This window comes from Haemaphysalis longicornis, unplaced genomic scaffold (assembly GCF_048455015.1).
Source record: "Haemaphysalis longicornis isolate Haplotype H1 unplaced genomic scaffold, Haemaphysalis longicornis Haplotype H1 scaffold_2, whole genome shotgun sequence".
Lineage (NCBI taxonomy): Eukaryota > Metazoa > Arthropoda > Arachnida > Ixodida > Ixodidae > Haemaphysalis > Haemaphysalis longicornis.
The window spans coordinates 53,899,695-53,971,110 of NW_027526295.1; the positions used below are offsets into that span (position 1 = coordinate 53,899,695).

Below are 71,416 nucleotides of genomic sequence, written 5' to 3' on the forward strand. Positions count from 1 at the left end.
ACGGCTCGAGCCTCCCGTACAGCGGCATGGCGTAATGGCGGCTGGCTTGAGGGGGCGGTGTCTCGGCGTTCTCGGTGGCGGCGTTCACGGTGGCTTCGGCCGCTCCGCGGGCTTCTTCCCTCGTCGCCAGTGTCAGGATTTAGACCCGTGTTCTTGAACCTGGGAGGGTAGGGGTACCCTCCAGCCGAGAGACGACATGCAGCGTGCTAGTGGTGACGGTGACTGACCCCCGAGCAGCCGTGCTCGGAGGTGTTTATTGCCCGGCCACACACAAGGTTGCCCACCGAGCCTGGTGGGGCCACTGAACTTAGCGGCCAACGAATATCAGGGATGGGGGGCGCCACACACTTGTCACACCCTTTTTTTTCTGTCGCAATATATTTCTACCGCAAGCTCTGCCCCAAAAAACAGTACACCGCTCAGCATTTAGTTGCAAGGATAAGCCATTTTACAACGACCCTGAAGGAAAGCACAGACTAGGACAATCGGAAGCCACTTGTTAGGTTGTTTTTGTTTTCATTGCTTCGTTTTCGATTCGGCTTTTTATGTTCTTTTTACTTTTTCTGTTCTGTATATTCTTCTCCCTCCCACTTTTTTTTCGTAATGGGAGGGACGAGGCACTTCGAATAGCCTCGTTCAATATGTATCCTTCTTACGTCACTGTTTCATACAAACGTACCAGTTGGTAATATTAATTCTGCGAATTTATCAGACCTCACTAGCACGAAATAACGTATACAGTGCTGCAGAATTTCCACAAACCATCGGCATTGTTTCTTACCATCTCTAGCCAAGCCAAAAAACTTAACCTTTCGAGTATAATTAAGGCTTACATGCTCGACTTTATGTTTACTTGAGGAAGCACAATCTTCAGAAAAAGAATGTAAGGCAACAAATAGTTATCCTTCCTCCCAGTGTCCTAGAGGCAACACAAAAGACATAAGTCAGTCTTTTGACTTCATTTTGCCTTCAATACATACATAAGCAACAGCATTACGGCACACAGAAGAATTAAGACAGCAAATTCAAGTTCTATCTTACAGCCTTTGTCCTAGAGACAACACAGGGGAAACAGGCCAAAGTCTTTTGACTTCATTTTGCCTTGAGTACACACATGGGCAATAGCATTGCGGAACTCAGAAAGAGAAGAAAGCAAGTCATTTTTAAAGTTTTATACCTCTCATCCGAAATAAAATCTTCGTATAGAAATTTAAACTTTGTCTTTACCATAGTACATATAAAGGTAAAACATCATGGCTGTTTATCCGGCAGTCTATAAAAAGTACACAGCCTGTTTATGTCCTAGAGGTAACACAAAGGAAAAGTCAAAAGAAAGGCCACACAGTCAACATGCAGGAGACACAAAGTAAACAGCAAGGAAAAGTTCATTTTCATAAGGGGACTCTCGCCGCCCCCCATTTCTTTCCAATTACAAGCCAGACGGATCGTTGGTTGTACTTAGTGCAATCGCTTTGTGGCGCGTTTAAATGACTGCATACTGTATGAAATAGCCCTTAAAGTAGTAGCAGAGGTTAAACAAAATAATATCTGCTAAAACAAGCCGATTTATCTTCTTTCGTTTGAGCGAGCTGTCGGGGTCGTCGCGGTGTGGGACAGTAGAGAGTTTTAAATGCAGAGCATTTCAGCAACTCACGATGTTACCCGCGTTGACGTCCGTAGTCCGCATCGCTCCCCCTACACTATATAAAAAAATAGTACTCACCAGCGCCAGGTTTCGATCCCATGACTCTGCGGGCGGAACGCAAGGTACACGGTGCTTTAACCACTGCGCCACAAAGCCGACAAAGAATGCAAGGTTACGGACGCGCCTTATATCCTTGACTCAGTCAACCGATGGCCACAGGTGCCCCCTCTCCCCCGCGTCCTCCTCCCCTTCTCTCCGCTCGCAACACCCTCTCTCGCCGCGTTGGGTTCGCGCTGAGCAACAGCCGGTTCGCACGCAAGAACAGGTGGGGGCGCTCGCATCGCGCTCTCTCGCCGCGGTCGGTTCGCGCTTAAACCACATATGTCGTTCGCGCGCGCTCTGGTCGCTAACATCTGTGGCGTGATCGTGACGTCAACATCACGCGTTCGTGTGGTGGCGCGATTTCGGCGCTATAACTCTCTCGCGAGCGGCATTGGATTGGATTCGATTGGATTGGCTTGGATTGACTTGGCTTGGATTGGTTTGGATTTGGATTAAAGTGGATTGTGTTGGATTGTGTTGCGTCATAGCCGCGCCACGTTGCGTCATAGCCACTCCACGTTGCGTCATAGCCGCGGCAGGGGGTTCACGGCACGTTTCACGTTTCACCATCGACTTCATCGACAATGTCTACGCTGGAAGACAACAATTACAACAACAACAACCAATACGTAATCCATACGACTTGCAGGCGCGCCCCCCGCGGAAATGCTCTGCATTTGATTGTGCCCCTCGCGAGGGGGATGTTTTTTTAGAACGCTAAACCTACAATAACAAAAAAACATGTGGTTGAAAATCTAGGTATGATTAGTTCCAGTGAATGATGGTTATTAGCAGTCCGTCCGTTCCGTCGCGTACGCAGCTAGCGTGTTGACCCGGACCCGTCTGGGCACTTGGGCATTCGGCACGGTAGGGGGATTAGTTCCGCCAGCCTGCCTTCGCCGTGTCTGCGCCTCCTCGCCCTTCCTCCGCGCCCTTCCGCGTGCGCAGGCGCCAACCGGGCCCGGGAAACCTGGTAACAACGTAACAAACGGAACGGACGGGCTGCTAAAACTCTCTAGTATCACCCCGTCGCGTGGTCTATTCCTGACGACAATTATCACTCTTCTTGCGTACCGTCGACAAAGAAAAGTTCACGAGTATCATAAACACGGAACACTGCTCATCCTATAGCCCCAGGTAACTGCAAAAGGTTGCTTCAGCGGGAGCATGCAAGCGAACGCAAGAATTGCGCAGCCGCCTCAGCTGACACCGCTGGCCTGGCACCGCCTTGAAAACGAGTGGAATTTTGTTTTGTATTTTCTAAAACTAAATAATTCTTGCGTAACGTTTTACGCCGCACGATTTACGAACGGCAGGGTACATGAATACTAGCACGCAGGTGAGGCAATACTGTCCCAAAAACAAAATAAGCGCTATTAAAGGACGCAGAACAAGCACCAAATCGCACGCCCGCTCACTGCAGAGATGTGTACTTCTATATTTGCATAACATAACACAGCCGTATCGTATATTTATATACGATCATCACTGACTCTGTTGGTTATCTTCTAGTGCAGGGGTAGTCGCTAACAATCTGAACGCCGACACGCCAGTTTTGTCCTCAAATGGAGTTAAATAGCGAGACAAAAAGAGAGAATGGATCGCTTCCAGTTGAATTGTCCCCCATCTTCACACTTAAGCAGATTATTGTCAAATGTTATTGGCTATATGCTTATTTTTTCTCTTTGCATTCAAACCCCCTACCCTCCCACCCGATTTGCCGTCCAGACCTTCGCCGTGTCGGCTGCATGCTACTGGGCCTATACACTTCAAAACGTTGTCGACCCCTATTCTAGTCTATAAGTGCGAACGGGGAATATATGATGCAAGGGCGTAGTTAAGTAAAGGGAGAGCAAACAAAGAAAGCGAGCGGCCCCTCAGTTTGCCCGACCACTTTGTTTTACGGCCACTAATTTTGGAATCGCACAACAGATTTCACTATTCTGACACTCGCTGCATTTTGTCACTGAGACACGCAACAAAACAGCAAGCTAACGCTGCCATGTATTCGTGACGGCGACGCAAACAAGAACTGTTTAATGAAAGTGCATGCATAGTGCGCAGGTACGCAAAAGAGTGGCGCACCGCATCTAGCCTGCAGTCCGCCTGACTGGCTGGCTTTTTAAAGCGCGATAATCGCTGATTGCGTCACTCCTCTTTTTTGAACGGCTGTTGTTCAAAAGCCGTTGTAACCTATAGTATTAGCTTTAACTAGAAGTTTCACTTCATACCACCATCGATCAGTGAACCAGCGATGGCAGAGCACCGTCACCATCCCGGCAATTTTATGGGCGCTGTAGACGTATTTAGTGCTGCAAAGCTTTTAAATGCGGAGAATTTCTTCGGCTCGCGATGTCACTCGTCGATGTTGTCGGTCGGAGCCGTCCACACGCTCACTGTGCATGCGCGTCGCGTCGAGGCGCAGGTGCGCGTCTCTCCGCCGTACCCTCCTCGCTCTCAACAACAGGTATGGCGGTGCGGGAGGAGCGCGTGTACCCCGTGCGCTCCGTCGCTCTCAACAACAGCTGCGGCGGTGCGGGGGGAGCGCGTCTGTGCGCGCATGCGTCGTAGCTACCCGTGCGCTGCGTCGCGCTCAACAGTAACGGCGGCAGGGAGTGTACACCTGATAACGGCGTGGTGGGTGCGTGGAAAGTTCGCGCGCTTGTGTACGGAAGTGTACGCATGCGCGTCTCTCCCCCGTTCTCCTCTCCCTCGAACGCGGGCGGTGTGTATATAAGCGGCGGAGCGCGCGTTCGGAATTCAGTGAAGGGCGTCTTTGCTTGTCTTTCGCTTGACTTGACGCTTTGCTTGACGGCACCAAGCAATAAAGACAGACTTTAACTTTACACTCCTTGTCTTCGCTTCTCCTTCATTCAATAAATAAGAATAATAAAGACGAAATAACAATTAAGCATTCCCAAACCATACCCAATTACGCAACATTCTCGCGATACCTCCACCACTCTGCGACGCATTTACTCGAGTTCCCCCCGTGGGAAGATGCGTGCGGGTTTTTTTCCCATAATGCCAAGTTGATCGCCGGAAGAGATAGGACGCGTCAGGGATGGGCTGGAGACCGTGTAGCAAAACAATCGGCAGTATCGAGCTCATTTTGCTTCTGTCAACACGGGATCCTATGGGACCTACGTAGCATTGTACTACCCGGAAGCCGCTTTCGTAGCGCCCCCTGGGCAGCGCAGGAGGCCTATACGGTGCCTTGATACACGCGTCCGCCTTACAGGATGGAGACACGTATACGCTGGCGCCGCCATTTTGGGTCACTCGCTCGCCGCTGCAGCAAGTCATTGTATCAACACCGGGCTAAACTTATCGCTGCAACGCGGTTTACTTGTGAAGTGTTTATCATCTTATTTGTTTCGCGTTGCTGGGGTTCTTGGGAAACGAAAAGAACAACGCGTTGAGCACGTTGAACCGATTGCGCGGCTCGGGACCGTTCAAAGGGTGTCTCCACCCTGTATGGCAGCGCTGGCATCGAGGCACCCTAGTATACCAAACTCTCATGCGCTCTCGAAGAAGTGCGCATGCGCGCAGTCTACTGACTTTGCGGCCAGGCGGTGCAGCATGCGCCGGAGGCTGTGCTCAGGGCCGTAACCAGGGGAACGGTTAGGGGGTTTTGACCCCCCCCCCCCCCGAAAAATTTTCTGGCTTGGATGTTTTCGTTGATCTGAAAATATATACTCTGATGGCGCCTGTCGACCGGCTGCCTCCAATGATTGTAACGTATGCATGTCCCTTCATAAGCTCGCCCTACACCCCCGCTTTGGACGCTAGGCGGGGATGAACAATTTTCCTTACCCATGAGGGCATTTCGACGAACGAACTGGGGAAATCCCTCGACAGATCGGCATGGACTGGTGTGTCGCGCGGCGCCTTCAACCGGCCGCGCCAGCTCGCAGCGGACTTGCCGAAAGGCCACCGGCGTGGGGCTGGAACCCGACAGAGGAGGATGCTCACTTTCTCCCCTTTGAGCTTTCCTGAGGGGCAAGATGAAGAAAAACTTGGGCGCACGGACATGGTCTGGGCGCCGGAGCTCTCGGCCCGTCGTCTTCGGGCTCCGTGCGCCCTAGCGCTTGGTTGTGAATAAACGATTGTTCGTATAGGCAACTGAGTCGGTCGCTTGAAGATCGTTGGGATGAGAGTCTCAGCGCGGCTGGCCGTCGTGGCGAGTTCCGTTGACCAAAAAATACGAGGTAGGTTGGCTGAACTCGCCGCGCTCGGAAAGGGCATGTATAACCGGTCGCGCCGAGTTGACGGGCCGTAAGGAATTGTGGGATCGAATACCTCCGCCCATTGTGACCTTTCCGGCCCGTCGCGGTCTCCCCATTCCCTGTCCCCATCGCGCCGACGTTGCTCTTGCTCTGCCGGCCGGTACGCGCGCGCTAGGCAAGATGTCTTCATCGCGGGCTCCACGCACCATGTGGACAGATGACGAAATAATGACGTTGCTAGCTTTGGTCCACCAAAAAAAACTAAGTGATTTACTCGATACCAACCGCCAAAAGAAAACAGACATATTCATGGACCTAGAAAGATGTCACAAGGAATTGGGCCTACAGTGGACGTGGGAGCAAATAAGGACATGTTGGAATAATTTGAAAAAACGCTTCACGGCTGTTAGTACCTTCACGTGGAATCGATTCAAAAAGTTTTAAGGCGCTTTAATTGTGACTGACTTTTTTGGCATTTGCAAAAACGTCTGCTGATGTGCAAAAGTGGCGCGGAGCCTTCAAAGTGGAAATGGTTCGACAAAATGAACCTTCTGCTTGGCGACCACCCGATGGTGCAAGCCAGAGATTACGGTGTCGACACCGCCGCAGAAGACGAGGACAGCGTTCTGTTATGCGGTATATGCAGATCACTTTTAAGTTTAAATCTTGCTTTGCGTGTCGTACGAGAGCTTGTTGGTTGTCGTGCTCACGACCGGCTATTTTGCTCTGCACATAGCAGGAAATCAGCTTGTGCGCCAAAAATCGCAAATATTGTACACGAACGCCTTCATAAAGTTTCTGGTCACCTCGCCATCAGAATACATTTGCATAAATTCACAGAATTGTCTACTAACGCGCGGAATTCTAACGCCACTTGTATTTATTCTTAATTCCTCACAGCCAGGTTCGACTATGAGTAGCCAAATACTTTGGGTTATTTTATTGTTTTTTAAGTTCTTATTTGGATCTTTTCTCCGGTGGTGTAAATTGATACTATTGCAACAATAAGTGCCTTTACCAATACATGTAATATTCCACGGAGGAAAGGCGTAATCCAGGGTTGGTTTCGCTATTTTTAATTCGTGTTTCAAGAATCCCTCAATGGACTCAGGTGTTTCGGACGTTTGTTCGGGTTCAGTGTTCGGGGTTTAGAGGAGATGTGGGTCGTTCCACGCGAAACATCCCCGACAGCACGCTCGACCATCTCCGATTACCCTATAAAAATAATGGTCGATCACTTTTACTGCACTATGCATGTTGGGAACCAATTTCTAGAAAAGAAAATTTTAATTTCTTGAATATGGTGGAAGTTAGGTTGCGAAAAAATTTCCCAAAAAATGAAATATTATGCGGAGCACGGTAAATCGATCCCATTCGGTAGGAAAAGAACCGTATTTTCTTGTTAAAACGCATTCACCGCTAGTATATGCTAATGTGCTTTGCGGGGAAGCAATGCAGTGTTCTTGGACCATATTTAGAAATTTTTGCAGCCTTTACAACTTCTGCAGAGATACGCAGTTGCATAGCTTGTGTCCATTGTTGACGGTAAGTGCGGGAAAAATACGAGTCACGAAGTCAGTAGTTTCGAAGCGCTAGACAAATAGAATTTGAAAAAAAATTCGCAATATTGCTCATGTTCAGGCACTTATCGCTCAGTGTGGCGCTCCATATAGAAATATACACTTTGGATCATTTGAAAGGGCGTGTAATGGATATTTATTCCGGTAAGTTTAATCCGAGTACTTTTTGTTTTACGCGAGAAAATATTATTCACATTGAGCTGCCCCCAAGGCTGCGAACGCACGAGCGTAAGTTCACTTCACTGCACCGAGGTTCTTCTGCAGCCTCCTAAATGCACCAAAGCCGGCTTGTCGATTCATGCTTCATTTTCCTGCACTCACCGCCAATAATACAAACAAATTATGCAGCTGCATTATCTCATAAAAAGTTGTAAGAGCTGTGAAAAATGTCTAAATATCACCCAAGAACAACACATTGCTTCCCCTCAAGGCACATCTTGAGACAACGCTAGTAGCTGTGAACGCGTTGTGCCAAGGAAACGCGGTGTTCTTCCTACCAACTGGAATTTTTCTCACAACCTAGTTATTGGTCACTGCCACAATATTTATATTGCTCTGAGAGTTAGAAAAAATTTCCTTCCGCCAAAAACTGGTCATGGAAACGATTAGTGTAGTAAAGCGATCGACCATGAATTTTTATATTCTTATCAGAGTTGGTCGAGCGCACTTCCTGGAACGTTTGGCGTGGAATGAGCCATGTATAATACGCGGATTTTTTTATTTCGTCACTTCGTTTTTGTGAATTTTTAAAATTTTGGTTATTCTGGTTTTTATATATTTACGTTTGACCAACTAAGGGCATCTGCGCTGTTACGGCGATAAAATGTGTTAATTACGCCAATTGTGGATTTTTTGTGGAAGCACGGTCTTCTCATTCTCGATATTTTTATTTGTATTGTCAACATTCTTTTGCCGGAGCTTTTAATTTATTCTGCATTTTTGCTAGGTTTAGATGTTGATTTCGCCAGATTTTTGTGAACATTGCATTTGTCAATTTTTGATTTCTAAAAATTCTGTTTGACCAATTATCTCCATTACGGTTATAACAATTAAATGCGTTACGACACCCATCCCGTATTTTTGTTTGAATGCAGGGCATTCCACAGTCTAAGTTTCTGGGGTACTCGGCGAGGAATGCTACGCAGGATAAATGTAGATCATGACTTGACCATGAACGTGAATGTAGTGTCAATATTCCCATCCCTGATAACAATGAAGACCTACGGCAAATGCACTACTCCAATATTTATAATTGCAGATGGCAGCGGAGAGGAGGAAGGTGCGGCCGACGATCTAGAAACATGTAAGTTTTTTTCTGTGCTGGAATGCCACAGCACTCATGTTTCCTAGTTCAGTGTTCAATATGAGAGTGAAAAAAATGATGCGCAGAACATGCGTGCAAGCTTTATTTACTGCATATACATGAGCTCATAGTACATCATGTCCACCGTTGGAACAAAATTGCCAGCAAAACAAGTGTGGTCTGGTGTGCCAAGGCATATGCCCCTCACATTTTCCCGAAGACACAAGTCACTTTTTAGAGTACATACTCCACACTTGCTCAGTTTTTGTATGTAGAAGAATTCTTTGAGATAGTAACCGGTTTTCTCGATCCTTAGACACCCTCTGTACACAATGAAGCCTTAGACCATAATACATGTGGGAAAACACAAAGCATTAACCAACACCTGCAGCACTTGCAAATTAAAAAGGTGCAGCCTTATCCACATACTCACCTTACAGCCAACTTGTGGACAGACCACTTATTTCTAAACACGTAATAAAAAGGAGCATACATAAAACACCAAGTGCAATTACATCCCCCTACAAAATGGATGAGACAAAAACTGCACAAGACCGAAATAAAAAAAATTAAAGAGGTTGTGATAAGCATAAAAAACGCTCCGTCATGGGAATTTTATTTTAAGCTGCAACATCTACGCCATCGCAAGGAGGACCAGGCCCATCAGGAACACAAGGTGGAACCCTGACCCCGGATGAAAGTCTACCCCCGAAGCGCCGCAGGACAACCACTTTTGAGAAGGCGCTCGACAAAATGTATGAAAAGAACATTGAGCAGAAAGAGATGCAGAATAAGATGCGTTTTGAAATGGAGAGGGAGCTTCTCCGAAAAGAGCATGAAAATACGAAGGAGCTCTTGGCAGGAGTCACTAACTCCTTCTTGCAGGGAACTCAAGCCCTTCTGGGGCAGTTTTTTGCCCAGCAGGCCACCCTTTTAAGCAGTCTTCAAGGCATGCAGACCTCTCCAGCCCAAATTCCACCATTCATTCCCTACCTGCCAGAGCACAGTCGCATTCCAAGGCAATAAATGGGCCAACTTTTCTTTGTGTGTGCAATGTATGTGTGTAGTTGTGTGTGAATGGGAAAATAAAAAAAACCCTAAGCATCTACCAATTTCTCGCCTACTGCCACTGAGTTCAGCCCAGTATTTGTCCTCCAGGCTTACGCGTGTTTGCGTTCTTCTGATTTTTCAGAAATGCCATCGTGCATGTATCGGCCCACTGCCTCATTGGATAACAAACAAGGCACAGTAGTGAGTGACTAGTGCTCTGCTTTTTAGTAAAATCTAGGACCTGAGTGGAAGACCGCCACATCACACCAATCCCTGTTCCTTGCAATTCCACTTGGTTTCTACTGCTTAACACAAGTATCATGCGTCCAGGACCACAACGGCAGTGGGACATGACTACAGTTAAACCGCGACTGAAAAGTCGCCGGGACCCATGAATTAAATTGAGTCTCAAACGTAGAAGGCAAAAATTGCCTCTAAATTATTTCTTCTCGAAATAGCCTAAAGTATAAATTTATTGCATCATTCAGATGAAACTAAATTTGAACTTTTTTATTTCCATTCAAAATTGAAATCACAACTTTGACACACTGGAAGACAACATGGGAAAAGAAAAAAGCATCAACGTATTAGTGTTAACATGAGCAGCCATAGAAACAAAGCGTCAGCTTAAGGGACCAGGGCATATGAGAGTACAGAACCACAGAGAAAGAAAATAACATTACAAGTTTGAGCAATAAATACAATTATACACACTCAGACACAGTGGTTTAAAATTAACTGAGGAAAGGATGGCTACAATGAAAGTACATGTACATTGTATCGTCATAGTGTCTATAGTTCGCGAAGAAGTTTGACTTTCGTTTAATAATGCAGTCGCCTCAATCAATGATAACAGACATTTGACCTAAAAAGTGCAATAAAGCTGTGATATTCAGTAAACATGCCTGAGCATAGGTACTTTATAAAGGTAATTACATATCAGGACAATGGTACGTTTTGGCGCCTGATTTGTTTACATCTGTCGCGCGTTTTTTGTTGTTCAGTAGCTGAGGTGTTCCAGTTAGCATGCAGACAAAGACTTGGTCTTGAAATGCAATGAATATATCTTGTGAAAGTTGAACGAGAAAAAAAGTTTGTTCACAACACTGCATTTATGTTGGATGAATAACATGTTGAACTCAGTTGAAAACGGGGCATTTTTATGGAACTATGGTGAGAACTCTTAGCTACGTCTCGTTGCATAAACGATTCTCAGCGCAGAAATCATACCAGTGCGCTTCTGCGTAGTGGAAAATTAGCAGCAATGTGGTCTTTCAGAAGGTCCCTGATTTCTGACCGCACCCCGCTGCGAGGTCTGCTTGAGGGTTGTGGGAAGAGCACTGATTCACTTTCAATGACAGCCTGGTCCCACGAAGCGCCATAGCCTTCTGAATGTGTTTCGCAGAAGTTGTGAAGCGCGCACGTTGCTACAACAACAGTTGGCATAAACTTATAATATATGTCAGAACGCTTCAGCAGGATGCGCCAGCGTCCTTTCAGCCTACCGAATGCCTGCTCCACAACATTCCGTGCGCTGCTTAAGTAAACATTAAAGGATTCCTCTTCTCTTGAGAGTCTACCTGTGAATCCCTTCATTATCCATGGCAGAAGTGGGTAGGTCGGGCCTCCCACCAGCATGAAAGGGATGGCTGTGCCTCGGAGCATGCTAGACCCTTGCGGCAGTAAGTTGTCGCTGCGCTTGTACAGCGCTGACATCTTCAAGGCCGTGGAATCATGAGCGCTGCCCGGGGCTCGGCATGACACGTTCATAAACCAGCACAGCCAAAATTCTAAAGTGAGACAATACAAAGTGGAGTACTTGTAGCTGCTGCTCCAAGTCAAAAAAACTTTGAACACGCAGTAGCAAAGCACAGATAAAATAAGGAGCAATTTAGTGCAAAACAATGGCCAATTGCAGGAACTGGGCTCCAACTTTTAACCCCCCCAACAGACCAGAAAAGTTACCGAGCACAGTTAACGTAGCCTAGAATTATCCCAGAACAGAACATGTTTTGTGCCTCAAGTAGTGATGTGCTAGCCCCCCGCACCCGTACCCCATTTTAGAATGGACACGCACTCACAGTCCTCCGTCATCCACAACTGCTTGCACGTTGTACGACGCCCAGTACTTTCGGTTCAGTCTCGGTAGCCAGTCTTTGGTGCGGTGATTGGTATGTGAGTACCGTCAATCGCTCCAAAAATTTGAGGTAGGTGGCACTTTTCCTCAAACCGTACAGCAATTTTTTTGCTTCATTTGCTGACGGCAACTTCACATATTCTTTTGCCAGGTGCGTTGTCACCGATTGGCAAAACATATAAAAAAACTTCTTTACTGTTGATTTGTGAACGCCAAACTGGTTTGCCACAATGCGGTATTCTCCACAACTTGCTAATTTGTAGAGAGCCATAGCCACCTTCTTGTCGAGAGGAACACGGGCCCGCACGTAGTTCTTACAAGGAGACATGTATGGCGCCACGGCAGCAACCAGGTGGCAGAAATTGTGCCTCGACATTCTAAATTTCTCCCGCCAGTCATTGTCATTGAAGTTCGTAGCCACAATTCGGTTCCACCAATCTTGGCACCGTTTCCGCATCCACACGGCCCGCTTGGTCGGTGGTGCTGTACACTCCAATCCTGCAAGGAAATATAAACAATAGCAAATTACGTTTATTTTTAAGCATAAATGAGCAACAATAGAAATAGAGGTGTAAAATTAATGCAAAATATTGTGCGGCAGTATATATGTTTATGTAAGCCTATACAAATTTTACTAAAAATGTATATTGCATTCGAATTGAAATTATAAGCCCTCAGATTAAAAAGCCCTCGTGTCAAGATCTCACTGTCCAGTCCACAAGCCACAGAAATCAGACCAGCCAAACAGGGTGAGCGTACGAGGCAAGAGGAACACGGTGCACCTTCATTGTGGTGGACTAATGAACTCATACTTCTAGCGAACTTTAGGACAGGATGAAAAAAGAAAAGACGAAACCCATGCTAGACTTCAACTTCAGCAGCATCCACCTCGCCCAACTCTCCGCTTTGATTGTGGTGGAACTGTATGCTTTGTTCCAACAATTGATAAGCGCCTCTAGTCATTTCCATTCAGAAACTGCTTATTGTTTTTCGCTGAAATTTCTTCACGGAGATTCAGGGCGCCGCCTATCTCGTCTTAGCGACAAGCCACAACTATTGCAAAAAATGAGCCACGTAGAGCCTTCAAAGGTTTTTCCACAGCATCAGGTATAGAAACGAAAGGCGTTACAAACCATGAATCACGACGAATTCCTGGAGAGACCAGCCAGGGGTGACCAGGGGACGGTACGTCAGGCTGCGGACACGCCTGCGGCGAGCGCTGTGCCGCAACAGAACCACTGCTGCCATTGCGTTGTGCAGTGTTAGCCAAGAAACCAACACAACCATAAAGTGTAGCTGATGCAAAGTGAGAAAAAATACCAAGACGCGAGCTGAGATAGCCATCGCAATGGCAGAGTGACAACTGCGTAAACAACCGCATATTGATTGGTTGATTGTCCACAGCGGCGAGAGTGCAGGCTTGGAGGAGCGGAAACCGGTACCGGAAGACGGGTTTTCGGCTCGCGTCGACGCAAAGCGTCGCTGCGATCACCGCTCACCTCGACTCGTCCGTGGGGATTCATATAAACTCGAACGCGTCGAGATAAGCTGAACCCGCCACTCAACTCACCCCGCCTCCGTGGCGTACATGTACACGGGGCTAGAATCAGCGCTGCCCTCCCCGGCAAACTTTAGCTTCGCCTTTATTATAGCTCGCCGCAGTGCATGTGAAAGGGGACTTTGACATCACGGCTCGAGAAGTCTATGTACGGGCCCCGCAGTGGTTAGTTGCAAAAATGCGCTCCAACTGGGAGCAGTAGAGGCTTGCTCTCCGCATATTGTATTTTACTTTTGGTAGTAACATGAAACGGCACGCTGCAGCATCCAAGCAAACGAAACTTGCGTTTTAGTTCAAGAAAGACTGCGCGGATCATGTTGGTGACGGGGAAGAACTACCGGCACCAACGGACAACACCGCCCCTTCGTCTTCACGGCCGAAAAGCCAAGTGCGTCGGAACGTCACCAGCGACTCACCAGAGCACGGAGGCCTATCTGAATCACCTAAACAGAAATCACAAGAGTTCGCAAGAAACCACGATCGCGACTTTCATGTGCGGCAGACAAATGGTGGCTGTGAAACTCCATGTGGCTTTTACTCTACGGTATGGAGGATCCAAGAATGAAGGCCGACCCAGACACCCGTTCTCGTAAGGCGATGGAACATACTCTGAGCGAGGCAGTTGGCGAAGCTTCGTCTTCTTCCTTACCCCAGCTATCGCCCTCTGCCTGCGCCCTTCTCATTTATTTACAACACACTCCCCCCCGGCCAGAAAGCCAACGACTGGCCTTCAAACTGACCCTTCGTATGGGGCGCCTGAATATTGTCCACGTGATCAGGCGAAAAGAAACGATGTCGGACTGTTGGTGCGGGCGGAGCTTGAAGCGATGATTCTCATCTGATGCTGCGTACCCGGTTCCCTGCGCATCAGGATCACGCGCTTCGCACAACAGGTCTTGGGGTAGCCGCCGGGGTCGTAAGGGAAGCCAATAAGTTTGCGTAGCTTCATGTGATTTTTGATAACGAGCACGTTCCAGAAGGTGCACTGCTTGGTCGGTGGGCAAACGACTGTAGCTGGGGCAAACAGAAGTCTAGCATAACTCATGATGTTCGTAAGCCTCTCACCTCCGGTTGTCAAGCTGTCTAGTTGAAGTGACGGTGATTCCGCGCTCTGCCGTACTCGATACGGTCGGGGGAGGAGCCAGATTCGGAAGCGGGATGCCGGCCGGAGCTTCAAAACTTGCGAAGCAGTCGATTTGGGCAGGAATTTGTAGACTCGGTGAAATATTTGGTATCTAGCTGGGATGCGGTCGCGGTTATCCACGACGTGACGCAAGGCGCGGCTACTCAGCTTCATTCGGGTAGGTGGGCGTCGATTCAATTCCTTCCGTCGCGACTTCAAACGGACGGTTTTCTTTCCTTTAGGAGCGTCATCTAGGTGCATACCGCAGGTGGTATCACCAGGCGACAATATCTTGGGCTGGCAAGGAGGCCCGCTGTGCTCGCTCTCGTCATAATCACTGAGCTCCTTGATCTGGTGCGGACGCGGATATGCTTCACGAGAAGGGGTAAAGGCACGGTCATCGATTGTAGAAGAGGACGACAGGAACGCGTCTGCCTTATCGGCACCCTGCACCTCATTCCTGTCGCTGGAAAGCAGCATGCTCTCACTGTCGGGGAAGACGGCGAGGCTGGTACTTTGAACTTAACAACGTGAGGGTTCGAGCTAGTTGGTACTCCATAGTGAAAATTTAAAGCGCAACAAATTTAGACACAAGACGAATGACACAGGGACAAGCGCTACTTCCAACTGGAACTTTTATTTACGAAACAACATATATATACGAAAAGGGGGAAAATACAAAAAAAAAACAGTGCATGTGCGCATCGTCCTAAACTAGACTATGTGCGCACTGTACAGGTGCGCACACGCTCCTCATGCCATGGGCGTACCCAGGAAGGCTAGCTCTTTTGCTGATAACGATACCGAGGTCGTGCTTACACAATCTTTGCCACCACGATGTATCTCAGCCGCCTCCACAATCTCCCGTGTGCGCTGATCGGGATCGCGAAAGACGACTGTACATTCATCAAATCGAGGCGAACACTTGCAGTTCTGGCAATGACTGGCGAGGTTCCCGCCCGTGTCTTTTTTCGCTCGATTGGCGTGCTCACGGAGGCGTTCATTAAGGCGCCGTCCTGTTTGTCCAATGTAGGCCCTATGGCAAGACAATGGGAGCTTATACACCACTCCCGCAGTGCAATCGACGTACTTATTCTGGTGCTTCACCCCGCACTTTTTCTTTTCTTTCGGAACCGGGCACGTAACAGTGCAAAGCCGCGACAGTTTTTCCGGAGCAGACATCAAAACTTGAACCTGTTGAATGTAGATGACCCTTTTTGTACAAGGAATTCGGAGCAGGTGGTTGAATATGAGAAAGAATTCGGCAGTTGGGTTTAATGGGTTTTCTGTCGATGTTAAAGACTTATACTACTCCTTGGCACATGACCTGATGCTAACCTGAGTTGAAGATGCCATTTTTGCTTTTGGTGCAGTACCGTTTCAGACTGAATGTGGCATTTTTGTTCAGGATTTTTTGGATTTACTGGGGCTCTACCTAAAATCAACGTATGTCCAGTGAGATGGTCCCGTGTACATCCAAAAGCAAGGGGTCTGTATAGGCTCATGCGTTGCCCCTGTTTTGAGCAACTTGGTGATGGCCCACCTTGAGAGAGAGAGAGAGAGAGAGAAATGACCTCTATTGTGTTGTCCGGCGGGGGGTGCGGATCAGGCCACGCAGGGCTTCGCCGTCACCCCTGTCTATCTACCTATTCTAGGTATCGGGCTGACCTCGAAGCAATGGGCCTGGCCTGCGGCTCGGGCTACTAGGGGTGTCCCCGCCCCGCCTCCTGTCACCGTTCCCGAGGGAAGCAACCGGGGGGGAGCGCGGGTCCTCCTTTCGCCGTTGCCACGCCAGAGCAGCCTCGAGCCGCTGGACGGCCCTGAGCTGGAGTCTGTGCTCCGTAGAGCCGCCCACCTTGACAGGTTAATTGCTGACAGGCCTTGACAGGTTAATTGCTGACAGGCTAAAGGAGACGACGGTTGTAAAAGTGTTCCGATATGTTGACTATTTCTTGGTGTTGGTTGGCAGTGACGTAGAGGCGTTTTCCCTAGATATGGCACAAGCGTTGGCGATTTTTGAGGCATGTCTTAACCCCCTAAAGGTTACACACGAGGTCCCTAAGCAGTGCCGTCTCAAATTCTTGGACCTGAGACTTCAGTTCTCGGGAAAACACGTCTTTTGGATGTATGACCCCCGCAGCCGGAAGCCGCTACTGCCGTTCAGGTCTGCTCACACCAAACTGGTGAAACGAGCCATTGCCAGCAGCTGTCTCAACAGTGCCTTGAACAAAACATGCGAGCACATTATGGACACCAGTTTCCATTTGCAAGTGCGTCGCCTAAGGTCAGCAGGTTACCCCGCAAACTTGGTTGTAGGGGTGGCCGACGCAATTAGTTCAAAGCAAAGACGGGCTGGCATCGGGCAAGGCGACCAAGGTAACCAGGCGACCCACCAACCTAACAAGGTGGTGGTTGTTCCCTACCTACACGGCATTTCACACAATCTTAAAAAGATAGGTGGAAGGGTTGACGTCAAAGTTTTGATGTCTGCTCCGGAAAAACTGTCGCGGCTTTGCACTGTTACGTGCCCGGTTCCGAAAGAAAAGAAAAAGTGCGGGGTGAAGCACCAGAATCAGTACGTCGATTGCACTGCGGGAGTGGTGTATAAAATCCCATTGTCTTGCCATAGGGCCTACATTGGACAAACAGGACGGTGCCTTACTGAACGCCTCCGTGAGCACGCCAATCGAGCGAAAAAAGACACGGGCGGAAACCTCGCCAGTCATTGCCAGAACTGCAAGTGTTCGCCTCGATTTGATGAATGTACAGTCGTCTTTCGCGATCCCGATCAGCGCACACGGGAGATTGTGGAGGCGGCTGAGATACATCGTGGTGGCAAAGATTGTGTAAGCACGACCTCGGTATCGTTATCAGCAAAAGAGCTGGCCTTCCTGGGTACGCCCATGGCATGAGGAGCGTGTGCGCGCCTGTACAGTGCGCACATACTCTAATTTAGGACGATGCGCACATGCACTGTTTTTTTTTTGTATTTTCCCCCTTTTCGTATATATATGTTGTTTCGTAAATAAAATTTCAGTTGGAAGTAGCGCTTGTGCCTGTGTCATTCGTCTGGTGTCTAAATTTGTTGCGCTTTCAATTTTCACTATGGTGATTTGAAGGCAGATCGGGACAGCCATTTGACGCTGGGTGAGGTCCTCTGCTTTCATTGTGCACGGCTTCGTTACAGCAGTCTCACAGTGAGTGGCGTTGACAGCTGTGTCACCAGGTGCCATCCAAATGGACGAACTTATGTTGGCAGCGTTTTCGTCATGCATGGTGTGCTCGGGCTGTTGTTGGCGCGTCTCTCGCTGAACCGTCGGAAGAGAGACAAAGTGGGTGTTTTGCGGTACGTTGGGAACACCCATGCTCTCTCGATGGTCACTCCTCCAGGTGGTTCGGACGTAGCCACCAGCGGCTGAATTCACAACGGCTTGGCCAAGCGGGTGGAGCAGCACGCGCGTTTGACAGGAGCGCATTTTGTCGACAAAATGCTGGAATACAGCAATGTCTTCCTTCAGCTTGTCGCCGGTCAGGTTTCCTTGAATTGCAGCATCGAGGGCCCGTATCTCGCTCGGCGTGTCGTGAAAGTGGTAAATGTTGGCGGTTAGATCGGTCACGTGCGGAGCCGGGTCCTGGAGAAGGGCGTCGATTGCCGTAATGAGCCCTGTGATTTTCTCTCGCAGGAGCCTACGGCGTAGCTTCAGGCGTTCCAATGGAAGGGGTGGCGTAGAAAAACGAGGGTCGGCTTGGGCACGAGCCATGATGGGCAGCGGTCGAGGGCAACGCCTCCCGGAACAAGTGGCGCGAAGGTTCGAGGCCTCGCGAGCCTCGCAGCCGCTGCGCCTCCAAAGTCAGGTCCAGTCGTGCCTCGAATCCCGGGTTTCACGGCACCAGCGTTGGGGGATCCAAGAGGGAAGGCCGACCCAGACACCCGTTCTCGTAAGGCGATGGAACATACTCTGAGCGAGGCAGTGGGCGAAGCTTCGTCTTCTTCCTCACCCCAGCTATCGCCCTCTGCCTGCACCCTTCTCATTTATTTACAACATACGGTCCACGCCGCGCAAAGCGAAGAAGTTCCCGTGGATCGCTGCCCAAGGAAGGTGAGTGACGCAGCCCCTACGCATTCTGTTTCATCTGATCTTGGCGCGTCGACTGTAAATACTTTTGACTTAGGTCTTTTCGTCTCTAATACAAAGGGTGTACTCAATCCAGAGACAAAGGAGAGGCTGCTGGTTAATCCATGAACCTCTCCTGCTAATTATGACTATCCAGACTCCACAAAAAGAAACCTTAAGTTCCAGCCGCACTGGGTAGGTCCTTTCCCATGGCTTGTGTACTCGGAGAACCTGCTAGGAGCGTTATGCAAATACTGCGTGGTCTTCGCACACCAGTGTGCTGGGAAAGGGGAGCACCAGCGCTTGGGCAGCTTTGTAACGAGGGCATTTACCAATTACAAGAAGGCCATAGATGCCTTTAAAAGCCATGCAGCTAGCAGCTACCCACGGGAAGTCGACAACGTTTTCGGAGACTTTTCTCGCTGTGCGGTCTGGCTCACAGCACGACATCATGACCCAGCTTGACAAAGGCCTCAAAAAGCAGGCAGAAGAAAACCGAAAAGACTTGCTGCCGATCATCGAAACAATTCTTTTTGTGGCGGGCAAAAAGTTGCCCTTCGCGGTACAGGCGACTGTGGTCCGATAACTCTGCCCGAATTGCTTCCAGTAAGAAACGATGGAAACTTCCGCGCTCTGTTGAGGATGAGGGCCAGGTGCGGCGATGACGCCCTGAGAACTCACATTGAGACGTTTCCGGCCAATGCCCTTTATAGGAGCCCGAAAATTCAGAATGAGTTATTTACCCTCTGGTAAAATAATACGAAGAAAGATCGTTGACCGTGTCAACAATGCTTCATGCTTTTCAGTCCTTGCCAATGAAGCTACGGACATATCTCGCACTGCCCACCTTTCCCTATGTGTCAGATACGTTGAACACCATGCTTCGGAGCAACCAATACTTAAAAAAGATTTCGTGGATTTTGTTCCCATCTACGACCTCACTGGCAAAGCACTGGCGAACACAAGTCTAAGCAGCAAAGGGCCATTGCTTTGACCTGAACCTGCTCTGCGGACAGGGATACGAGGGTGCAGCGTCCATGAGCGGCCATCTAAACGGCGTTCAAGCCTTCATTCGTGAAACCGTTCCCAAGACACTGTACGTGCACTGTAGCGCCCATTCATTAAACCTTGTTCTGCTTCACTCATGCAAGCTCCCAATTGTATTCGCAACTGTTTGGGAACTGTGTCCGCCGTCTTCCGGTTTGTGAGGGCTTCCCCACAAAGAACCACCGTCTACAAGACGAAGTAGAAAATCTGACGCAAGAAAGAAAATCGGTGCTTTCTTTTTGCCAAACGAGGTGAGTGGAGAGCCACGATGCACTTCAGCGTTTTCTTGAACTTTAAACTCCCATTGTCTGATTTCTCGAAGACTTTGAAGAATACGGCATATCATGTGATACATCGTCCAAGGCTTCTCAGCTGCTCAGTGCCATCACAAAGCCCGAGTTTTTTGTTCCGCTTCAGGTTTCTCGTGACCTCTTCTCTCTAGCTCTACCTCTTTGCAAGTTCCTACAAAAAGTTTAATGTGATTTGTCTCAGGTGTGTGATCACGTAAAGAATGTTATAGACGTCCTTTCTATGAAACAGTTGAGAGCGGAAACTGAATTTAAGAAGATTTTTGAGAAGTGGTGCTCTTTGTTGCAACGTGCTCTACCACGCATTACTGGAAGGCAGATGCAAAGAAGCAACGCGCCATCTGCTACTCTTGAAGAGCACTACCGAAGAAACGTGTATTTGCCTGTGCTGGCATATTTTGAAAACCAACTCAGGGAGCGGTTCGACGCCCACAAGAAGGTTGTGGTTGGGCTCAACATGCTGCTCCCAAAGTTCTGCGCTTCAGCAAGCCTTTCCGCTAGTGACGATGCAGTCAAGTTTTATCTTGGTGAGATCCCCTCAGCCAATGTCATTGAAGCAGAGCTGACGCTGTGGATGAGCAAATGCTGCCAAATTGAAGAGAACGATCAGCCAGCTTGCGCTTTACAAGCACTAAGCATGAGCAACCGGAACTTCTTCCCTAATATTCACAGCCTGCTCTCTATTCTGGCGACCCTTCCTGTGTCGACTTTGACCTCAGAACGGACTTTCTCGGCATTGAGAATTCTTAAAAGCTACCTCTGAAACCGCATGAAGCAAGAAAGATTGACCTGAATAGCGCTGCTCAGTGTCCAACGAGATATTCAGGTGACCCCAGAAGAGGTCCTCGCAGACTTTTGGAAGTTGCCGCGGAGGAAAAACTTCGTTGTTTAAACAGCTTGCTCACAATGTGAAAAGAGTGTTACAAACCACCGATTGGAACTTTGCGTGTTTTAGGTGTATCTCTGCAAGCAGAATGTGTCAGCGGCAATAAAGACCCGATAATCGTGCTATTTGCTCTACTTTATTGCTATTTGCTTTACTACTTTAAAGGGCTACTGAGGCGCTTTTAAATGCAGGCTTTATGTCATTATTGCATTGGTCAGTTTATGTCTGTAAAGTTTTTTTCGTCATTTTTAACTTGGGGACAGCGGTATTCGTAGTTAAAGTTGACCCTACGCCCCGCCCACTGATCCCTGCTGCATCGCCGGAATGGCGAGAAACTGAGCGGCAGCGACCGGAAGTAGCGTCATTCTCGGAAGACGGCCAACGACGTGCGCCGCTGCTTCGCTCTGTCACAGTTTTCTGGGCGAAGTTTCGAATTAAGCAGGCGTGTAATTTGCACGTTATTAATCATCATTGTCTAGAGTTGCTTCCGTGTCGACTTTTAGCCGTAATGCTACTGCAGGATTCCCTAAAGCGACTCCTAGATACCAGAGATTTCCTACCCGGGCGCCCGTGGCTACTACATTGCCTTCACGAGTAGTCGCGGGGCCGGCCGTGTCGTCGGGGGCTCTGTGCTTCATACGCGAAGCGACGGGCTCAAACAAATACGGAGGTACCCCAAGTTCCTGATCTACTATTATAAGGTAATTAGAAAATTTGTGGGACCACAGCGCTCTGGCCTTCCCGAACTTCTTGCTAGTTTTCCCAATCAACGTTGTTGGCTGTGACGACAGCTTAGCTGAATAGCTAGATTTTAAGAGGAATTCAAGCAAGCTGAAAGCATGGAGCATTATCTGCGCGCGGAAGCGCTCCGCACACTCGCCGGTCGTGCATGCCCGTACGGCGCACGAAACGGCTCGCACCACACATGCCGCGGCAGCGACCGCTGTTCGCTGCCGTCCAGAATCAATGCCATCGCTAAAAGCAAGGTAAACGTGCAAGAGAGGATGATAGTGTGGTGAAAAATTGTGCTATGGATTGTCATCCATGGTAATTTTGAAAGGGGTGATCGAATTTGTATCGCGATGCGGAGCGCCGACCGGTCGCGGAGGCTCGTCGACGACAGCAAACGAACCTGCCCGAGCAAGAGATGCGGCGAGTGGCCGATGGATGGCGTTACCATGCGCGCAAGAATGAGCACAGCACCGCGATCGCTAGAATGACTATCAACGTAGGAATAAGCTTCCACATGCAAGAAAGGAGATGATAGTGGGGAAAAACTGTGTTAAGGATAGTCATCTGCAATTGCAGACTTAGCAGCGACAAACTATCTCCTGTGGTACTAAGCCTAAAGTTCCCAACATCAGCGGCGATCCGTGGAACCTGACGCGCCTCGAGCTGTTGGGGAAGGCGTTCTAAAGCTCGTCGGGGACCAGCGTGCTGCGCTTGGGTTCCTCTACCTTTTGTTGGGCGACCAACGTTCGGCTCCCCCATTCTCAAACATGCGTATGTCCAGCAACGTCACGTTCTGCTGACCGACCGAGCAGCGACCCGGCACCAGCACCTCTGTGCGACGCGGCGGCGGCTGCGCTGCCTGTGCGCATCGCAGGCCGCTGCACAGAGCATGGTGCCGCCTGTCCAAATGTAAAAACTAAGTTCTGCATTCAACGATAGGGATAATGGTTGGTTGAAACATTGTGCTAAGAATTTTGACTAGCGCTGGTAGCGCTTCCCTGCACCCGAGAAACATGTCGGCCATGAGTCGTCGGGGGCGAACCCCTTTCAAAAGCTCGCCGCGAGCGAACCTGTTGCGTTTATACTTCCCTCAGGCTCTCCTATTATAAGTAAAGATTGTGTGATCCCTCAATTAACCAGAGGACCTTCTAGACCGTATATAAACGGGAACAGAACGAGATCTTCAGGCGCGTGGTCCCCGCAGCGCCGGCACTTCCGAATATTACGCCATCTGCCGCCAGCCAATAGCGAAAGGTAGCCAGGGTCATGGCCTCCGCGATCAGCTGCCGGCGGCGTGCCGTTGCTCCGGCCGTCCCATTCGGTGCATCCCCCAGCTAAAACCTGTAATTTGGCCGCGCCGCTAGGTGGTAGTGTTAGCCGATGGTTCGGCAGCTTGCACCGACTCCTCTCGGCGGCTTTGCGGGGCCTGAGTTGCTGCGTGTCTTCGTTGCCGGAATTCGCGTAACTGTGTTGCAGCTTTATTTTTGTTGAGCTGATCAACCGAACGACCAGGTCACGAAGTCCGCTTGTCTCAGAAGATTCAAGGTATAGCACTGAAACCAAGATATATCACTGTACGGCGAAACGTTAATCGCGTTGTGATTGTTGCGTTTGATCGGTGCAGGACATTTCGGTGCAGGCCGTTTCGGTGCGGACATCCAGGCGCGCGGAAATTTGGGTGCAAAAACTTTTCGGCAACACAATTATAGGGTGCTTCCTTGTTGGAACAGCCGTTATATTTCTATTTTCGCATAGGGTGGGTTATGGATAACAATCTAGAACAGTGATTGCATTTGTAATGGGCTCCGTGTTTGATTTTTGCAAGTTATTGTTAGAAATTAAAAATTTGCATATTTTTGTTTGCTAACTCGTTCAAAGAACACCTGTTATGCAGCCTAGTAATTATATTCTTGCGAACCAGCTTTTTTTTAAATTTACTACAAGATTTTATATTTATATTAGTTTTTGCGGCATGCAACTCAGCTAATGCAATTAGCCGCCGTTCACAATAGTATAATTCATAATTCTTTATGCAGTTTTCTCTAAATAAAACGCACACTGTTACCATCCAAAGAAAGCAGCTCAGGCATTCTGAATTGTCCCCCCCCCCCTACGCAGAAAATCTTATGAGTTTTATGTTGGTTGTGCTGTTAAACTCAAAATATTTTGTAAACACTCTTGTCGCCAGCTTTTTTTTTTATACGGACAAGTCTAGGATATTGATGTAGAGGAAGAACGGGCCTTTCTGAATGCAGCTGCAGCTTCTATATATCCTAAATGCTGATAAAGCGCGTGCTGCTTCTGCGTACAAAGCACTGATTTTGCCTCATATAAAACGTTGCCCTCTGTTCACGTGCCCGGCAAGAAATGCTGAACATACGCTACAACCACTCTGTCCATATGGCTAAGTTTGTGAGACCACTGCTTGCCAATGCTGGTGCAACTGTCACGGACTAGGGTGCATTCCGGAAAAAGACTGGCTTCCAAGCCCCTGCATCAAGAAGTGCTTCATGTGTGAACTGTTCTGTTTGTCAAGACATGCAGGTGCCTTGAAAGCGTACATTTGTGAACATAGGTGCAGTGTAGTTCGTAAATAAACGTTCAACAAACTAGACAGCTCTTGGACTAGCGTTCAGTACACATTTGGTTTCTAACTTTTAGTTTGTACAAAGCAAATATGAAAGCTGTCATCATTGCTTAACACACGGATGTGCTTCTAAACAAGTAATTAGAACTTTATATGTCTTGGATATTCAATCCAAAAGAGGCAAAATTGGGCTTGCCTGTGGCGACCGAAATACGTTAAGAATGCAATAAAATCGGGGTGCACCTGCCTTCAAGGTTTTTTTTTTATTTGTTGCGACTGAAATTGAAACCGTAACTTCCTTAACGCGCATGTGTACAACAGATTGCCGCATTCCTCCATGCTATCGCTCAGCGTAATACTCCTTAAACGTGTTAATCCTAAAAATAGGGCGGATGCTTCCACCCAGCAGGCATTAATTCGAAGGCACATAAGAGCACAGCCATCCATCGTGGGTTTGACGCGATCGCGCCTTTCGCTCTACTGAACTGCATTGGCCATGCAGATTGTATAAAGTACGTTGTACGTTATAAAGCGATTAGTAAGTTTATAAAGCGAACTGAACGTTATTTACGCGCAGAAATTTTCCATTGGTAGCAGCGAATATTTTCCGTGTGTCGAGGGCGTCATGCGGCACATATTAAAGAAGGAGGAGGAGGAGGTTGCCTTTATTGTGGCAGGAAGACTCTACGTCAAGTGGGGGAAGGGGAAGTAGAAGTGGGGGGGTTGTAACTTGGGACATCTTAAATGCGTACAGTATAGCTGCAATCCTAGCTAAAATGAAGGCATTATCAGGTTTTATGAGTCTCTTTGCATCCATGACATCAGGTATGCTTTCTTTTTATTGCGATACGAAGAGCAAAAGTTGACGAAACGCAATTTCGAGGAGCGCTGCAGCACACACGGCTTTCGTTTCAACCAACGGCTCCGCGCGCCGCGGTGCGGCGAAAGACGCGGCCACGCCCCCTTTTCAACTTACGCTCTCTCCGGGCAATTGGGACGGCCGGAGCAACGGCGCGCCGCCGGCAGCTGATCGCGGAGGCCTTGCCAGGGCTCTCACAGCGCCCGCGGGCAGGGGTCGTTTGTTTTGACGAAAAAGGATGGTTTGGGTGTATTTACACAAAAAATAAACATGTTTTTCAAATTCAGCGTCGGGAAAACTATAATGTAATGCCCCCAACAAATTTTTTTTTGAAAAGCTCTTTACCAGCATTCTAAGGGCATTTTATTAGGAATGCAGTCGATTAAACGCCCCGCAATGTGATTAATTTAAGTACAACCAACTTTCGCTCTCGCTTGTAATTGAAAACGCATAGAGGGCGGCGAGGGTCGCCTCCATAGGCGTCGGCCTCTAAGGGCGCTGCATGTCGCCAAACCTCCAGCGCAGGAGGCATATATCGTTTGTTTTAGGTCATATCTTTTTCCGTTCTTTATAGTTCTTCTTACTTTTAGTCTGTTCTATTTTTTTTCTATGTAGATTTTCTGGTGAAATAAAGCGCTCAGTTCGTCAGCGCCTGTGATTTGTGATTTCTTTCTACGGCCTGTCGTTTGCGCTGTTTTTCCTCGTCATTGCTAAATTGTTAGTGACCCACAGGGTCGCCTTAGTGATCTATGGGTCACCTATGGGTCCGGTAACGTCACCTGACTGTAGGGGAAGAAAGTTTGCAGAGTTGAAACGAAGAGACGTTACCGGCCTATCGTAATTTGACACCGTTGGCAGAGAAGCCAGCATATACGTGGCCTTTTCTTGTTGTCGGCTCCTGTTGCGCTCGTACGATTTTATGTCAAGAATTACGTATGCACCCAAATTTTCGTAGTTTCAAAAGTGCACCTAATGTTTCCACCCAATGTGCCGCAGAATAATGAAGACAAAGAAAGCTCACACTAACGCGTAAGACTTGAAGGTAGTGAGGCGGTACGGAACCTACACGAAGGTAACGACAGTTCAAGTCCACGATTGCGGCCGATTTTTAAGTGCGAATGCACTTCTTAAGCGACCCTGAATCACGCGTCCACCGCCGTCCGTCCATCCGCACCACACACCCACTTAGGGCGATTGGCCAAGAAGAGTTCCTAATTTTTTCAGCACATACCCACTTAGGGCGATTGGCCAAGAAGAATTATTTCGCATCACCCGTGCATTCCCACTTCCCCATCGACGACTGCTGCTTCGCCAGGAGCGGAAGTCGGGGCGAGTACTGCGGCGTCTACCTCGTCGGTCACGTCTACGCGAACCTCGTGTCGCACGCCGTGTCCACCTCGCCGGTCAGGGACGAGTCGCCGTACAGTGCCGTCTACACCGACGCGTACTCGGGCGACGGAATCGTGGTCGTCACCCTCTACCTCGCGCCAAACATCTCGCGCGACGACGTCGTCGAATACGTGGACGCGGAGATGGAGAGTGTGGCCAGGCGCGTAAAGCCCTCCGACGCGGTCGTGGTTGTTGGGGCCTTTAACGTGGACGTGCGAAAGGGCGGCGAGTGGTTGATGGAATACATGCTCGCCAACCACTCCATGACGTGCCTACCGCTAGAGGCTCCCACCACCATCAACGGCAGCTACATCGACCTGGCCTTTGCGAGGAACTGTGTGATACGCGCGGTCTTGCAACAACTCTTGACCGTACATTTCAGTGACCACAAGGCGGTCATAATGACCGTCAACTACAACAACACCAACAAGTGCTGAATAAAGAATACTGTCATTTCACTTTACTTGCGTGTGTGTGTGATCTCCTCGAACATACACTTTAATTCACCAAGATTTAAAGAGAACGACTAACGGGGTGTGTGAATTCCCACTTGATCACGCGGGGGTGTTAAATGCAACTAACGGGCGAATGCCAACACAGTTCAACATAACTCCCCCTCATAGCATCACCCGTGCATTCGCACTTCCCCATGCTCCCCTTCGGGAAAACGCGAGTGAATTTTCTTCTTCGCTGCCGCAACTACCTTTACGTCATAATTAATTGTTGCTAAAAGTGTGAGCTTCCCTCATTTTTTTGGGGTGATAATCCGTGGACATCACCTTCCAAGGGCGTACGCTATGTGCGTTCCTCGTTACCAGCAAGTGTTGCCACGATTACGGCGAACCTGGAGTTTTTTTTTTGCTAATCTTGGTCAATCGCCGTAAGTGGGTATGCATGGCTTAAAGGGGCCCTGAGACGGGTTTTCGGGGGGTCGATGGTATCGGAGCGCAACGGGTATTTCTTGAACTATTAGTGACGTAATAGTGCGCTCTTGATTTAATCAATTTTTTTACGCCCGCAAAAACATCAGAAAGCTACAAAAAAACATCTTTTGTGTGTGTGTGCGTATACACAGTCGCACATATTTGTTTTATACCGTTGTGCAAAGCACCTACACACCGGGCCAAACCGAACTTGACGCTCTTCCGTTCTCGGGGCAAGGGTACAGTGAGCTGAGTGAGCGCAAGAGCAACGACGCTCGCAGCGTGATCGCTCAGCGCTCCGTGTTTGGTGTAAGAATTTCATCAGTTTTCTTTGCATTTGTTTTTTGGATTCTGTACCCGAGAGGATTCTTTGCACCATCTGTGTTTCGAGCGTAGCCTCGACGTTCTTTCAGTTATGACGTTGTAACGAACGGCGCGCCAAGCGAGCGCCGCGCCGACGACGCCCGGCACTGCTCGTGATCACGAGGCGCACGCTCAAGTTCGCTTAAGCGGGCTGAATAAATCAGTTCAAGCCCAAACGCTGTCGCAGCTGATTCTCTGCGCCGGTCGCGACAAGGGGAAGAGCATGTGCATCCCGTAACAACAACTCCTGCCAAGGAGCTTCATTTCGTTGCTTCCCATCAAGTCATGATAGCAGGAAAGTGTGGTTTGGTGCGCCCGCCCTTCTGAGTGAACCGTTTTGCGTAGTGTCCTTAGCGCGCTTTACCGTTTACCGTGTTAATTCAAGCGAGAGTAGCCGTTTGCCGCTGAAAACAAAAGGATTGCACTCAGCGGTTTCTTCATTCCGGCTTACCGGCTGCCAAGTAGCGACATCTGGCGAATTCGTCTCAAAGTAAATCGCACAAAAGTTTGGTGCCCAGAACTGTTCGCTTACGCTTGAAATAGCTTGAATCTTGGACGTTTTAGATTAAACTCTCACAATACAATAATTTTCTTTCAAAAGAGCTGTATACTTCTCCTGTAGAGCTTAAAAAATAGAAATGATGATGATGATGCTTAGTGGCTTCCCTTTTTGTAGCAGGGTGGCGTTGCACAGCGGCCTTAGTCACAACGTCACTGTACAATCACCTCGCCAAAAAAATACAAACAAATAAATGAAAAATAATGTAAAGTAAAAAGAAAATACTTTTAAGAAATTTTTGTACTAGTCTGACTTCTTTGTTCGCATGTCTTCCCAGATTGTTCTCTGCTCTTTTCCCAACGACATTCTAACCTTGTTTTACTAACCTCTACTGCTGTCCAATCACTTTTCCACTGACCTTAAAGCCAAGGGCTTCCGGAAGTTGGATGGCTCCATCACTGAGGACTGGACGGATACTTTTGCACTTCGTTACAACATATCGCATGGTTTCTGGCTCATTTCCGCAGCCTGCGCATAGTTCTTCCTGTACCGGCTCGCGGATAAGCGTTTTTGTCCGCAAGCAACCCGCCCGGGCTTCAAAAAGCAATGCACTCCCTTTGGTATTATCGAATAATTTTTCCCTTGTGATTTCCTGCTTCCCGATCCTGTAGATATCTAGTGACTTCTTCTCGTCCATTCTCTTTTTTCAGGTTGTTGTCTCTGTTTCTTTCACTTCATTTTTTATTGCCTTGGTCGTTTCCCCTGCACTTCCAGGTTTCATATACTTTGTCCTAAGCCTTCTGGTTCTTTTCCTCCACTGTGTGTCCACGCTTTTCATGTAAAGATACCGTAACACTTTGGCCGCCCATCTCTGATCATCCATATTTCTAAGTCGTTCTTCAAAACCTTATTTTGCTCTGTGCTTCTCTCACTTCGAAGGATGCTCACCCCATGTCTCCCTGTACTGCCTCATTTGTTGCTTTACTGTGTGCTCCTAATACCAATCGACCTACGTCCCTCTGATTTACTTCTAGCCCTGATTGAATCTCTGATTTCACACACACTACTGCGTTTGAAAAGGTGAGTGCTGGTACCATTACTCCCTTCCAGATTCCTTTCACTACTTCATATCTGTTACATCCCCACAGTGCTCTGTGCTTCATGATAGAGGCGTTTCATGTGCCTTTCGTTCTTAAATGCTCCTCATGAGTTTTTAGATACGCCTGACCTTCGTTTAACCATATGCCCAGATATTTGTATTCCGTTACCCACAGTATTGCTGCTTTTTGAACGAATACCGATTCGTTACGGGCGTTGTCATTACAAATAGACCTCCCGACGTTGCTGCGCTAAACTCTAACACCAGTTCAGTGGATTCTTCTCCGCAGATATCTGTGAGCTGTTGCAGACACCGTTTGCTATCTGCTAGTAGTACTATGTCATCTGCAGATATCAGTCCCGGGAAATGTTGTTCCACTTCCTGTCCTTTGCGGCTATAACATAGATTGAAACCTATTTTACTGCCTTCCAGCTTTCTTTCTTGTCTAGCCATGTACAGCATGAACAGCACGAACAGAAAACATGACGTTGACGCTGCCATCTTTTGGGAACAATTAGCACCAAGTATTGAATTAACCAGAATTCACACCTTCGCTAAATATTTCGATATAAAATGAGTAAGATATCTTGTAATGATTCCGCAGGTTCCTATATTACCTTGCCCAACACGATTCTAAAAGCATAAAAGAGTTATGCTAGTTCTTAAACGCATCTGAACCATTGGAAGCGTGAGAGCCTGGAGAAAAGGCGGAGATTTGGCTCACTTTTCTGAAAACAAAATGTCATTTATAGTACTCCTGATAATCATTTAGCAAGAATGTAGTAAACATCAACTAAGATTGCTTGTATGAAGCGCCCAGCGCAGTGGATTTGCTGTGCCGTAAAGTTCCGAAAGAACACCCACCCTAAGTAAAGTGATATCCAGTGAAAAATACGAGATATATGTGCGAACTTTTGTTTCAGGTGCGAAAAACTACGAAAAGGTGGCTAAACAAAACTCCGGAGATATCAAGGAAAAAACTCGAGACGGGCGAATTTGCGGGTCAAGCGCGCAAAGGACGACTAAGTGACCGCATCTACACATGAAGAGATGATTCGAGTTTATTGTTTGCTCATCGGCGCTAAAGCCATCGATTTTACTTCGTGGGCGCGTTTTTCAGTAAATTGAATAGAGAGTTTTAGCAGAGCGGGCCAGCGGGCAGCGGAACGGAGCGGACGAGCGGAGGCGCCACTGCGCATGCGTCAGTACGCTGATGCGGCCAGCGGCTTTACGACGCTGCGAGCTCGCCCGCTCGTTCGGTCATCCCAGCGCAGCGCGCCAGCGGCCCGGCGAGCGAGCGTCGGCATTCAAAATGGCTGCCTGTAGCGCGAGCGGCGGTGCGTCGTCATCGCGCACGGACGCAACCGAAATGCGGCAAGTCAAGAAGCCCCGCAGTGCTTCACGGCGTACGAAGACCTGTGCATTTTGCGGGAGGCGGCCGCGACGAGGCCTTTTGGCGACGACCAGAAATGGGTTCGCGTCGTCGCCACGGTGAATCGGGCGGTGGGCCGAGAATTGACACTCCACGGAGTTCAATATTCCTATCAGACTAGTTCAATTTTTAAAGGACAGATGGCGCAGTACAACGCTTCGCTGGAGGCGGCAGCCGATCGCTCAGCTAAAACTCTTTTTTTTTCGCGCGTCGTTCCGCTGGCGCTGCGCTCGCCCGCTCCGTTCCGCTGGCCGCTGGCCCGCTCTGCTAAAACTCTCTAATATTTCGCTCGCAAAAGGAGGTGGGCGATGTTTCGGGGGAGGGCGTTCTCTGGGAACTTTACGGTAATCGAATCAATACGCGAGCGTACATTTCGCCGGCGCAGGGGGCTCGCTACTACTGTCGTTAGAAATTCTAGCCTAGGTATCGCTATGTAGCGACGGTAAAATTAAGTTACCGTTCACGGAAACTCTCGCGCGTGCAAGGTCGACTTCCGCAATCACCAGTACCTCCTGCTCAAAGTCCGCAAGGACTGAAAAGGTAGCGTTAAAAAAAAAGGGGGCGTCGTCGTCTCATGTGCGACCCACTCGTTGAAGTAACCATGGTAATGATGACGCTGTTAACCAACGCGGGTAGAACCGCCGCCGTCAAAAATCGCGGACATTCCAGCAGCCAACCATGAAATGAGTGCTTCGCGTCGGACGAGGTCGGAATATTACGTCATCCCAAGCCGCCGAGCCAACAAATACTTCTGTCTCGTCGGAGTAATAACTTTTGTTAGCCTGAGCGAATATGCTTACTATTTTTGGAGTTCCTTCTACAAGAAGTATAGAGTAGATTTCTGACTCAAACAAAAACACGTTGAAATCCATCTCAGGGCCCGTTTAACAAACGTCCGCCGGGACGCTGGGCGGTTGTCGCAAGGTACGCAAACACGAGCTGGCGGCATTTTCGTGGTTTTTCTACCTACCGAGCGGTCCCCGTGATGCACGCGTGCGCTCGGCAGTTTCTTGGTATTTTTAACTACTGACACGAAACTCTAATGATTTGCCAAACAGCTTGGCTGTTAACAATCTGACCCAAGCAGCGGGACCTACAAACCGTTGCGAACGCGCTGAACTAAGTCTTTCAAATTCGGTGCCGAATCGTTTCTACGAACATCCTGGTAAATTAGCCCACTCCGCACACTGGCAGAGCGTGTGAGCAAAAAGCGAAGGCGAAGACGAAGGAACGTGCATCCGCGATCAGATTGTCCCCGCTCCGCCCTTCGCGCGTTTGTAAGATCGGGGCACGATAACACAGCGCCAGCCTCGGCGCATATCTCATCGTGAAGGCCTCCCCGAAGACTCCCATGCCCCACCGATTTCGTGGCCTAGTGGTTAGAGCGCCCGCCACGGGAGCGGGAGGTCGAGGGTTCGAATCCCGCCACCGCCGGACACCCACCGGAATAAGTTGGGTACAGGCCGAGCCCACTGGTGCAGGGCTGTTCCTTCGGGAACCAATGCCTGGGAAAGAACTAATTCCCGTCGCCAAAACCGTCGGGGCCAAGGCTCTTCGAGTCTTCCTCCGGCCGAGACTTCTTCCCGTGTTTGCACCAATCCGTTATGCGGAACGTGCTTACGCAGCCATGCCCGCACCCCCGTCAACATCCAGTGTTGTCTGTGGTACCTGCGTGCAGCTGGCGTGCAACGACGGGTGGCACGTCAGTGACGTCCTTTCTTTTCATTTTTTTTAATTATGCGATAGGATCTTCTGAACGTACGTCCCCGTATCTTTCTATTTGTTTTGCTTCACAAGGGATACGTATGCGTCCAGGTTTCATTATTCTTTGCATGAAACTTACAACCACACGAACATGGCATTTCTTTCCAGCTCTGCTACAGCGCTAGACACATGTACTATTGGTACACACGATTCGCATGCGACTGATCGTTACGATTGATCGTTAGACCTGTTTTGGCCTCGTTCGCTGGTCGGCGGAGCCTCACGACGTGCGACTGGAAAGCCAGATGCAATCGTGCCATCATTGCGAACGTCGTGAGGCCACAGCCAATGAGAGCCCGTTGAGCCCGCAAGCAGCTTGCGTTGCTCGGGTCGGCTCGGGTGATGGGAACTTTAGGCTTAGCATCCTGGCGGATATTTGATCGCCGCTATCTGTGCAACTGCGAATGACAACCGGTAACACAACTCTTTACCACACTATCATCCTCTTTCTCGAATGTCGAACTTTATTTCAGCTATAACCGCCGTTTGAGCGATCGGTGACTAAGACATCTGCGGAACCTGTTTTGATGCTTCCGCGCAGGTATCGCCATCTCTCGGCCGCTCGCCGCATCGCGCGCCGCGGCATCCACGGCCGGTCAGCGTAGGCCTGCATCGCGGCAGATATCTGATCGCCGCTTTTAAAATGCGCCCTGATAACAATCCCTACCACAATTTTTCACCACACTAACACCAACTTTCTCGCATGTGGGACTTTTTTTAGCAATCAGATTGATTCGGAAGAGCAGCGACAAGCGGTTGCTACCGTGGTCTACGCCGGTTCGAGCCGCTGAGTGTGCCGAGCTCGCAGGCGCGGCCGGCGTGTGCGCGCACTGTTTCCGAAGGCAGAAAACGTTTCACGATTGCCTGCTTTATCCATTTCTTGCGAACTATGCGCGGAATCTACAAATTCAGCTCAGCGATCGTAGTAGTTGACCATGCAGCAAAAACAGTGGGCGGAGCGGTGCCGACGACGCATCGCACACGCGCATCGGGCCATGTGTCTCAAATTCACGCCTACGACTAGTCGTGGCGACAGTCGTAATGATCAGACGCATGTGATTCGCATGCACCAATCGTACATGCGTCTAGCGCATAAGAACTGTCACCGTTCTTGCGGTTCAGTCGCAATTCATAACCATCATCCTCGTCATCATACTGTTTGTGTCCCGCTGCAGGAGAAAAATCGCACCCATGCTCCTCCAGCCCTCCCATTCTTTTGTTTCGGTATCAAAATTTTGGTAAGATTACCGCAGGTCCCCGTGTACTTGCATGTACTTTTAAATTGGCATGCCCAAGTTGTTCGACGAATATAGCCAGAAGGTAGGAGCACTTACACCCACAAAGTTACAGCTTTTGCAGCGGTTGCTAGACCTAGCAAGCGAGTTGTCCTGCTTTTCATACGTCGTTTATGGTGCCATGCCGATTGACTATTTACTTTATGCATTTAAACATTAGGCGAAATCATTGCAAGTACCATTTATTAAATATCATAACACACAAGTACCTTCGATAAAATCTAAGGTTTCGTCCTCGAACTTCTCATCGTAGTTGTAAATTGTAAATTTGCACGTAGTAAATTTCTTTGTGCCGCAAATACTGCTGCTGCTGCTGCTGTGTACACTACTGTTCTCATTTGCATCTGTGCAACTATGCCCTGGGATAGAAAATGTCGTTTGTGCGATACGTCTTTTCACTCTGGACATCGTATGAATTGAATGTAGCGACTGCTGCCAGGCGTTTCACGCTGGCAAATGTCCTGGAATTTCTGAAGCAACTATCAAGTCCCACGGGAACGCATACTGCGATGCATGGCATTTCCCTACCTGTAGACGGTCGAGGTTGCGAACAGCACCAGCTGAACAAAAAAAAAACTAAGCAGTGGGGCCGACTCGTAAGATGTCCTAATTTGGGTGCAATCTATCAAGAAGCTGGACAAACTAGTACCGCTCAGGGAAACGGTTGAGAGAACTGACGACGCGGTACAATACTTGAGTTAGCAATACAAAGAAAACTTGAAAAAACATAACAGAATGAGCCTGACGTCACAGACCTTAAGTGTAGACTGGAAAAGGTAGAGATGTGGGACCGAGAAGTAGCCGAACTGCAGGCAGAGGTAGATAATCTTGAGTGGGGGAGCCGCATACTCTACCTAGAATTCCATGGAATACAGGAAACGGAAGACGAAAACTTGCTAGAACCGTTCAGTGCAATGGCAGCTAAACACCATTTTCCGCTACTCGCGGAGAGTGATGTGGTCGCCATTCATCGGCTTGTGCCGAAAAAAGATAAGACGCCGGTCGTTATCTGTCGCTTTGCGAAGCAAGCGGAGCGAGACTGTTTGTGGAAAAACAGAAAGAAACTGAGTAGCCTAGATAAGGACTTCTTCTTGACAGAAAACTTGACGAAAAGAATGCGGGCACTGTTGTTTGAGGCAAAGAAGTGGGCTCAAGAAGCGAATTTCAAGCATGCATGGCACTCAAACTGGAAAGTTCTAGTGCGTAAAGCTGATAGGGAAAAGCCATACGCGTCGCCAATGCTGCTAATCTGAGCAAACTAAGTTAAAGAAAGAAGAAATGTTTCGCTCAACATGGCTAGCGTAAGAAATGATCCTTACGTGCTTCCGCAAGCGTTTTCACAAAGTTCAGGAAAGTTGTATTCAAACTCGTTTAAATATTTTCACTTGAACATGCAATCGGGAAATAATAAACAGGCCGATCTTAGTGTATTTTTTTTTCAACATGTAAATCACGAATTCAACGTCATAATGTTAACTGAAACATGGTCGACGGATGAAGTCAGCGTGTTTCACCTGCCTTCGAACAATACATTCTACCTTAATCGAAATTCTGGTCGTGACGGTGGTGTATGTATTCTACTGAAAAAGATCTGTGACTGTGACCTAATTCAAAATTTCACCACGTCTTGCAATGACTTCGAGTTTCTATCAGTTTAACTACAAAATGTGGTTCTTGCCGTTTGTTATAGACCACCAAACGACGATATGGCATCTTTCCTGGATTACCTGGACACGTTTTTTGCGTTCGCTAGTACAAGTCGCTTTGACGTTGTGCGTGGCGGTAACATGAACATAAATATGCTAAAACAGGAAGCTGTAGTATACAAACTTGATATTTTGTTGAAGTCTCATTGCTTTTCGAATGTGATCACTGTTGCTACGGGAATCACACAAATGTCTTCGTCCTTTATTGATTTGATGATAATGATGGTTGGATGTTTATGGCGCAAGGCCAACTGGGGCAAAGAGCGCCAAAACAATAGTCGATAATAGGGGTGAAACCTTAAACACTAAGTAAAATCAGCAAAAACAAAAGTAAAATCACAAAACGACAATGAGCATGGCTGGTGTATAGGGCCAGATTTCATGATCCGTGATAGGAAATGAGGTTTAAAAACTTGACGTCGGACAAATACTCAAACACACGTTTCACGGAAACAATGGCATCATCACCTAGGAAAAACGATGGATGTAGGGGAATATGTTGTCTGTAGAGTTCTCTGAAGTGTTTGTGTCGTGTTGTGTGAAGTGCCTTGCATGTGATTAGTATGTGCACTACGGATAGGGCCTCTCCGCGCCTGCTGCACTGGGGTCTAGAAGATCCCATCAGCAGATATGAGTGCGTCGCATGGGTGTGCCCTATCTGTAGCCTACCCAAGGCGACTTCCGTGTGTCTGTTGTGTAAGTCAGATGTGTACCGTCCCAAGTGTGGCTTTATTACGTGTATTTTGTTGTCTGTCTGCTCGTCCCAGTGTGTTTGCCATGTTCTGCGCAGGTGTTGTCTTATGTGTGGCTTGAGGTCTGCGTAGGGTACCGTTGTAATGTCCACAGTGTTCCTGAGTGCAGCAGCACCGGCCCTCTCGTCTACCAACTCGTTCCCAGCGATCCCTGCGTGTCCTGGGACCCAGCAGAGGACCAGCTCATGCTTTTGTGCATACACGGACATGATTGTGCTGAATACAAGATTAACTATGTGGTTTTTGGGGGGTGTATACGATGACAGTGCGCGAACAACACTCAAGGAATCTGTGTAGATGATAGACTTTGGAATATGATTTTCAAGTATGTGTCGTACAATCAGTAAAATTCCATATGCTTCTGCTGAAAAAAGTGTTGTGTGGACTCTCATGGTTCTGGCTGCACCGAAATCCGGACCATGAGCAGCGCAGGAGACCATGGTGGAGGTTTTAGACGCGTCACTGTAAAATTCTGCAAGTGGGTATTTAAACTGCAGAGACAGAAAGTGCTGCAGTATTGCAGCTCGCGGTACCCGATTTTTGTCAAGTTTCATAAAAGAAAGGTCGCACGACACAGGACGAACTTGCCAAGGCGGTAAACTGTTTGAAAAGGATGACCTGTACACATCTAAAAACAAAGCACTGAGATCCGAGGCTCGCTCTTTCACTCTAAGTGAAAAGGGCAGAGGAACGGATGGGCGATTTACAAAGAGCAGAGATGTGGATGTATCGTTAAAGACAGGATAAAAAGGATGATTATTCAGCGATGAAATTTTAAAAGCATAAAGCAAGTCTATGTATGTTCGTTGGTTCTCAAGGCTCCACTTACTACACTCAACATAAAGACTCTCAGCAGGGCTAGTGCGAAAAGCACCCGACGAAAGACGAAGGCCCAGGTGTAGAACTGGGTCAAGAATTCGCAAGGCTGTCTTAGTCGCCGACCCATACACCACACTGCCATAGTCCAAACGAGACCTAACCAAAGCAGTATACAAGCGAAGCAAGAGTTATTTGTCGGAACCATAGGATTGGTGGGAGAAAACCTTAAGTATATTCATTGTTTTGAGACATTTATTTTTAAGTTCCTTGATGTGGGGAATGAATGTGAGTTTGTGATCAAACACCACACCTAAGAACTTGTGCTCCTTGTTCACAGGAAGCGACACGCCATTAAGAGTAGTGTCTGGGTCCGGATGGACCCCGCGCTTCCTGGAGAACACAACGCAGGAGCTTTTTGCAGGATTCAATTTAAACCCATTCTTGTCTGCCCAGCCGGCAAGTTTCTTGACACCAAGCTGGACTCGACGTTCGCAGATTGACATATTACATGATTTATAGGATATCTGGACGTCATCCACATACATGGAAGAAGAGATTGTGGGTGGCAGTGCCTTACCAAGAGAGTTCATTTTTACTATGAAGAGAGCGCAGCTTAACACACCACCTTGTGGCACGCCATTTTCTTGCACGTGAACCCTTGAGAGTGCACCACCGACTCTCACTCGAAACGTTCTTTCTGACAGGTAACTGACAAGAGTGTTTAACATGTTACCCGAGACACCGAATGACTTCAGGTCACTGAGGATCCCGTAGCGCCAAGCGGTGTCGTAGGCCTTCTCGAGGTCGAAAAACACAGTTACGCAATACTGTTTATGCACGAAGGCATCCTTAATATACGATTCAAGAGCTACGAGTAGATCATTCGTGGATCGCCCTGCCCTGAAGCCTGCCTGGCAGCTCTCGAGAAGGCCGTTGTACTCAAGGAAGTACACGAGCCTGCGATTTATCATCTTCTCGAAGAGCTTGCAGAGGCAGCTCGTCAGGGCAATAGGACGGTAACTTGAGGGGGACGACGGGTCCTTTCCCTCCTTCAGGAGAGCTACAACTATAGCCTCCTTCCAAGAGTTTGGAATGTGCCCCAAAAGCCAAATCTTGTTATATAGGTGTAAGAGTGTAAGAAGAGTGTCTGCGTGCAGGTGTTGTATCATTGTGTATGTGATGTTGTCTGGGCCTGGAGCTGAGGGTTTACACGTGCTCAAAGCAGCCCTCAGCTCATGCAGTGAAAACTCTAAGTTATAAGAAGACGTTGACCTATTGTTATCTAGTATAGGCTTCTTTTCGGCCGTTTGTTTGTGTTTCATGAAAGTGTTTGTGTAGTGTCCCGAACTAGAAACGTGTTGGAATTGTTGTGCGAGTGTGTCAGCCTGGTCTTCGAGTGTGTCCCCTGTAGTGCTGACCAGAGGCAGGCTGTGTGTTTGTTGTCCCTTAAGTTTGCGTATTCGTGTCCATACTTTCCGTGTGTCTGTGTAGGAGTTTATTGATGTTATGAATGTACGCCAACTCCCTCGTTTTGCCTCACGGCGCACACGTTTCCCTAATGCCTTGGCCCGTTTGAACAAGAGGAGGTTTCCCGATGTGGGGTACCGACGAAGGATACCCCACGCCTTGTTCTGGGCCTCTCGCGCCCGCCTACAGTCCCTCATTCCACCACGGCCTCCGCTGGTTGCGCGGGGCACCAGAGGCGTGGGGAATGGACCTTTCAGCGGCGTCGAGGATGTGCGCCGTGAGCAGTTGGGTAGCTCCTTCAACCTGTAGGTGTCCTATGGATGTGTGGTGTAGTTTGGATGTCTGTGTAAATGTATTCCAGTTAGCTCTTGCTTCATTGAACCTGTTTTGGGAAGATGGACTGCATGGGCCTTTACCTATATACGTTAGTGAGGTGGGAAAGTGGTCACTACCGTATGGGTCTGTGCCCACACCCCACTCGAGAAGAGGAAAGAGAACTGCGGAGCCAATCGCGAAGTCAAGATATGAGTATGTGTTGTGTCCTATGTTATGGTATGTGGGCTGTTTATTGTTGAAAAGGCATGCTCCTGAAGATGTGAGGAATTTCTCTATCAGGCGACCTCGGGCATCCGTGCAAGAGCCCCAAAGAGAGTTGTGGGCATTAAGGTCGCCTGTCAGGATGTATGGTTCGGGCAGCTGGTCAACCAGCGCCTCAAAGTCAGAGCTTAAAAGTGAAACATCAGGAGGAATGTATATGGAGCATACCGTTATCAACCTATTAAATATTATTGTTGGAATTGCCACAGCCTCAAGGACAGTGTTCAGAGTGACAGGGCGGCATGCTAAAGATTTCCGGGCAATTATGGCCACACCCCCAGAAGAGTGCGTGCAGCCATCCCTGTCCTTTCTATATATCAAGTAACTGTTCAAGAAATTTGTGTGTTTAGAATTCAAATGTGTTTCCTGAACACACATTACACTTGGCTAATAAGCATGCAGTATTTCGTATACATCGTCAAGATTATTCAGAAGGCCTCTGCAATTCCATTGTATTACGTTTTCTCTTCCCATTATTATGTGTTCAGAACTACTGGAGTGTGACTATTTATGTAGGGTCTTTCGGGGCTTGGACTCTTGGAAGGGGTTTTCTGGCCTTCTCTACTGACCTGGACGTCGCAGCCCGTTCCTTCCGCTGCGATGAAAGCCGGAAGGGCTCGTCGTTCATGTCGTCATCTGAAGGCAACGGGGTGCCCAGCGGACTGGACCCCCTTGACGTTGAACCCTTTCGGGTGTTCTTCGCCTGCGCTGCCAGTGCCAAAGGCGTGGGGAGCACCACAGATGGCGCAGGCAGTGAGGCGGGGCGGGGGTCGCTGCGACTGCCTCCGTCTCCATCTCCGTGCCCTTGCGTGTGCTTTGGGCCGGTGGAGAGGAAGCAGTGGATGCAGCGGCATCCCCAACAGACGTTGCCACCACAGCCGCTGCTGGGTGAGCGAGCGGTGCGGAGGTGGATTGGGCTGCCGTAGGCAACCCAGGGGGGGCGGTGGCGGGACCAAGTCCGACTCGCGGTACTGGGTCCCCGTCGAAACCAGACGCGGCTCCGCCCCCCGGCGAGCTGCAGCGGCGTACCTACCCAGAGGGAAGGAGGCGAACCTCTTCCGTGCCTCTGGGAAGGTGATGTTTTCGTTGACTTTCAAGGCAATGATCTGTTTTTCTTCTTTGAACTTTTCACAGCTCCTAGAATAGGCAGCGTGTGGTCCCTGGCAGTTGGCACAGGTGAAGTTCTCGGATTTACAATTGTCAGTTTGATGATCATGTGCTGCACATTTTGCGCACGTCAATTTACCACGACAAGACGTTGTGCCGTGCCCAAACCGCTGACACTTGAAACAGCGGCGTGGGTTCGGCACGTAGGGTCGGATTGGACATTTTAAGAAGCCTGCGTTGACCGACTCAGGAAGGTTAGAGCGGTCAAGTGTCAGGATTATGTGCTTGGTTGGAATTATTTCATCATTTCGGCGTATGGTGATTCGCCTCACTGCTGTCACGCCCTGATCTCGAAGGCCCTCGAGCAGATCTGCTTCAGTCTCATTCATTAGATCCCAATCAGAGATCACGCCCTGGCAGCTATTGAGGTTGCGATGGGGCGTGATCTTGATGTCAACATCTACCATGCGCGTTTGCTTGAGGAGGTTAGAGGATTGTTGTTTGTTTTCTACTTCTATTAAAACTTCTCCCGTTGTGAGTTTCTTAGCCTTGTACGACTTTTCGATAAGGCTTTCAAGAAACTTGGAGATTAGGAACACAGACTGGGAAGTGATGGGCTTTGTCTTGTCAACAGATTCCATGATCAAAAACCGCGAGAAATTATCAGGCTTTGGGGGAGAGATCGATTGCAAAGGAGGAAAAGAAACTTCGGTGCGGCTCCTTTTCGGGGGCCGATCACGTCTGGGGGGGGGGTTTAGAAAATGCCATATGATACATTGAAAAGCAGGGAGACGGGGGTACTTTCTCCTTTGACCTTACCATGGTATTCAAAGAGGTCCAGGAGCTCTCTGCCGGGTAGACATGCAGGGAGCCCATCGGCCGGAGCTTGACCAAGGCTCCGACGGCCACCGTTAGAGGTTTCTACCCTTCACCTTAAAAACACATCACCACGGTAAGGCACAGCTTATGTTGGGGGGCTCGGGGTCCGCGGTATCGCCAGTACCGTCACCAAGATTACTCAAGGTGCCCCGTGCGGGGCTTTATTGATTTGTTCTCAACAAATATACCGACTGGAAACCTCGAGGCTGCTGTCATTACTGTGGATTTGAGTGATCATTTGCCCATATACATTTGTTGTAGAAAGCATTTATGTGACAAAAACAAACCGAACACGTTTTTCACCCAGCGTATAAACGAACAAACTCTGAAAACATTTTTGTAGAATATTTTAAGGGCTCTTTGGAGGACTACACTCAGAATAGGAGCCAAACAAGGCGTACGAAGAATTTCTGAGCATTCTAAAGCCAGTTTATGCTGCTTCGTTTACTTCGGTTAAAGAAAACCAGAACAGAAAATTTCGTAAAATCTCGATAAACGCTGAACTTTGGAAAAGAATACAAGAAAAATATGTTATTTAGCCGCTATCTTAAAACAGGAGATAATACACTGTTTCAAAAATTGAAGGTTAAAAGAAATGTTCTCAATAAAGACCTAAACAAGGCACAGCAAGAATATTATGACAAAATGTTTAGCTGAGTTTCTGGGTGTTCAGATATAATGTGGAAAAGGCTATATTCTCACTTAAATAGCAATGTGTCCACGGGTTCAGTACATAGCATAAATCTTAACGGCGAGTTATATCAGGAAAGCCCTTGGCCGGCACTTTTAGTAAATTCTTTGCAAACGTAGCAGAAACATGGGATGTGAGTAATAACCTTGAAAATTTCCCATTTATCGACCGTACCATTTTTATACATCCGAGAAGTGAGAATGAAGTGAAAGAAAGAATTTGTGTTGAATTTGAAAAATAGTATCGCACCTGATGTTGACGGGATACACGTTCAACCTATACAACATGTTATTCTGTTCCTTCTTCCAAATACAACACATATATTTTATTTGTGCCTTGGCGGGGCTATTTTTCCCCCTAAAATGCAAGTTGCAATCGTTACTGTCCTTTTCAAGAAAGGCGATGGGAATAACATGTCAAATTAGCGGCCAGTGTCCATTCTGCCAGTCTTATAGAAGACATTAGAAAAACTAATCTTGAAACAGTTGAATAATTTTGAAAAGTTTCAGTTGCTTTATGATTCGCAATATGGTTTCGCAAAGGCCTTAGTACACAATATGTTCTCATAAGTGCTGATAAAAGAGTGCTTTTATCAGCACGTCGTACAGGGAAACGTTGTGTTAGGCTTGTTCATACATTTTACAAACGCTTTTGACCACACTAACCACAAATTACTTATACAAAAACTTGAACGGTACGGTATTTGTGGAACGGCGGGATCATTATTACAGTCTTATCTGCAACACCGTAATCAGATTGTTAGCCTGAGTATCCACCATTCAGATTCTTTGTCAATCGTTGCAGGAGTTCCAGGGGGAAGCATTTTGGGACCTTTCCTCTTTATTATTTACATGAATGATATCGTGAACATTTCTTCTGGCCTCAGATTTATAATGTATGCCGATGAGACAAATATATTTTTAACAAGAAAATCAGTGAATGAAATAATAACACATGCAAACCTACTGATGGTTAGATTAGAAAAATGGACAAGAGAAAACGGTCTAAAAAGAAATGTAGCGAAGACTAAGGCTATGGTATTTTATGCTAAAATGAAAAGGAAATTGTAAATCAAGCGATTAATTCAAATTCAATCCCTGTAGAGAGAGTCCCGCCTCTTAAAATATTAGGAATAATATTTAAAGAAACATTATCATGGGATCACCACATACACTTTTTAGCTGCGAAGGTCTCTCAGGTAGTCGGCCTTGTGTACCGAAACAAGCACTTGCTTCCACGGAATATTTTGTTGTTAACTTACGATACATTATTTTTATCAAGAATCAATTACTGTCACCAGATTTTAAGTCTGTAAAAAGCCTGCTGTAGGCTTTCTCTGTATGAAAAGACCCTGAACACGAAGTGCTAGGTACAGCAAGCGCTTAATATATATTTTCATTCGCTTCTAAAAAGTAACTAAAAGCTCTTCTAGAGATCGGGACCAATCGATAACACCACTAACCATGACGTCACTGAATTGCCAGCATAACAAAGTATGTGACGTCATACCATGTTAGCTACTCGAGCGACGTCAACGTTAACTCCAGTTACCACAGTTTGTTTGGTCGCTTGGTCGTATCAGACATTAGGCCGACACGACGGCGACGCCGACGAGTCGCCAAACCATCGGCCAACTGCCGAATCGCCAGACCGCGTTGTCACACTACGCTGACGGCGACACAAACACGTCGGCCGATGGAAAGTCGCCGCAGTGTGACTGACTCGCCCACCGAAGACGCTAGCAAAACCTGTCGCCAGACGCCTCGTCGGGAATCGGCCGAGAAGCGAAAACTGCGCCCCGACAACACTTGTGCCGCAATGAATGCGACTCTATTTTCTGAGTTTCTGGAGTGTAATAAGCTCAGTAAGGTCCATGAAGCGCATACAACTCAACACTAGCGCTAATGCGATCCGCATTTTGGCGTTCGGCACTCCGGCCATGCTCTTCGGTGACGCCGCTACCCCGGAGCTGCATATGCGTGTGCGATCGGCTCGCCTGTACAAAATATAAGGTCAGTTTCGTGCAGAAGAAGAGTTACGTAGGGTAATTTCGGTAATGAGAGATCAATATTGGCCAATAAAAGGTTTTTAACGTAAAACGTACAACCAAAGTACAGCAAGCACTATACCTGCAGTGCAAAATCGCAGGCACAGCCAGGCACACTTATTTTTGCGAGCGCTTTTGCGAAGGATCAGAGTTGATGGCGGTAAGCTATTGCGGGGGCTTCGCGTAACCTTGCTGCGCAAGCGCTATTTAAGAAATTTCAGTTTACCAGCCAAGAATTCTGTAAACTAGCGAGTAGACACCAGCGTACGACCCGAAGGATGGACCTCCATCTAGTACACCGGCTATTTCGCGGTTTGTTCGATGGTGCAGTGATCTCGCGCGTCGCGCCCGCTCCATCAACGTTGCGGGTTCGATTTGCGGTGGTGACAACTATTTTTTTGGGGGGGGGGGGGGTTAAGGGGCATGGTTTGCATATCCATGGTTTTCATCTGTCTGCATCCGAGGATGCAGACAAAGATTTCGTGTCGGAGCTGTCGCGGCTTGACATAACGAGTCGGCGTGTTTACCTCCGTGGTGAAGCACGTGTGTGCGGGAGCAGACGCCGCAGTAAAGTCGCAGCGTACCGCAGCGCCGCATGGCAGACACACGTGGCAGAGCGTCCTCGCAACACTGTGACGTCACTGCTTGAATCGTTGCCCAGAAACCGAAACCGAATCCTGTTCACATTAATCGTGCGATAATAAATTTTTTACTCAGAATATGTGCATATAAGACCCTGTATCATGCTTTTTAAAGAAATATAAAACGTTTCCAACAAAGAATGCACAAGCAACAAATTTGGTGGCACAACACCTTTAACTAATCCGAAATGTGATCGCTTCGTGGTTGTTGTGATCTGAAATGTTGTTTTTGTGTTGTGTTTTTATCAGGCGATATGCACCATCTAGCCCAACAGCATCCATTACTGAAATGTGACGTTAGTGCAAAATTTGTAAGATAATGGGAGTGGTTTTGCTTAAAGCTTTTTTTTTCATGTGTGGTGCATGATGATGGTTGGTGTTTAATGGCGCAAGGCCGACAAGGGCAATGAGCGCCAGAGAAGTTGTTTAATGAAAACAAGTGATTACCACAAAAGGTAGGTATTAAATGTGTAAACTGTACATAGTAAGATCAATAAAGATAATGGTGATGGCTGGTGTATAGGGCCAAATGTAATTACGCATGATAGGTAATGAGGTTTAAAAACTTAACATCTGACAAATATTTAAAAACGCGTTTCACAGAAACCATGGCATCGTCACCTAGAAACAGCGATGGGTGTAGGGGAATATGTTGTCTGTAGAGTTCTCTGAAGTGTTTGTGTCGTGTTGTGTCAAGTGCCTTGCATTGTATAAGTATGTGCACTACGGATAGGCCCTCCCCACACCTGCTACACAGGGGTCTTGGAAATCCCGTGAGCAGGTGCGAGTGCGTTACATGCGTATGGCCTATCCGTAACCTAGCTAAGGTAACTTCAATGTGCCTGTTGTGTGAGTCAGTAGTGTATTGTCCCAAGTGTGGTTTTATTACGTGTAGTTTGTTGTCTGTCTGTTCGCTCCAGTCTGCTTGCCAAGTTTTACGGAGTTGTTGTCTAATGTGTGGCTTGAGGTCTGTGTAAGGTAGTTTTGCCATGTCGACTGTGTTTCGGAGTGCAGCATTGGCGGCCATTTCATCCGCCACTTCATTACCGCCAATGCCAGAGTGGCCTGGCACCCAACACACAGTCACCCCAAGGTTTGAAGAATAAGCTACCATAATCATTTTGAAGACAAGATTAATGACATGGGTTTTTAAAGACTTTCCGGATTATAATGCACGGACGACGCTCAAAGAATCTGTATAAATGACGGATGTAGGATTATGATGTTCAACTATGTGACTTACAACCAGAAATATGCCATATGCCTCTACCGTAAAAATACTTGTAATAACATTCATTGTTCTACATGCTTCAAAATTGGGCCCATGCGCAGCACAAGACACCGCAGTGGACGTTTTAGATGCATCGCTGAAAAACTCTGCAGCCCTGTATTTATTCTGCAGATGCATGAAATGCTGCAAAATCCCACTTCTTGGTGTCCTGTTCTTATTGTATTGTACGAAAGACAAGTCACATGCCACAGGACGAAGATGCCATGGTGCTACAAGATCAGTGTGAGATGATTTGAATGTGTCTAAGAGGGAGACGTCATGAATAGTCACCTCGTCCCTCACTCTCTGCGAGAAAGGAACAGCAATGGATGGGCGGTTTAAAAAGAGTTTAGTTGTGGACGTATCATTAAAAACCGGCTTAAAGGGATGGTTATTCATTGATCAGATTTTGGAGGCATATAGGAGGTCAACATAAGTTCGCTGGTACGCTAAGCACGATTTGTCGCACTCTGCATAAAGACTGTGGACAGGACTGGTACGGAACGCCCCACAAGACAGGCGAAGCCCTAAGTGAAGCACTGGGTCGAGCATTTTAAGTGCTGTTTTTGTGGCTGAACCATACACAACGCTTCCGTAGTCCAACCGTGACCCTACCAACGCGGCATAAAGTCGAAGCAGGAGTTGTTTGTCTGCACCGTACGATTGGTGAGACAAGACTTTTAGAATATTCATTGTTTTTAGGCATTTTTGTTTAAGTCGTTTTATGTGGGGTATGAATGAGAGTTTCTCGTCAAACACCACACCCAAAAACTTGTGTTCTCTTTTTACTGGAATCGAGTCACCAAAGAGCTTTACGTCGGGATCGGGCAGGATGCCCCGCCTTTTTGAGAATACAACGCAGGTACTTTCAGAAGCATTAAGTTTAAATCCATTTTCATCTGCCCAGCGAGAAAGTTTATTTACCCCAAGCTAGACCTGACGTTCACAAATGGATATGTTACATGATTTGAAAGATATTTGAACGTCATCTACAAACATCAAGCAGGATATGGTTGGCGGCAGTGCCTTTCGGAGAGAGTTCATCTTAGCTATAAACAAGGTGCAGCTCAATACGCCACCTTGAGGCACGCCATTCTCCTGCACGTGAACATTTGAAAGTGCCGAACCGACCCTGACACGAAATGTTCGTGAAGACATGTAACTACAAAGAGTGTTCAGCATGTTACCCGAGATACCAAAAACTTTTAGATCTCTAAGAAAGCCGTAGCGCCATGCTGTATCATATGCCTTTTCAATGTAAAAAAATACTGTCATACACTATTGCTTATGAATGAATGCATCCTTTATGTCGGCCTCTAGAGAAACCAGTTGATCATTTGTGCATCGCCCCGCCCGGAAGCCTGCCTGGCAGCTCTCGAGACCATTGTACTCAAGAAAGTACACGAGCCTACGGTTTATCATCTTCTCGAGGAGCTTGCACAGGCAGCTTGTCAAAGCAATGGGCCGGTAACTGGAAGGAGAGGAAGAGTCCTTCCCTTCTTTTAGGAAAGCCACTACTATGGCCTCCCTCCAAGAGCGAGGAATGTGCCCCGAAAGCCAAATCTTGTTATATAGGTGGAGGAGTGTTAGAAGAGTGTCTGAGTGTAGGTGCTGTATCATTGTATATGTGATGTTGTCTGGGCCTGGAGCTGAGGGTTTACAAGTGCTCAAATCGGTCCTCAGCTCATGAAGTGAAAACTCCGAGTTATAAGAGGAGGTTGACTTATCCTTAACAAGTAAAGACTTCTTTTCAGCCAATTGTTTGTGTTTAATGAAAGTGCTAGTGTAGTGTGCTGAACTGGACACGTGTTGGAAGTGTTGTGCGAGTGTGTTAGCGTGGTCTTCCAGTTTGTCCCCTGTTGTACTAACCAGGGGCAGGCTGTGTGACTGTTGTCCTTTTAGTTTGCGTATTCGTGTCCAGACTTTGCGAGAGTCAGTGTAAGAGTTTATGGATGTTACGAATGAGCGCCAACTCTCTCGTTTTGCCTCACGGCGCACACGTTTTCCCATCCCCTTAGCCCTTTTGAACAATAAAAGGTTTCCCGACGTGGGGTACCGGCGCAGGATACCCCACGCCTTGTTTTTGGCCTCTCGTGCCCGCCTACAGTTCTCGTTCTACCACGGCCTCCTCTGGTTGCGCGGGGCAACAGAGGCGTGGGGAATAGACTTTTCAGCGGCGTCGAGGATGTGCGCCGTGAGGAGTTGGGTAGCTTCTTCGACGTGTAGGTGTCCTATGGATGTGTGGTGTAGTTTGGATGTCTCTGTAAATGTATTCCAGTTAGCTCGTGCTTCATTGAACCTATTATGGGAAGCTGGACTGCATGGGCTTTTACCTATGTATGTGAGTGATATGGGGAAGTGGTCACTACCGTGTCCCACAGCCCACTCGAGGAGAGGAAAGAGAACTGCGGAGCCAATCGCCAAGTCAAGACATGAGTATGTGTTGTGTCCTATGCTATGGTATGTAGGCTGTTTATTGTTGAAAAGGCATGCTCCTGAAGATGTAAGGAATTTCTCTATAAGGCGACCTCGGGCATCCGTGCGAGAAGAGCCCCAAAGAGTGTTGTGAGCATTAAGGTCGCCGGTCAGGATGTATGGTTCGGGCAGCTGGTCAACCAGCGCCTCGAAGTCAGAGCTTAAAAGTGAAACATCAGGAGGAATGTATATGGAGCATACCGTTATCAACCTAATAAATATTATCAAGCGTATTGCTACAGCCTCAAGGATAGTGTTCAGAGTGACAGGGTGGCAGGCTAAGGATTTCCGGGCAATTATGGCCACACCGCCAGAAGAGTGTGTGCAGCCATCCCTGTCCTTTCTGAAGACCAGCTAACTATTCAAGAAATTTGTGTGTTTAGAATTCAAATGTGTTTCCTGAACACACATTACACTTGGCTGATTGCTATGCAGAATCTCTTACACGTCGTCAAGATTATTCAGAAGGCCTCTGCAGTTCCATTGTACTATGTTCTCTCTTCCCATTATGAAGTGTTCGGAGCTACTGGACTGTGTTGTTTATGTGTCGTCTTTCGGGGCTGCAACTCTCGTCTTTTTTGGCTTGTCGGGAGGCTTTGGCGTCAGGACGCGTTCCTTGCGGTGCACCGCAGACAAGAACGGACCGACGTCCATTTCATCCTCGGGTGTCCTCGGAGCGCCTGAGGGATCAGGCTCCTTGGACCGCGAACCTTTTGGGGCGCGCTTTTCCTTGCCCGCAACCACCGAGGGATTCAGGAACGCCTCGGATGGCGCAGGCGGTGCGGTGGGGGTGGGAGCTGCCGCTGGCTCCCCCAAGTCCATCTCCTCTGCGCCCTCGCCTGTGGCTTGGGACGCTGGAGTGGAAGTGGAGGATGCAGCATTGCTTCCATAAGACGTGGTTGCCCCCACAGCCGCTGCTGGCTCAGCGAGCGGTGCGGAGGCGGGTTGGGCTGCCTGAGGCAACCCAGGGGGGGGGCGGGGGCGGGACCAAGTCCGACTCGCGGTACTGGGTCCCCGCAGAAACCAGACGCCGCTCCGCCCCCCGGCGAGCTGCGTCGGCGTACCTCCCCAGAGGGAAAGAGGCGAACCTCTTCCGCGCCTCTGGGAAAGTGATGTTTTCCGTTACCTTGATGTTGATTATCTTTTTTTCTCTCTGGAACATTTCACACGTGCGGGAGTACGCAGCATGAGGTCCATGACAGTTTCTGCACATTAATTGTTCAGCCTGGCAGTTATCTGTCTCATGATCTTGCGATGAACATTTCGCACACGTTGTTTTTCCACGACAGGAGGTGGTGCCATGCCCGAACCGTTGGCACTTGAAACAGCGCCGCGGGTTCGGGATGTACGGCCGGACAGAACAATGAATGAAACCTGCTTTGATGGATTCGGGGAGTGAGGAACGGTCAAATGTTAAAATTATATGCTTTGTCATGATTTGCTTATCATCTCGCCGCATGGTGATGCGCCTCACTGCCGTCACGCCCTCGCCTTTCAGACCTTCGAGCAGATCGGCTTCTGTCTTATTTATCAGATCTGGCTCAGAGATCACACCCTGAGAGCTATTGAGGCTACGGTGGGGTGTGACTCTGATGTCCAGATCTGACATGCGATTCTGGGTAAGGAGGCTTGTGGCTTGCTGGTGAGTGTTCACCTCGACCAGGACTTCGCCGGTTCTCAGTTTCTTGGCTTTCAAAGACTTGCCCAGGATGCCTTCAAGGAATTTGGTGGTAAGGAACACTGACTGGGAGGAGATAGGATTCGACTTGTTAACAGATTCAACAATCAAGAATAGCGGATAGTTATCTGGCTTTTGGTGTGCAAGTGTTGGCAAGGGTGGGAATGTGGCTTCGGTGCGGCCCCTTTTCGGGGGCCGATCACGTTTGGAGGGGGGTTTGGAAAATGCCATGTGATACATTGGAAAGCAGGGAGACGGGGGGTACTTCCTCCTTTGGCCTTACCCTGGTAGTCAAAGAGGTCCCGGAGCTCCCTCCCTCGTAGACAGGCAGGGAGTCCATCGGCCGGAGCATGACCAAGGCTCCAACGGCCACCGTTTACGGCTTCTACCCTTCACCTTTAAACACTTCGCCACGGTTGGACACGGCTTATGTTGGGAGCTCGGGGTCCGCGGTGTCGCTGCTCACCGTCACCTTGAATACTCAAGGTGCCCCGTGCGGAGTACTGCAGGGAGAAGAAGTGCTGCAAAATTGCAGTTTGTTCTACCCTGGTTTTATCAATATTCATGAAAGACAAGTCACAACACACAGGTTGAAGCTGCCAGGGTGGTAAAACATCAGTAAAGGAAGATGTGTAAATGTCGGAAAAGGAGATGTTGAAATCCGAAGCTTCCTGTCTCACTCTAAGTGAGAATGGCAAAGGAACGGACGGGCGATTTACAAACACTAGTGATGTGGACGCATCATTAAAAACAGGTTTAAAAGGATGATTATTCATCAATGAAATTTTGAAAGCGTAGAGCAAGTCCATGTACGTTCGTTGGTCCTCAAGGCACCATTTGTTACATTCAACGTATAGGCTCTTTGCCGGGCTAGTGCGGAACGCACCCGACGCAAGGCGGAGGCCCAAGTGGAGTACTGGGTCAAGCATTTTTAGAGCGGTTTTTGATGCCGACCCATACACGACGCTGCCGTAGTCTAACCGGGACCCGACAAAGGCGGTAAAGACCCGCAGAAGTAGTTCCTTGTCTGCACCATAGGATTGGTGGGAGAGCACCTTGAGAATGTTTAGTGTTTTTAGGCATTTATGTTTAAGCGCTTTGACGTGAGGTATGAACGTGAGCTTGTTATCAAATATGACACCTAAAAACATGTGCTCCCTTTTAACAGAAATAGATGCACGGCCAAGAGCAATCTCAGGGTCCGCACTCAGCCCGCGCTTGCGGGAGAACAGAACACAAGTACTTTTGTCCGGGTTCAGTTTAAAACCGCTAAGGTCCGCCCATCCAGCAAGCTTCTTAACACCGAGCTGTACTTGACGTTCGCAAATTGACGGGTTACAGGATTTAAAAGATATTTGAACATCGTCTACATAGATGGAATAGGAAATGGTTGGTGGCAATGCCTTTCGGAGGGAGTTCATCTTAACTATAAACAATGTGCAGCTTAAAACTCCACCTTGCAGCACACTATTTTCCTGCACATGTATCCCAGACAGGGATGACCCAACCTTAACACGAAATGTCCTCTTGGACATGTAGCTAGAAATGGTATTTAACATGTTACCTGACACACCAAAGGACTTCAGGTGGCTAAGGATGCCGTATTGCCAGGCTGTGTCGTAAGCCTTTTCAAGATCAAAGAATACCGTAAGGCAGAACTGCTTATCAGCAAATGCATCTTTTATGAAGGATTCCAACGCAACAAGTTGATCGTTGGTGGATCGCCCCACCCTAAAGCCTGCTTGGCAGCTCTCGAGAAGACCGTTGTACTGAAGGAAGTACACGAGCCTGCGATTTATCATCTTCTCGAGCAGCTTGCACAGGCAGCTTGTCAGGGCGATGGGACGATAACTGGCGGGAGAGGAAGGGTCCTTCCGTTCCTTCAGGACAGCCACTACTAAGGCCTCCCTTCAAGAGCGTGGAATGTGCCCCGAAAGCCATATTTTATTGTATAGGTGTAAGAGTGTTTCAAGAGTGTCTGGGTGTAGGTGTTGTATCATGGTGTATGTAGTCTTATCTGCGCCTGGAGCTGAAGGTTTGCACGAGCTCAAGGCAGCCCTCAACCAACACCAACTGGAAAGGGAGAAGGCCTCAGTTCTCCTCCCTTTCCAGTCGCACTACATCAGCTAATGGGGCGGCTGCAAGAGGCGGCTTGACGAGTTCGGCGGGAGCGATAATCCGACCGGTCCCAGCACGTCGCAGCAACGCACCTGCGGCTGAACAGTCAGTGCCCCGCAGATTGGGCCAGCCTCCCAGTGTCTTTCTCGACGGCATCTCTTCTCGGTCGAATTTCTCGTGTTTTGCGCGTCACTGTGAGTTCTGTCGTGTATCTGCAAGCTTCAGAATGTTGAAGGTGCGACGGTGAGATGCCTTGCAAATTCTGTGTGCCGCGATGCCGTGGCAACTACACCGTGGACACGAAAGTGCACGTTTTCAAGTTCCCAAGGGATCAAACTCTGAGGAAAGCGTGGATACGCGCTGTGCCACGGGAAGACCTCTCCGTTACCGAGAATTCCAGGGTAAGCTTTCTTTCTGGTAGAGCATTGTTGTTTCATTGCAAATGTAAATTCAATATTTGCATATGCTCGAATAAGTGGTTTACAAGCCGCACTTTGTCAAATACTCATTGGTTTGCTCATTGTACGTAAAATTCCTTGGTAGGTATGCGAACTTCACTTCGGAGAGGAGGACATCATTCGAGAAACCTCGCATACCGATGTAACTACTGGCCGCACAATAACAGTGCCATTATCCCATGTTCGCCTCCGCCCGGACGCTGTACCGTCCAAGTTCCCGAGCTATCCGACCTACCTGTCTAGGGAAACTACAAGAGAAGATCCCGACTCCAAGCGGGCGCGCATGGAGCATGCTGCTATGCAAAAAGCTATCGCGGAGTCCGAGGAGATGTTTAACAGGGCACATGAAGAGGACAAAGTCCATTCTTTAGGAGAACTTATCGGACACTTGCGGAGCAAGGAGATGACGTTTTGGAACATAATAGAAAAAGAGGAAAGGCTTGTCATTGTACACATCGTCGACGATGAAGCCCTGTGGCTGAAGTACTCTGTCTGCGTGAAAGGAGACACGAGCATGACGCTACATGTCATGAAAACGGCGGTCAGAAAGTTAGGTGCAAATATGGTCGTTCCAGAAATTGCTGACAGTAAGAACGGTATCGTAGAACTCCTCGAAGGCATCGAGAAGTGGGACGGGGACCTGATGTCCGACTCAGCCGCGGCAATTTGCGAGGCTGTTTGTTTGCTGCTGGATCAGCTGTCCACGCCCCACGCAGAAGACGACAGCGACTGCATTCGATTTCTGCGAGAACAAGTCAGCTTGTTCCAAGCGAAAAAACAGCGCAGGCGCTACTCTGCAGATTTCATGGTGTTCTGTTGCATTCTTTTCACCATATCGCCCCATGCGTACGCTTACATACGCAGCCATGGAAGTATCATCTTGCCGCATCCCATCACGATCAGATCGGTATGCTCTTCCTATGGCATGAACCCTCAACAAGAGCATCAGAGCGAAACATTCCTCACCTACATGGCGAGAAGAATTTCTGACCTCAAAGACGACCAGCGCTTTGTTACCGTAATGGTCGATGAAATACATATCAAACCTTACTTTGATTACAAAGGGGGTAACATCATCGGAGTTGCGCTTAACTCAGTTGAAGCTGCAAACTGTGCGCTAGTTTTCATGGTGCGCAGCCTGACATGCAAATTCAAAGAAGTTGCGCACATCGTGCCCGTGCACCGACTAGACGCGGAGTTCCTGCACAAGATGCTGAAAAATGTGATTTGCGGGCTGAAAAAGATTGGGTACCACGTTGTGTGTGTCGTGAGTGACAACAATTCCGTGAACAGGAAAGCGATGTTTCACTTCGAATCGACCCCTTCTAACAGAATTGTGTATCAACACCCGTCGGACCCTGCGAGGCCGCTGTTCTTCGTTATACACCCGGTACACATACTAAAATGCATACGAAACGACTGGATCAACCAGAAGAATGACCAGGTATGCTTCTACTTCCCTGAGATGCAAACAGACGCAGCACAATTAGAGCGCATGCAAACAGTGTCATTTTCGACAATCAGGGATCTCCACAGCAAAGAGTGTGACCAGCTGTTGAAATATGGCTATGGGCTGTCGAGAAAAGCCCTTTACCCGTCGAATATTGAAAGGCAAAACGTAAAGCTTGCCTTGCAAATCTTCAATGATGCCTTACCTGTGGCGTTACAAGCTCTTGGAGCGAAGCACAACCTGTTCTCATTTGAGGCCACTGCTACTTTTATCGACATCATACTCAAGTGGTGGAAAATTGTGAATGTGAAAACTCCGTGGAAGGGGAAGAGGCTGAGAGACCAGTTTCAACAGCCAGTGTTTTCCGTGGATAACGATCCAAAAGTTGACTTCTTGCTCTTGCTTTTGAAATGGCTGGATCAGTGGAAAAACAAAGGCCTTGACAAAGGTACTCTGACAAAGGAGACTCACGCTGCCCTGGAGCACACTACCTATGCGCTTGTGGAGCTCGCAAGGTACTGCTTCGAAGAGCTTAAAATGACCTATGTTCTTTTGGGAAAGATACAGACAGACTGCCTAGAGGACCGCTTTGGAAAGTATAGGAAACTGGCTGGTGCGCAGTACCATGTTTCTATCAGACAGGTTTATGAAGTGGAAAACAAGCTGCGCCTGCAGAGCACTTTGCCGACTATTTCCACTGACCAGCATTGGGAATGTGTACGAAAGCAGGTTGAGGCATTACATCCCAGTTGCAACGTAGTTGTCAGCAGCGAGACGCTGTCGAAGATACAGGAAGTCCTTCCTATCCTGGTCTACGTTGCAGGATATGCCACGTACGCCACCCTAAAAAGGTTGAATTGTGCAAAATGCAAGGACGCGTTGACTGTGGATAAGACAATCACAGTGTCTGCCACCCATGAACACTACGATCTCGTGAAGCAGTTGGACCGTGGAGGTCTAGTTTACCCATCGATGTTTGCGCTTAATGCTGTTGCTCACTGCTACGTTGTTGTAGAGCAGCTCGCTACGCAACCGGAACTGCTCCTGATGCGCGAACAGCGCCAGGTCGTCACGGAGCTGACGCTGCATTTGCTGGCCAACGAAGAGCCATCTGATTTCGACGCCTGTGAGAACGGTAACACAAGCGAATCAGTGCTGAAACACATCCTGCGGTGCAGCACTAACATTTTACTGACGAACTTTTGTGGAAAGCTAAACGACAAACTTCTCGACGCTGCTGACAAGGCAAAAAAACGGAAAGCCACAACTCTCCAGAACAAATAGGTGTATTGCTTCTTATAAAGCGCAAACACAAAACGAAACTAGTTTGTGTAAATAAATGTTTCGCTCCTATAATTTGCTTCGAGTGAAATTTCTTTCAAACTACGTGCATGCTCGTTCTTGCAAGAAAAAAAAAGCGCCCACGTGGTAATTCTATGCGACAATCTCTCTTGAACAGTGCTCAGCACTTTTACCAGTCCGCCCTATCGCGTGACGTCAAGAGAAGAAAGCTAAGGCCTTGAACCTTTCTAGAGGGTGTTGCCTCAACTCATAGAGAGTGAATTCAGACTTGTAAGAAGTTTTTGATCTGTCTTTGTCTTGTAAGGGCTTTTTGTCTGCAGATGTTTTGTGTTTCATGAAAGTGTTTGTGTAGTGTGCTGAACTGGACACGTGTTCGAAGTGTTGTGCAAGCGTGTTAGCCTGGTCTTCAAGTGTGTCCCCTGTTGTGCTAACCAGGGGCAGGCTGTGTGTCTGTTGTTCTTTGAGCATGCGTATACGTGTCCAGACTTTGTGTGTGTCCGTGTATGAATTAATGGATGTCAAGAAGGTGTGCCAACTCTCTCGTTTTGCCTTACGGCGCACATGTTTTCCTAACGCCTTGGCCCGTTTGAACAAAATGAGGTTACCCGACGTGGTGTACCGACGAAGGACACCCCACGCCTTGTTCTGGGCCTCTCGCGCCCGCCTACAGTCCTCATTCCACAACGGCCTCCGCTGGTTGCGCGGGGCACCAGAGGCGTGGGGAATGGACTTTTCGGCGGCGTCGAGGATGTGCGCCGTGAGCAGTTGGGTAGCTTTTTCAACGTGTAGGTGTCCTATGGATGTGTGGTGTAGTTGGGATGTCTCTGTAAATGTATTCCAGTTAGCTCTTGCTTCATTAAACCTTTTATGGGAAGATGGACTGCTCGGGCCTGTACCTATATACGTTAATGAAGTGGGGAAATGATGATGATGATTGGTGTTTATTGGCGCAAGGCCGACGAGGGCAAAGAGCGCCAGAGAAGTGATTTAATGAAAAGGAGTGATTCCCACAAAAGGTAGGTATAAAAAGAGTAAACTGGACATAGTAAGATCGATAAAGATAATGGTGATGGCTGGTGTATAGGGCCAGATTTGATTATGCATGATAGGAGATGAGGTTTAAAAACTTAACATCAGACAAATACTTAAACACGCGTTTCACAGAAACCATGGCATCGTCACCCAGAAACAACGATGGGTGTAGGGGAATATGTTGTCTGTAGGGTTCTCTGAAGTGTTTGTGTCGTGTTGTGTCAAGTTCCTTGCATTGTATGAGTATGTGGACTACGGATAGGCCCTCACCACACCTGCTACACAGGGGTCTTGGAGATCCCGTGAGCAGGTGCGAGTGCGTTACATGCGTGTGGCCTATCCATAACCTAGCTAAGGTAACTTAATGTGCCTGTTGTGTGAGTCACAGTAGTGTATTGTCCCAAGTGTGGTTTTATTACATGTAGTTTGTTGTCTGTCTGTTCGCTCCAGTCAGCTTGCAAAGTTTTACGGAGTTGTTGTCTAATGAGTGCCTTGAGGTCTGTGTAAGGTAGTGTTGCCATGTCTACTGTATTTCGGAGTGCAGCATTGGCGGCTATTTCATCCGCCACTTCATTACCGCCAATGCCAGAGTGGCCTGGCACCCAACACCCAGTCACCCCAAGGTTTGAGGAATAAGCTACGATAATTGTTTTGAAGACAAGATCAATGACATGGTTTTTTGAAGGCTTTCCGGATGATAATGCACGGACGACGCTCAACGAATCTGTATAAATGACGGATGTAGGAATACGATGTTCAACTATGTGTCTTACAACCAGAAATATGCCATATCCTTCTGCCGTAAAAATACTTGTATTAACATTCATTGTTCTACATGCTTCAAAATTGGGCCCATGCGCAGCACAAGACACCGCAGTGGACGTTTTAGATGCATCGCTGAAAAACTCTGCAGCCTTGTATTTATCCTGTATGTACATGAAATGCTGCAAAATCCCAGTTTTTGGTGTGCTGTTCTTATTGTATTTTAAGAAAGACATGTCACATGCGACAGGACGAAGATGCCATGGTGCTACAAGATCGGTGATAGATGACTTGAATGTGTCTACAAAGGAAAACTCATGAATAGTGACCTCGTCCCTTACTCTAAGCGAGAAGGGAACAGGAATGGATGGGCGATTTAAAAAGAGCTTTGATGTGGATGTATCATCAAAAACCGGTTTAAAAGGATGGTTGTCCATTGATGAAATTTTAGAGGCATATAACAAGTCAACATAGGTTCGCTGGTGTGATAAGCACCATTTGTCACACTCTGCATAAAGACTCTGTACAGGGCTCGTACGGAATGTGCCACAAGAGAGGCGAAGCCCCAAGTGAAGCACTGGGTCGAGCATTTTAAGTGCTGTTTTAGTGGCTCACCCATACACAACACTCCCATAGTCCAATCTAGACCCCACTAGGCTTCTGAAAATATGTAACAGAAGTTGCTTATCCGTTCCATACGACTGGTGGGACAAGATTTTAAGAATGTTGAGAGCCTTGAGACATTTATGTTTCAATTGTTTAATGTGAGGGATGAACGTAAGCCTTTCAACCAACACCACACCTAAAAACTTGTGTTCCTTCCTCACAGGAATCGATACGCCATTAAGGATAATGTCTGGGTTCGGATGGATCCCACGCCTCCTGGAGAAGACAACACAGGTGCTTTTTTCTGGGTTAGGTTTAAAACCGTTCTTGTCTGCCCAGCTGGCAAGTTTTTTGACACCGAGCTGGACTTGACGCTCACAGATGGACATATCACATGATTTAAAAGATACCTGGATGTCGTCTACATGCATTGAATAAGAAATTGTAGGTGGCAATGCCTTCCCAAGGGACTTCATCTTAACTATGAACAGAGTGCAGCTTAGCACTCCACCTTGCAGAACGCCATTTTCTTGCACATGAACTCTTGAGAGTGCGCCACCTACTCTCACGCGAAACGTTCTTTCGGACAAATAACTAGCAAGGGTGTTGAGCATATGGCCCGAAACACCGAAAGACTTTAGGTCACTGAGGATCCCGTAACGCCAAGCGGTGTCATAGGCCTTCTCAAGGTCAAAAAGCACCGTTGTGCAAAACTGTTTGTGAATAAAAGCGTCCTTTATATAGTACTGAAGCGCGACCAGTTGGTCGTTCGTGGACCGCCCCGCTCGGAAGCCTGCCTGGCAGCTCTCGAGAAGACCATTGTACTCAAGAAAGTACACGAGTCTCCTGTTTATCATCTTCTCGAGGAGCTTGCACAGGCAGCTTGTGAGGGCGATGGGCCGATAGCTAGCGGGAGAGGAAGGGTCCTTTCCTTCCTTCAGGAAAGCCACTACTATGGCCTCCCTCCAAGAGCGAGGAATGTGCCCCGAAAGCCATATGTTGTTGTATAGATGTAGGAGTGTTTCAAGAGTGTCTGGGTGTAGGTGTTGTATCATGGTGTATGTGATTTTGTCTGCACCTGGAGCTGAAGGCTTACATGTGCTCAGAGCAACCCTCAGCTCATGAATTGAAAAAGGAGAATTGTAAGAAGTGTGCGACTTGTTGTTATCACGCAGGGACTTCTTTTCTACAGATGTTTTGTGTTTCATGAAAGTGTTTGTGTAGTGTGCTGTACTGGACACGTGTTCGAAGTGTTGTGCAAGTGTGTTAGCCTGGTCTTCCAGTGTGTCCCCTGTTGTACTAACCAGGGGCAGGCTGTGTGTCTGTTGTCCTTTTAATGATGATGGTTGGTGTTTAATGGCGCAAGGCCGACGAGGGCAAAGAGCGCCAGAGAAGTTATTTAATGAAAACAAGTAATTACCACAAAAGGTAGGTATAAAATGCGTAAACTGTACATAGTAAGATCAATAAAGATAATGGTGATGGCTGGTGTATAGGGCCAGATGTGATTACGCATGATAGGAAATGAGGTTTAAAAACTTAACATCTGACAAATATTTAAAAACACCTGTCACAGAAACGATGGCATCGTCACCTAGAAACAGCGATGGGTGTAGGGGAATATGTTGTCTGTAGAGTTCTCTGAAGTGTTTGTGTAATGTTGTGTCAAGTGCCTTGCATTGTATGAGTATGTGCACTACGGATAGGCCCTCCCCACACCTGCTACACAGGGGTCTTGGAGATCCCGTGAGCAGGTGCGACTGCGTTACATGCGTATGGCCTATCCGTAACCTAGCTAAGGTAACTTCAATGTGCCTGTTGTGTGAGTCCGTAGTGTATTGTCCCAAGTGTGGTTTTATTACGTGTAGTTTGTTGTCTGTCTGTTCGCTCCAGTCTGCTTGCCAAGTTTTACGGAGTTGTTGTCTAATGTGTGGCTTGAGGTCTGTGTAAGGTAGTGTTGCCATGTCGACTGTGTTTCGGAGTGCAGCATTGGCGGCCATTTCATCCGCCACTTCATTACCGCCAATGCCTGAGTGGCCTGGCACCCAACACACAGTCACCCCAAAGTTTCAAGAATAAGCTACCATAATCGTTTTGAAGACAAGATTAATGACAAGATTAATGACATGATTAATGACATGATTTTTTGATGACTTTCCGGATAATAATGCACGGACGACGCTCAACGAATCTGTATAAATGACGGATGTAGGAATATGATGTTCAACTATGTGACTTACAACCAGAAATATGCCATATGCCTCTGCCGTAAAAATACTTGTATTAACATTCATTGTTCTACATGCTTCAAAATTGGGCCCATGCGCAGCACAAGACACCGCAGTGGACGTTTTAGATGCATCGCTGAAAAACTCTGCAGCCCTGTATTTTTTCTGCAGATGAATGAAATGCTGCAAAATCCCACTTCTTGCTGTCCTGTTCTTATTGTATTGTACGAAAGACAAGTCACATGTCACAGGACGAAGATGCCATGGTGCTACAAGATCAGTGTGAGATGATTTGAATGTGTCTAAGAGGGAGACGTCATGAATAGTCACCTCGTCCCTCACTCTCTGCGAGAAAGGGACAGCAATGGATGGGCGGTTTAAAAAGAGTTTAGTTGTGGACGTATCATTAAAAACCGGTTTAAAGGGGTGGTTATTCATTGATGAGATTTTAGAGGCATATAGGAGGTCAACATAAGTTCGCTGGTACGCTAAGCACCATTTGTCGCACTCTGCATAAAGACTGTGGACAGGACTGGTACGGAACGCCCCACAAGACAGGCGAAGCCCTAAGTGAAGCACTGGGTCGAGCATTTTAGGTGCTGTTTTTGTGGCTGAACCATACACAACGCTTCCGTAGTCCAACCGTGACCCTGTTGTCCTTTTAGTTTTCTTATTCGTGTCCAGACTTTGTGTGTGTCAGTGTATGAGTTCATGGAAGTGAGGAAGGTGCGCCAACTCTCCCTTTTCCCCTCACGACGCACTCGCTTCCCAAAAGCCTTTGCCCGTTTAAAAGAAATGAGGTTATCTGACGCGGGGTACCGGCTAAGGACACCCCACACCTTGTTCTGGGCCTCTCGCGCCCGCCTGCAGTCCTCGTTCCACCAGGGCCTCCTTGGGTTGCGGGACGCACTGGAGGACTGGGGCATGGACTTTTCGGCGGCGTCGAGTATGTGTGCCGTTACAGTTGAGCTGCTTGCTCCACGTGTAGGTGTTTTATGGATGTGTGGTGTAGTTGAGATGTTTGTGTAAATGTGCTCCAGTTTGATTTTGATTCATTAAACCTTTTATGGGAAGATGGACTGCTCGGGCCTGTACCTATATACGTTAATGAAGTGGGGAAATGGTCACTACCATATGGGTCCGTGCCCACACCCCACTCAAGACATGGAAAGAGAACTGCGGACCCAATAGCCAAGTCAAGATGCGAGTATGTATTGTGTCCTAAGTTATGGTAGGTGGGCTGTTTTTTGTTGAAAAGGCATGCTCCAGAGGATGTAAGAAACTTTTCTATCAAGCGACCTCGGGCATCCGTTCTGGAGGAGCCCCAAAGAGAGTTGTGCGCATTAAGGTCACCTGTTAGTATGTATGGTTCGGAAAGCTGGTCAACCAGCGCCTCGAAATCAGAGCTCAGAAGTGCAAAATCAGGAGATATGTAAATGGAGCATACCGTTATCAACCTATTAAATATTATCGTACGGATTGCTACAGCCTCGAGGACAGTGTTCAGATTGACAGGGTGGCAGGCTAAGGATTTACGGGCGACAATTGCCACACCTCCTGAAGAGTGTGTGCAGCCAACCCTGTCCTTTCTGAATACCATGTAACTATTTAAGAAATTCGTTTGTTTAGAATTGAGGTGGGTTTCCTGGAGACACATGATACTTGGCTGATTGGCATGCAGCATCTCATACACATCATCAAGATTTTTAAGGAGGCCTCTGCAGTTCCATTGGATGATGTTTTCTGTTCCCATTATTTAAATTTAGGAATTACTGGAGTGTGTGTGTGTTTCTTCATGTGTCGTCTTTCGGGGCTGTTATTCTAGGATTTTTAGGCTTTTCTGTCGGCTTGGAAATTGGAGGCCGCTCCTTGCGCTGCGTAGCAGGCAGGAACGTCGTGACATCCATCTCCTCGTCGGATGCCAGAAGGGTGCCCGGAGGACTTGGCCCCCTTTCGGGAGCCCTTCGTTTGAGCCGCCACCGCCGAGGGCGTCCGGGGCACCAGAGGTGGCACGGGATGGGCGGTGGCGGTGGGAGCCGATGCGGAGCCCCCGGTGTACATCCGGTCGGCACCCTCCAACGCACTGGAGGACGGGGAGGCAGGGGCGGGAGCGGCACCGGTCCCTACAGAAGAGGTTGTCACCACAACCGCTGCTGCCTCAGCAAGCGGCGTGGCAACGGATTGGGCTGCCTGAGGCACCCCAGGGGGGGGGCGAGAGAGGGACCAGGTCAGACTCACTGAACTGGGTCCCTGTGGACACCGGACGCCGCTCCGCCCCCCGGCGAGCTGCGTCGGTGTACCTCCCCAGAGGAAAAGAGGCGAACCTCTTTCTCGCCTCTGGAAAGGTGATGTTCTCAGTGACCTTTACATTGATGATTTGTTTTTCTTGCTTAAATTTCTCACAAGTGCGGGACCACGCTGCGTGGGGCCCCAGGCAGTTGGCACAGGTGAAACTCTGGGTGTTGCAGTTTTCGGACGGGTGGTCATGTTGGCCGCATTTTGCACAGGTAAGGCGGCCCCGGCAGGAGTTGGTGCCATGCCCAAACCGTTGGCACTTAAAACAGCACCGCGGGTTAGGGATGAAGGCCGGACCGGACATCGAACAAAACCTGCATTGATGTATTCTGCAAGGGTCGACCTGTCAAAAGTTAAGATAAGATGCTTTGTAGGTATTTGTTTGTCCTCTCTACGTATGTTTATGCGCCTGACCCCTGTTACACCTTGACCTCGAAGGCCCTCCAGCAGGTCGGCTTCAGTTTCGTTCAGTAGATCGGAATCGGAGATCACGCCCTGGGAGCTGTTTAAGCTGCGGTGGGGCGTGACCCCGATTTCAAGATCACCGATTCGGGTCTGGCTCAAGAGTTTTTCTGCCTGCTGCTGCTTGGTGACTTCCACCAGCAATTGCCCAGTTCTTTGTTTCTTGGCTTTGTACGCCTCACCAATTATACTAGTCAGGAACTTCGATACCAAGAAGACAGACAATGAAGCGACAGATCTTTCTGTGTCAGTTGATTCAACTACAAGAAAACGGGAATAGTTGTTTACAGTTGTTGGAAAGACAGTTGTTGCAAGAGGTGGAAATGAAACTTCGGTGCGGCCCCTTTTCGAGGGCCGATCACGGTTGGGGGGGGGTTTCAAAATGCCATATAGCATAGTATAAAAGCAGGGAGACGGGGGTACTTTCTTCTTTGACCTTACCCTGGTAGTCAAAGAGGTCCCGGAGCTCCCTGCCTGGTAGACAGGTACAGAGCCCATCGGCCGGAGCTTGACCAAGGCTCCGACGGCCACCGTTTACGGCTTCTACCCTTCACCTTTAAACACCTCGCCACGGTTGGACACGGCTTATGTTGGGAGCTGGGGGTCCGCGGTGTCGCTGCTCACCATCACCATGATTACTCAAGGTGCCCCGTGCGTGGGAAGTGGGGAAATGGTCACTACCATATGGGTCCGTGCCCACACCCCACTCAAGACATGGAAAGACGCCAGGTCAAGATGTGAGTATGTGTTGTGACCTATATTATGGTATGCAGGCTGTTTATTGTTGATAAGGCATGCTCCAGAAGATGTAAGGAATTTCTCTATCAGGCGACCTCGGGCATCCGTTCTGGAAGAGCCCCAAAGAGAGTTGTGAGCATTAAGGTCGCCTGCAAGGATGTACGGTTCCGGCAGCTGGTCAACCAGCGCCTCGAAGTCGGAGCTCGTAAGTGCAACATCAGGAGGAATGTATATGGAGCATATCGTTATCAACCTATTAAATATTATTGTGCGAACGGCTACAGCCTCAAGGACTGTGTTCAAGATGACAGGGTGGCATGCTAAGGATTTGCGGGCGATTATGGCCACACCGCCAAAAGAGTGTGTGCAGCCATCCCTGTCTTTCCTGTATACCAGGTAACTATTCAAGAAATTTGTGTTTGGAATTCAGATGTGTTTCCTGGATACACATTAAACTTGGCTGATTGGCATGCAGAATCTCATACACGTCGTCAAGATTATTCAGAAGGCCTCTGCAGTTCCATTGAACTGTTTTCTCCTCCCATTATAATGTGTTAGAGCTACTGGAGTGTGATTATTTATGTAGGGTCTTTCGGGGCTTGCACTCTTGGAAGGGGTTTTCTGGCCTTCTCTACTGACCTGGACGTCGCAGCCCATTCCTTCCGTTGCGATGAAAGCCGGAAGGGCTCGACGTCCATGTCGTCATCTGAAGGCAAGGGGGTCCCCAGCGGACTGGGCCCCCTTGACGTGGTACCCTTTGGAGTGTTCTTTGCCTGCGTTGCGAGTGCCGAAGGCGTGGGGAGAACGCCAGATGGCACAGGCAGTGAGGCGGAGGAGGGGGTCGCTGCGACTGCCTCCGTCTCCATCTCCGTGCCCTTGCGTGTGCTTTGGGCCGGCGGAGAGGAAGCAGTGGATGCAGCGGCATCCCCATCAGACGTTGTTGCCACCACAGCCGCTGCTGGGTGAGCAAGCGGTGCGGAGGCGGGTTGGGCTGCCAGGGGCAACCCAGGGGGGGGCGGGACCAAGTCTGACTCGCAGTACTGGGTCTCTGCCGAAACCAGACGCCGCTCCGCCCCCCCGGCGAGCTGCGTCGGCGTACCTTCCCAGGGGGAAAGAGGCGAACCTCTTTCGCGCCTCTGGGAAGGTGATGTTTTCAGTGACTTTGATGTTGATTATTTTCTTTTCTAATTGAAACTTTTCACATTTTCTGGAGTAGGCCGCATGTGTACCCTGGCAGTTTACGGAAAGAAATTGTTGAACGTTACAGTTGTCGGACGGGTGGTCGTGCTGGGCGCACTTTGCGCAGGTAAGTCGGCCACGACAGCAGTTTGTGCCGTGCCCGAACCGTTGGCACTTGAAACAGCGCCGCGGGTTCGGGATGTACGCCCGGACTGAACATCGGATGTAACCTGCGATGATGAATTCTGGAAAGGTGGACTTGTCGAAGGTTAGGATGAGGTGCTTTGTTGGTATTTGTTTATCATCTCTGCGGATGGTTATGCCCCTGACCGCTGTTACGCCCTGACTACGAAGGCCCTCCAGCAGGTCAGCTTCAGATTCATTTAGTAGGTCATACTCGGAAATCACACCCTGGGAGCTGTTTAGGCTGCGGTGGGGCGTTACTCGGATTGGCAGATCGGCGATGCTGGTTTGAGCAAGGAGTTTATTGGCCTGCTCCTGGCTACTGACCTCGAAAAGAATTTCACCGGTTCGTTGTTTTTTGGCCTTATACGAACCTCCAACAATACTGTCAAGAAACTTTGAAATGAGAAATACCGATTGTGTAGCAAGAGGTTTTGATTGGTCTACAGATTCCATCACAATGAAGCGAGGATAGTTGTTCGGTTTCGGAGGACTCAAGTCAGGAAGTGGTGGAAAAGAAACTTCGGTGCAGCCCCTTTTCGGGGGCCGATCACGTCTGGGGGGGGGGGGTTTGAAACTTCCATGTGATACATTGGAAAGCAGGGAGACGGGGGTACTTTCTCCTTTGACCTTACCCTGGTAGTCAAAGAGGTCCCGCAGCTCCCTGCCTGGTAGACAGGCAGGGAGCCCATCGGCCGAAGCTTGACCAAGGCTCCGACGGCCACCGTTTACGGCTTCTACCCTTCACCTTTAAACACCTCGCCACGGTTGGACACGGCTTATGTTGGGAGCTCGGGGTCCGCGATTTCGCTGCTCACCGTCACCATGAATACTCAAGGTGCCCCGTGCGGGGAAATGTGTGAGGCTACAGATTGATTTCGATTGCTTTTGCAATCGCGTGTGCTGCCATGACTCGGAACGCGCGACTCCGTGCTAGCTGAACACTGGCGTGACATGCATGCCGCTTTTTTTTTAGCGCCTTGGCAGCCAGAAGGGACGGTTAATTTGATTTGTTTATTTGTGGTCATGCTGCGGTCGCGAAAGACATTGATAAAAGAATAACAAGTGGCAAAAAAGTCCCTTTTTACAGTATCGGCTCCTCTCTCCCCGATGAGGCGCTACAATTAGTTCCTTGTGCATTTTGTTGCTTGAATTTTCATTTGCCGCAGCCAGTTTGCGCCAAGTGTCGTAATCGCTTTTAATTTTTTTCTTGCAGTAGATGCGTCAGATTTCAATTTTTTCATATGAACTGTGCGGTTCAGCTTTAAATCTTATCTTTAAAAATGCTTTTTGCCCAAAATCAGTTTTGAGAAGTTTTTGTTGACCACTGGTATGTTTGTTTTTGCACAAGTGATCCACAATGTGGTAGTGGGCTTCCTTGATTATCATGACATGTACTGCCAGGGTTGTCATGTACAGCTAAAATTTTTATGTACTCGTGTGAGAACATCAGCCTTTGGATTGCCTGTGGGCTATATATTCAAGCCTTGTAAATTGAGAAGGCCCATTATCTCTCTGAGCGGTACTCGTAGAAAAATTGCATATTTTCAGATGTATGCGATCGTGGAATTTGATGACGGCAAGGAAAAAACTGTGGAAATCGTTCCTTGCGCATGGCTGAATGGTGAAAAGTATTGGTGGCCGAATGTACCACCTGACAAAGCTGCCAGGATGGCAAAGAAAGGGCAGCCACCAGGCCCAGATTCTCACCTTTACAATGAGGCCGTGAAGGGAGTGTTTGGTGAGTCTAAAGCATGCGCTTGTGGTCTGCGCAAGTACTGATAAGCACTTTTTTTACATTAACTAGGTTCATATGAGCAAGGAAGGAAAAAACTGGAAATGGCCCAGTTTACTTCCGACTTTTCTAGCGGGGAGGAGATGCCCAGAAAGCGGCGCCGAGTGAGGCCAGCACGCTGGGTGGATGACGATTCCACGTCCGTGGAATCGGACTCGGATGGTTTTCCGCGTGCCCCAACAGCGTTCGTCACATCAGAGCCACCTCGTAATACTATTGCAATTTTTTTTCACTTTTGTTTGAAGACTTTGTGAGAGTTGCATGTTACTACTTTGGTTTTGGGAGCCACTTTTTAGGCTGTTCAGTGCTGGCAGCTTTACTTCAACTGTTTGTGAAGAACTTTGTTGTCCTTTCGCATCTCCGTGTATGTATGTATTCTGCCCATTTAATGTACTTCACTACTGGATGTGCGAGCACCAGTTTCCACTACATGTCTGCATGCATAAAAGTAGCATAAACGATTAGCTTCGAGAGTTAAAGATGCAAACAAAACATCTTTGTGATGTAACCCAATAATGCTTCCAGTCCTGCATACATAGAATTTGTACTATCCTCATACAGTGCTTATATTTGCAGTTCTTTTGTCTCCAAATCTGCTCACTTCTATACATATCCCACTTTTTATAGTTGAACATTTCACTTGCTATATTCTTGCCAGGTGAAGTGAATAGCCAGCCAGCTGGCTGCATTCTTATGTGAAGTTTTTAATTGTGCATATGTACTTTAGCACGTCTTGAAGGTTCAAGCCATGGTCTGGCACACCGAAGCAGCCCAGTGCCATTGCTGCAGAGCCCATGTATGTTCCTCTCTTTTTGTTTTCGTCTGTGTATTTACGTAAACATTACCAGGTTGACTATTTTGACCTTCTACACAGCTACAAGGACCAACAGTGGGCTACATGAAAGACTCAGGCAATTGGGGCACGCAGGTACGCTTCTTTGTTGCAACATCTTTGTTTGCTTCAAATTTGTTAGCAGGTAGGTGCGCCAGCGCAGCCTAGTGCCATTGTTGGAGAGTGAAATAATGTTTTGTCTGTGCGTTGATGTAGACGTTGATAGATTGACAGTTTCATGCTCTGCACAGCTACAAGTGCCAGCAGCAGCATGCGACAACCAGGGCCTGACCAACGGGGGCAAGAAGGTACGCCAGTCGCCAGTCACTTGTGTACTGCTTTTTTGCAATATTATCTTTTTTTCATATAAATTTGTTGGGCGTTTGAGCTACACATGTGAATAATTTGACCAGGACTGCAAATATCACAAGGCCCAGGCACCCGTGCAGAAAACTGTAAGCTATTTTGTTTTTTAGTGCTGTCATGTGATTCTTCGAACTGCATCAAAAAAACTTTCTGAATTTTAGGTGCTCCACTAAATTCTTCAAAGGCCCTGAGTTGTGCTGGTATGTGGGTGAAGTGTTAGAGTCAACTTCATAAGTTAAAACAATTTATGTTGTAAACATCACGTTCTTGCTTGCAGAGTTTCAGAGGCGTGTTCTGACCTCCTTAAGCATAATTCGGCACACCCAGATGGAAATTTTGGAGAGCCTCCATGGACTTACAACCAAAAATAACGCCAATGTTGGTCCACCTACTGAACCTGTAATGGCAGGCCCACTGGGTTCTGTTGAGGCCGTGCTGGCCTTTGACGAAACCCTTACGGGTGGCTACCGTGAATCCTTGGTGAGTGCGCATATATTGCAGTTATGATGATGATGGTTTGATTTTATTGGCGCAAGGCCGACATGGGCAAAGAGCGCCAAACACAAAGTGATTTGATGAGGAGAGAACAACAAATAAAATCAGTTAAAAGCTATGAGCACGGCTGGTGTAAATGGCCAGGGTGAAGAACAAGAGTGGTTAAGAATAAATAAGGTGGCTGGTGTATAGGACCAGGGGGTAAAAGCTATGGGTGGTATGAGATGAGCTGTAAAAAGTGAACTTCTGATAGGAACTGAAAGGTGCGTTGAACAGAAAACATGGCATCGTCTCCTAAGAAGTATGACGGGTGTGGTGGAATATGTCGTGTGTGTAGTTGAGGGAAGTGTTTGCGTCGTGTAGTGTCGAGTGCCTTACATTGTATGAGAATGTGCATCACGGATAGGGCCTCTCCGCACCTGCTGCACTGGGGTCTAGATGATCCCGTCAGCAGATACGAGTGCGTCGCATGGGTGTGCCCTATCCGCAGCCTACCCAAGGCGACTTCCGTGTGTCTGTTGTGTGAGTCAGTTGTGTACCGTCCCAAGTGTGGCTTTATTACATGTAGTTTGTTGTCTGTCTGTTCGTCCCAGTGTGTTTGCCATGTTCTGCGCAGGTGTTGTCTTATGTGTGGCTTGAGGTCTGTGTAGGGTACCGTTGTAATGTCCACAGTGTTCCTGAGTGCAGCCGCACCGGCCCTCTCGTCTGCCAACTCGTTCCCAGAGATCCCTGCGTGTCCTGGGACCCAGCAGAGGACCAGCTCATGCTTTTGTGCATACACGGACATGATAGTGCAGAATACAAGATTAACTATGTGGTTTCTGGGGGGTGTATGCGATGACAGTGCGCGAACAACACTCAAAGAATCTGTATATATGATGGAATTGGGAATGTGATTTTCAAAGATGTGTCGTACAATCAGTAAAATTCCATACGCTTCTGCTGAAAAAATTGATGTGTGCATGCTCATGGTTCTGGCTGCATTGAAATTAGGACCATGAGCAGCGCACGACACCATACTGGAGGTTTTAGAAGCGTCACTATAAAATTCTGCACATGTGTATTTAAACTGCAAAGACAGAAAGTGCTGCAGTATTGCAGCTCGTGGTACACGATTTTTGTCAAGTCTCATAAAAGAAAGGTCGCACGACACAGGGCGAACTTGCCAAGGCGGTAAACTGTTAGAAAAGGATGACCTGTACACATCTAAAAACGAAGCACTGAGATCCGAGGCTCGCTCTCTCACTCTAAGTGAAAAGGGCAGAGGAACGGATGGGCGATTTGAAAAGAGCAGAGATGTTGATGTATCGTTAAAGACAGGATAAAAAGGATGATTATTCAGTGATGAAATTTTAAAAGCATATAGCAAGTCCATGTACGTTCGTTGGTTCTCAAGGCTCCACTTATCACACTCGACATACAGACTCTCGACAGGGCTTGTGCGAAAAGCACCCGAGGCGAGACGAAGCCCCAAGTGTAGCACTGGGTCAAGCATTCGCAACGCTGTTTTAGTCGCCGACCCATATACCACACTGCCATAGTCTAAACGAGACCCAACCAAAGCAGTATAGAGCCGTAGTAGGAGTTCTTTGTCGGAACCATAAGATTGATGGGAGAGAACCTTAAGTATATTCATTGTTTTAAGACATTTATGTTTAAGTTCCTTGATGTGTGGAATGAATGTGAGTTTGTGGTCAAACACAACACCTAAGAACTTGTGCTCCTTGTTCACAGGAAGCGACACGCCATTAAGAGTAATGTCTGGGTCCATATGGACCCCGCGCTTCCTGGAGAACACAACGCAGGAGCTTTTTACAGGATTTAATTTAAAACCATTCTTGTCTGCCCAGCCGGCAAGTTTCTTTACACCAAGCTGGACTTGACGTTCGCAGATTGACATATTGCATGATTTATAGGATATCTGCACGTCATCTACATACATGGAATAAGAGATTGTGGGTGGCAGTGCCTTACCAAGAGAGTTCATTTTTACTATGAAGAGAGTGCAGCTCAACACGCCACCCTGTGGCACGCCATTTTCTTGCACGTAAACGTTTGAGAGTGCACATCCAACTCTTACTCGAAACGTTCTGTTTGACAAGTAACTAACAAGAGTGTTTAACATGTTACCCGATAGACCGAATGACTTGAGGTCCCTAAGGATCCCATAACGCCAAGCGGTGTCGTATGCCTTTTCAAGGTCTAAGAAGACAGTTAAACAGAACTGTTTATGCACGAAGGCATCCTTAATATACGACTCTAGTGCCACAAGTTGATCATTCGTGGATCGCCCCGCCCTGAAGCCTGCCTGGCAGCTCTCGAGAAGGCTGTTATACTCCAAAAAGTACACGAGCCTCCGGTTTATCATCTTCTCGAGAAGCTTGCACAGGCAGCTGGTCAGGGCAATGGGTCGATAGCTAGCGGGAGAAGAAGGGTCCTTCCCTTCTTTCAAGAATGCTACAACTATGGCATCCCTCCAAGACTTTGGAATGTGCCCCGAAAGCCATATCTTGTTGAAAAGGTGAAGAAGTGTTACAAGAGTGTCTGTGTGTAAGTTCTGTATCATTGTATATGTAATGTTGTCTGGGCCTGGAGCTGAGGGTTTACACGTGCTCAGAGCACCCCTCAGCTCATGAAGCGTGAATTCCCAGTTATAAGAGGTGGCTGACCTTACATTGTCATGTAAAGGTTTCTTTTCGGCCACGAGTTTGTGTTTCATGAAGGTGTTTGTGTAGTGTGCTGAACTAGAAACGTGTTGGAAGTGTTGTGCGAGTGTGTCAGCCTGGTCTTCGAGTGTGTCCCCTGTTGTACTGACCAGAGGCAGGCTGTGTGTTTGATGTCCCTTGAGTTTCCGTATTCGTGTCCATACTTTCCGTGTGTCTGTGTAGGAGTTAATTGATGTTATGAATGTACGCCAACTCTCTCGTTTTGCCTCACGGCGCACACGTTTCCCTAACGCCT

At 48.2% G+C, this 71,416-nt stretch overlaps 2 protein-coding genes and 2 pseudogenes across 2 annotated transcripts; 3 read left to right on the forward strand and 1 right to left on the reverse strand.

Moving 5' to 3' along the window:
• The first annotated feature begins 6,156 nt into the window (after positions 1 to 6,156).
• On the forward strand, positions 6,157 to 9,914 carry LOC144168904 (uncharacterized). Its single transcript, XM_077697898.1, has 4 exons — positions 6,157 to 6,382; positions 6,460 to 6,612; positions 8,815 to 8,859; positions 9,485 to 9,914. Exons 1-4 carry the CDS (start codon positions 6,157 to 6,159, stop codon positions 9,883 to 9,885), a joined length of 825 nt encoding a protein of 274 aa, XP_077554024.1. The 3' UTR covers positions 9,886 to 9,914.
• Positions 9,915 to 10,856: 942 nt separating this feature from the next.
• LOC144168905 (uncharacterized) lies at positions 10,857 to 14,824 on the reverse strand (annotated as a pseudogene).
• An 18,236-nt stretch (positions 14,825 to 33,060) lies between these two features.
• Positions 33,061 to 35,664, forward strand: LOC144167112 (uncharacterized; annotated as a pseudogene).
• Positions 35,665 to 52,189: 16,525 nt separating this feature from the next.
• LOC144167976 (uncharacterized) lies at positions 52,190 to 55,464 on the forward strand. Its single transcript, XM_077697084.1, has 2 exons — positions 52,190 to 52,673; positions 52,816 to 55,464. The coding sequence occupies exons 1-2, from the start codon at positions 52,521 to 52,523 to the stop codon at positions 55,462 to 55,464; spliced, it is 2,802 nt and encodes a 933-aa protein (XP_077553210.1). The 5' UTR covers positions 52,190 to 52,520.
• The last annotated feature ends 15,952 nt before the right edge of the window (positions 55,465 to 71,416 follow it).

What these genes read in the sequence shown, in the direction of transcription:
- LOC144167976 (XM_077697084.1), top strand. Translation starts at nt 52,521, where the DNA reads ATGCCTTGCAAATTCTGTGTGCCGCGATGCCGTGGCAACTACACCGTG. An exon ending in CCGTTACCGAGAATTCCAGG is followed by an intron (nt 52,674 to 52,815) that starts GTAAGCTTTCTT and finishes ATTCCTTGGTAG; the next exon opens with GTATGCGAACTTCACTTCGG.
- LOC144168904 (XM_077697898.1), top strand. Translation starts at nt 6,157, where the DNA reads ATGTCTTCATCGCGGGCTCCACGCACCATGTGGACAGATGACGAAATA. An exon ending in GAAAAAACGCTTCACGGCTG is followed by an intron (nt 6,383 to 6,459) that starts TTAGTACCTTCA and finishes GGCATTTGCAAA; the next exon opens with AACGTCTGCTGATGTGCAAA. An exon ending in GGACAGCGTTCTGTTATGCG is followed by an intron (nt 6,613 to 8,814) that starts GTATATGCAGAT and finishes TTATAATTGCAG; the next exon opens with ATGGCAGCGGAGAGGAGGAA.